The sequence below is a fragment of the Topomyia yanbarensis genome, chromosome 2 (assembly GCF_030247195.1).
Source record: "Topomyia yanbarensis strain Yona2022 chromosome 2, ASM3024719v1, whole genome shotgun sequence".
NCBI lineage: Eukaryota > Metazoa > Arthropoda > Insecta > Diptera > Culicidae > Topomyia > Topomyia yanbarensis.
Genome location: NC_080671.1, coordinates 440,813,625 through 440,885,713, shown reverse-complemented (window position 1 = coordinate 440,885,713; position 72,089 = coordinate 440,813,625). Strand labels below are relative to the sequence as shown.

The 72,089-nt window shown below is 39.3% G+C and overlaps 1 protein-coding gene across 1 annotated transcript; it reads right to left on the bottom strand.

Moving 5' to 3' along the window:
* Nucleotides 1-16,919: 16,919 nt before the first annotated feature.
* Nucleotides 16,920-44,091, bottom strand: LOC131685598 (uncharacterized). Its single transcript, XM_058969449.1, has 4 exons — nucleotides 43,239-44,091; nucleotides 21,621-22,050; nucleotides 21,192-21,563; nucleotides 16,920-21,129 (listed from the first exon to the last, which is right to left on the bottom strand). Exons 1-4 carry the CDS (start codon nucleotides 43,663-43,665, stop codon nucleotides 20,181-20,183), a joined length of 2,178 nt encoding a protein of 725 aa, XP_058825432.1. The 5' UTR covers nucleotides 43,666-44,091; the 3' UTR covers nucleotides 16,920-20,180.
* Nucleotides 44,092-72,089: the final 27,998 nt, after the last annotated feature.

The window sequence follows — 72,089 nt, the reverse complement described above, 5'->3', positions numbered from 1 at the left end:
CCGGTGAACCTTCAACCTGACCGCTGGGTAAACAAAAATCCGGTGACACCTTGTGTACTCCGGACATAGAGGGGTTTTCGCACACCCGAAACTGTGCTGGTAATTCCTGTAGCAGCCATGACCTAACAGAAATAGCGTCATATGGAACTTGATAATCAACAGCACCTCTGTTTTATGATGGGCTCTCGCTAGATTTTTTGTCTGCATCTAGTCTTCCACTTTCTTTTTTAGTGATTCCTTGACTGCTGGGAGCACCACATCGTCCCCGAAACCGACAATCTTTATGTCGCTGTGAAGGTACACTTTCAATACATTGCGTTTAATAGCATCGGGCTGAGAAAAGAGCCCTGAGGAACGCGGGCCGTAATTGTCAATCTTCTCTCTCCCTTGTCTATATTGTTAATCAGTGTTTGATTCTTCAAAATCCTGCAAAGAAACCCTCATGCTGTTCAGCGAACGGACGATTGCTTCCCAGCTGTTGAAAGTATTTTTTACGCCTAAGAAGACAACCGCAAACTGGCATCCGTTGTAGTTCTGCCTTTCTGGCAGCCGAACTGCTTGTTGAACAGACTATCCACACTCTCCGTGTACTCGGCAAGTCTGTTAAGGGTTATCCTCTCTAACAGTTTTCCGACCAAATTCAACAGACATGTTGGCCTATAAAATCTACAGGAGGCTTTGCCGGTTTCGGCAGCAATACCAGCTTCAGTCGCTTCCAGTTATCGGGGAAGCTAACTTCATAGATGCATTTCTTCAGCATAGTCTTGAACATATTCGAGTTCTCCTGGTCCTCTCGCCTCCTTCACTTTCATGGCTTTCGCCATCTCGTATAGCCCTTCGTCGGTTTTTTCGAGTTTCGTCTTCATAATTATTTTCTTCACTGTACGGTGGAAGCGGCGAAATCGTTGGGTCATGCTGTATCTGTACATTTCATGTGGTTCTTCGCCATGGCAACTCTGTAGGCGTCTCCCCCAAGCATTCGCGTTGGCATTGTGGCAAAGCTCCACAAGGCGGGCTTTCTTGCTTAACTTGATTCGTTGGTTGAGAGCGGCCTTTGTATCTCTGTAAACCAATTTTCGTTCCTCTCTTTCGGTGTTATTTGTGAGCCATCTGACTTCTTCTCCAGGCTTGGAGGCAACTTAAATGTAGATCGGAAATCATCGTATTCCATCAGTTTGCTGGGCGGATACCCTCGAATCTAATGTCGTTTTTCATTGAAAAACACCGGGGCGGTGGATTGCACTGGTTTTGCACTTTCTAGCAGAAGTGGGAATGAAACACGTCTAGTTGCCTGCTCTTCTGCTAGAAAGTGCAACACCAGTGCAATCCACCGCCCCAGGGTTTTTCAATGAAAAACCCCATAAGTGATTCGACGTACAGGTCCTTTTCGATGATCGACGTTTTGCACCTACGCTCGTTTATGTGCCTGTCATGTGATTCAAAATGTGTCCTGTTCACAACGCAGTATCGGATCGCTTGATGTCAGTTCAGGGCTGCAGAAAGTGACATCGATTTTGTATTTGTCATATATACACCAACAGGCAATTCAGCGATTTGAGACAATAAATATCCGTAAAATTTTTGGCTATCCTGATGATGCATCCCAGCATTCGAGATGCTTTGCTAACTGTATCTAGTATCACTCGTAGATCCTTCATCTGACTAACGCGTTCAACTTCACGAGCACTTTGGATTTACACACATACGGTTCGTGTTACACCAGTGGGCGAAGGTTTCAAACTGTCGTTAGAGTAATCTAAAAACTTCAGTAAAGCGGATGAGAAGAAACATCTTGAGATCGTTTGCGAAGGACGTGCGTGGAGTCTTCCGAACTAGATGGACGTCGTTGAAGTAAAGCAAAAATATTAGCGGTCCCAGGTGACTTCCCTGGGGTACTCCTGACGTAGAAGTAAGTGTGGGTACCTGACAATCTCCAATGACAACCACGATGATAGATTCTGACCTACGGTGAGTACTGATAGTACCTTCGTTAGCAAGATATACATTTAGCTTTGGTCACTGATGGCTAGTCAAAGTTCCTTTGAACATAGTGTAAATATTCCAGAAATAGAGTCTCATCGGTTCTTCGGATATACAATGAGTGAATGTAATTTCCAAAACTACCTTAAGAGGGCGTCTGGTGTAAAGTACTCAAACCAAAAGTTATTTTTGTTTTACGATTTTGAAGGCAAGGCAACAATGGACCTCTTGTGCAATGTTAAGGATTATTTATACATGCATTATGCAAGAAAAAAATTTCAGTCACGCAAAGCCACGCATACGAGCGTTCCAAGAGTAGACGCCCAACCATTTCCACGTCGAGGAATGCTACGACGGACATGATAATACAAGTTAAAATTGTCTGTAACAGGAAATTCAACAAGACTTATAGAGCTTTGACTCGATAAACAAAACAAAAATAAATAAAAAATGAATTTCGGAAAATGGCATCACAAAGACCGAAAAATGTAAAATTTGCTCATAAAAAATTAAGGCAACCGGTTAAAAAGTTTTTGAGCTATCGTGTTCGCAAATCTGAAAAAATGCGGTTGGGAGAATGATCGAACTGCGGGTGTGACAACAAATACGCGCGAGGAGCATATGGCTGTTTAAAACAAAAGGAGGTCTGCGTGGCTACCAAGATTTCGCGAGACTATTCTAGAAGTTGAATACCGTAAACCGGGGTGACATTGATCACTTTTGGAAGTAATCATTACATATTTTTCGACTCAGCTCATTTTTTTTTCAAGTTTAACATTTTTAAACCATGTACTGATGTGTAGTGAAGAAGATTGGATGATTTTACTTGAAATTGTTCGCTTATAACTATTTGCCCAAAAATAATTTCAATTGTAAAGTCCGCTTTCGTATTCCGGGGTGACGTTGATAACTTGCATCTTCACCCACATTAAATTCTTGATGTCAATATTTTTCATTCGAATGTTTGTTTAGACTAATTCTGAAAAGATATTCAATTATTATTAAAAATAGATGTTAATTGGTATTGTAAAAAGTATTTCAATTTACTGTAAAATTCCAGTGACCAGAATTCGTATAATTCGAACCTAACTAGAACACAAGAATCTGGAAGCATTTTTAACTGCTACACTTGTTTTATTTCAGTAGTTTATCAACGTACAAAGAGTTTTATTCATTTTAACGCTTTGGAGTATTGAATATAAAAAAATATAAAGAAAAATTAAAACTCACTTACAATTTATTACTCTAGTTAAAATCTAAGATTTATTTGTTTTATAAAAAATAGACACTGTACGAAGCTTCGTAAAATAAAGTAAAGTAAAATTTCGGTTTTTTGTATTTTTTTTATCCAAAAACCGAACAATATACTCAAAAAATATAATAAATCAGTATTTTATAAGTTATTGAGCAAAACTCATTTCAAATTTTATGGATTCGGTAGACTATTCGGGCCAAATAAGCAATCTACGAAAAAAAGTTTGGAGTGATTAAAGTCACCCTGATGATCAAAGTCACCCCGGTTTACGGTACTAACAATTTAGTGAATGAAAAAAATGATTTTTTACCCACTATATGACAATTAGTGTTTTTTCAATCGGACTAGATTTTTTGTATTTTGGTTATTAGAAAAATAAATTAATTGTTCCCTTATTTTTATCAGCGATTTTTAAAGGGGGGAGGGTGGCGGACACCATTTTTAAAAATATTTTATATGACCTTACTGTAGCGATTACCTTGGAAATAGTTTCACCATTTCTTGTACTAAAGAGCTGAATTGGAGCTTGGGAGCGTTTTTTCGGTATCTTCACTCAATACTTTGCCGTTTTAATTTAAGAAGAAGGTAATCTTATGTCTTTGAACCAGGAATTGGTTTTTATTATATACAATATGTATTGGCGTGCACGATTAAACAAAATGTTTATCAATACCATTCACATAACTTTAATTGTTGTAATACTGAAATCCCCCCTTTTTGGCCAATAATACAGAAATCATTTGCTGTTGAAAGTAGCGCTAGACAATTTTTTTGTTTGTTAGGGGAAACTTTGCCACTGCGACCACTGTTCAGTTTATCTTTTGTGGCTGTTCCTGTTTGCTCTACATGTTACAAATTGCCCGAATCCATTGTAGTTGGAAGCGAGTTGTTTGTTTGTCCACATGTGTCGTCCCAACCGGGTAGTACATTATCAATGTCGCTGAGGATCCGTTTGGGACAGGTATGCCATATCTCGTGAGGAGTCATAAGATGCCTTCCGAAGTATCGCTCCCTTCGAAGAAATAGTACTGCACACTGGCAGAGAATATGTTCCGAGCTCTCGGGCTCGTAGTTACAAAATCGACAAATGTCATCTTGACTTTTGCCAATTTTTTTTAGATGATACTTAGCAGGACAATGTCCCGTAAATAAACCTGTGATTATACGTAAGTTTTTACGTTTTAGATCCATTAGTTTTTTGGCTCTCGTTGTATCTGGATGTATGAATTTCTTAGCTTGTCGAGTGCCTTCTACGTTACGCCAGCCGTTTAGTGGTTGGTCTCTTGCCCAAGCCGAAAGTTCTAGTTTAATGGCACAGGTAGATATACCTAGAAATGGTTCCGGTCCAACAAACATGTTTGATGAACCACACCTGGCTAATTCGTCGGCCACTTCGTTAACATCGATTCCTTGGTGGCCAGGTACCCAGAATATCATTACTTTATTCCAAGTTGCCAGCTGTTGTAAAGATGTGATGCACTTCCAAACCAGTTTGGACTCACATTTGGTCGTCGTCAACAGTGCTGCTTGGCATTCCGAGAAGATTGCGATTTTTGCATGTCTATAGTTTCGTTTCCTACAGACCTCCGAGCAGGTGTATATTGCATATACCTCTGTCTGGGAAACTGTAGGCCACTTTCCCATTGATATCGTTTCTTTAATTCTTGGTCCGTAGACTCCCGAGCCAGTCAGCTCACCCATTTTAGAACCATCCGTATAGAAAGATAATGTACCTTGAGGCATTTTGGGACCCCCTACATCCCACATCTGACGAACCACTATGTGAACCTCATATCGAAGATATCGAAGTTCGGTTTAGCCTCCATTTTATCTTGAACTGTTGTCAACACAGGGTTTAGTTTGAGTTCCTTTATTATACTCAGGTGACCATTTAAATCCCCATAAAATAGTGGTTTACCCTTTAGCACTCTCAGAGAGCCAAGTCTCGCCTCCCTCATAATATGTTTGTGCAATGAAGGTAGCTGTAGTGGATGTTGATTTCATAGCGCCTGTGATAGAGAGGCAGGCTAGCCTCTGAGCTTTAGTTAGTTTAGCTTGGGCGGTCTTTTGCTTAACTTTGGGCCACCACACAATGGAGGAATAAGTTAATCGTGGTCTGGCGATGGTCGTGTAGGACCAGTAAGCCAACCTCGGATTGAGACCCCAAGCGCTAGACAATCGTTCCTACTTTTTCGTTTGAGAAAGGCAAATTAAGTTTCTGATAACAAACTGTATGTCTTAACAAACTTGTCTAGGCGTCTTCTACTAATAACATTCAATCGGCCAATACGAATTGTGGCCGAAAGTTATCTCGGTTTATGGATAACAATTATTGTCACTTGTCTCCCGTCACGTAGACCAATGCTCTGCTACAGAAACCTGTTGAGTTTGAGCTTGTGCGACCACCCCTGGCTCCTAAACTGTTATCGATCTGGACTAGCTGAAGTTGCACAGGAAATCAGTAGATAATTATGCTTGGGATTAGTGAAACATCTTTCAATGTGCAACTCCTGGTAATCCTAAAGTGATTTATTGATCAACACCGGCACCGACCAGGCCCGAACGTAGATCACGGAAGGAAAGGGAAGGAATGTTAGCCCGATACTTGCTTTTGCTAGAGGCCGTATATACTACTGCGCACTCCACAAGTATCACGGGAGGAGGATATTTGTTAGTAAGTGTAGGGATGCGATTTTTCTTCATGTTCTTAGTTATTTTTCATCAGCCTATTTCCGCTACGAAGCCAAAGAGCGACACCAAAGGGGTGACTTCACTACCCGAGCAAAGTCGAACATCAAAATTACAACAAATAGAAATCATATTTTGATAATAGCATCAAATTTAAATCTTATTTTGCTATCAGTTTTAGATTTTTTAAATATGATATCAAATTTTGCTATCCTTGTTTCTTAGAAGAATTTTCTATGCTTATATTTCTTTGGTGAAACATCAAAGTGAATACATATTTTGTTATCAAAATTTTTTTTCAACATCTCAATGAGCTTTCAATTTACGCTCACTGATAGCAGAATCAGTTTTCTGTTTGATGTCATAGGACAATTTTGCTGCTCTCTATTTTGATCTTTTAACCGTTAAAACGACCAAAACGACAACAACCTGAGTAATCTTTTGCCGAACATTACAACATCAAGTTTAGTGTTTTCAATTTGTTGTCAGACTCTGCTTGGGTATCTGAACTAGATATCGACCCATCACAACTCATGAACTTCCCTTCCGAAGGAAGACGTGACCACAGATTTTTTCACCTCAAGAAAATCTCAACGGCTTCGGCTGGGATTGAACCCAGACCAACTGGAATGGGTGGCGATCATGCTTACCACTCAACCACCGGCGCCGCCTAATGCTCCGCTACAGAAACCTGTTGTATATATATTCAATTTTCCAATCTTTACTGATACAGGCGGTTTCCTCAACCAATAGAGTTAGATTTTATCCAGCCCAAGACACGCCGTTTTTTGCATAGGAACGGAGTACGGACATACCTTTCTTGCAATGTCTAAAATTCATCGCGCCTAATATTTCTCGTTTGAGACAAATTTGATCATCATTCTGTTTTCATGGCGATTTCTGCTTTGTTCCAATTTTGAATGGAAAAGATTCGCATGCCTCTGTTCTTCGAGTACGAGTACGGATCTGCACCAAAACTAACAACCTCATTCAGGTTCACTGCTGAACATAGTATTAGTTAAGACCTTTTGGAGGTATCCAACGGGGAAAACAGATCGAAATGAAGAGTGAAGCTAAAGCAATCATATGAAAAAAAAAATCCCCCAGGGGCAGGATTCAATGCCGCAACCTTTGAGACTCGGGCCGAATGCACTAACCCTTATGCTATCCCTGGGATATGATGACGTCCCAGAGAGAACATATGATTATCGCACTGGCGAAAGTGATAGTATCCTGCCTGCACAGTGAGATCACACACAACCGCAGTTGGCAGCCAAAAAATTTGATCTATTTAATTTCCCCGCTAGATACCAAGGGCCGGATTTTTCTATCGTCTGGTATTTTTAGTACATTACCCATCATACTTCGGTGGGTGACACAGCTAATGAAGACTGTTGATTACTGGCACTTTGTCCAGTTAACAGAGGTATGACGGGAGCGAACTCGCCGTTCGAACTAAACAAATAATTAACTTTATTTGGTTTTTGACTTAAGTCGTCTTATTTAACACTGCACCAAAAAGTCTGAAAGAGTGTCTTGGTATGCTCGAAGTGAACAAACTGTACTTAAAGTGGATTGGATGACGTTTCCGCTCGTAGGTGACGATTAAGCATTTGGTTGGGATTATGTGAGTTGGATCTCACGTAATTTAACGAACGCTCAAAAGCGGGTCCGTCTCGATTGGTTAAATGTAAAACTTAAGAAACGCAACCGTGGTGCTTCGAAATTGGTTGATAGCATCTACACAGGTGGCGAATCATGATTCTATGCATAAAGGTCCAAAAGCCTGAAAAGCAAGTTGAATTGTTCAAAATGCACGTTAGGAGTTACCTACACCCGACTGAAATTGAGTATTACTCAAATTGGTTTATGCGTATGTAAAAGTATATTAATTTTCGAGGGAAATATTCTGAAAGAAATAAAACCCTTATTTGATGACATAGGTATTTTTTCTCGAAATATATGGAGTAAGCCACGTATTTGTATTGGGAACATTTATAATACAACCTGATCAGTCGCAAGGTTTTTTTTGGCGATTTTTTTAGAAATTTGGGTGAAGCGAATTGATCAAAATTTTGCATATTATAGTGTATCATTTCAATAACATTGTGTAATTTTTCTATGCAAAAATATAGACAAGCGCTTCGGTGGCGAAGCTTTTTGTACAACGTTTCTGGAAAAACACGATATGCGGCGTTAGCTGACAATCAAATACTACTTAACCGATTTATTTCAAAATTTTGCATGCGCATTCTATGTACAAAATACCTAACCCCTACGTTTAGTTTACGAGATAATTTTTCAATTAAGGGGTTTTTTCACTCATAAATTAACGGAATTTTTCGAAGCTCGAAGCGATATGGAGCTATACGCGTTGAAAAGATTAGTGGTCGTCATATTCCTCTCTCTTAAGGTTCAAAGAACTTTCGATGTGCGTCTACACGAATTGAACGCTTGATAGTATGCATTGCAAAAAATGCGTTCAACTTTGTCACCGGTTTATCCCTATAAACCATTAATTAAACTCTAAAATAATAGTTGGTGGAAAAACAATTGACCGAGTGGAATGGTGCTTTTGAATAAGTGGCGGTGATTTTTCGTCACACCACCACACTGTCCCGGGGTACGCAGCACAATTGCGTAGTGAAAAAACCACAGCCCCTTTTTCAAAAGCACCATCCCGCCCGGTCAATTGTTTTTACACCATCTATTGTGCATGATTTGAATCCTGATAATAAATCGACTGATTTTCTTCTTTTAGAGTTTAATGAATGCTTTATAGGATAAATCGGCGGCAAAGCTGTACACAATTTTTCCTACGCATACTACCAAGCGTTCAATTCTAACACATGCTCAAAGAAAGTAACTTGAGCCTTAAGACGTCAGCGAACAGGTTGGCGTCTTATGAGCTAGTTCTTTTCTCTAGTATCGGGTCATTTTCAAGAGTGTCTTTGAATGATGATGATATATCATGTTGTCGAGGAAGGTCCTCGTAAACGCGACAGTTAACGAATAGGGTGATGAGCCTATTTGCACCATGTTTCTATTATCACCCTACCCATTTGAAGCCGTTGGTTAGAGCAGTGTCTGCCATCTTTGTTCAACGCATTGAGTCAAATGGTAGCGCAACAATAGGGACACTCGATTTGAGTTTTCATTGTGCTCAAACACGAGAATTTTACTGTTTTCAACGCATTTGTGTTATTATATTGGTTCTTAACAACGAAGCAAAGCGGTTCATGTCAATTTTTACGCATTCCATTGATTGTAAAGCAAGAAATTACCGAATTAGTGAGGCACCTTGCTTAGTATGGTGAAAATAGGCTCATCACCCTATATGTTCAACCTATTGTTGCATGGGGAGTGGGCTATTTGGCATAGTCATTTGGAATAAAGTCATTTGGTGTAATGGACGTTTAGCATAACGGACATTTTGGAATAATTTTGAGAAGTGATCATTCTGCAGGCATAACGGACATTTCGCATAATTATTTATAACTTCTTTAAGAGGGGCATTTGGCATAAGTAACATACCCACTGAGAACTGACATACAAGTAAAGTTTTCAAGTTGTGTAAGAAATAAAGCTGTCGCTTTGAAATGACAACAGCAAGTAGCAACTTGCCACCGACCGGCGCTTCGATCGGCCAGCAATCGCTATAGGGGACTTGTGTGCAAGCTTATATGTCTGTTCTCTGTGACATAGCATAGCTTTGCTAAGTGATCTCACTGGAGCTCATTTATCGTAACAGACGAATGTGTAGTTTATCAGCGATTGACCCATAAGGTTAAAGCTGCACTAAACAATAACAATAATGTGTTATTTTCAATTACCTGATATTGATTATATTTCGAGTGAATATATTTTATAACTGATTTTGCCTTCTTGTATAGCTAAGCAGTTCTTTTGTTTCATTTTTGAAATTTTTGTGTTCGTTCATTCTTGCAACTATGGATTGTTTGTCTATGACTTACGTTGTAGTATAAGGCCATTACAAATCTTTTTTAAAAATTATGTCCAAGTACAAATTTTTTTCTGAAGGGGGGGGGGGGCAAACAAAAAATAAATATTTATTTTAATAAAAACAATTTTTTTTTCTTTTTGCATTTTCTTTCGATTGTTCTCATGGACGTTTCCGCAGGGTGATTTCGTATAGCGGGGTTGAGCTATTTGTTTTACTAGAAAAATTCAAGCAAACATTACTGAATCAATCAAAAGTTCACATAGGAAAGGGATGCTAAAGTTTTCGTTTTAAATAATTTTCCGAACAGTGCAATTTCTAAATTCCCAATAAGAGCTTGAAAGTTCTCTAAGAACTTAAAAAACATTTAAGAGTACATTAAGGTATTAACTTTTGGTTGCTTGAATAGTTTTCGTTCCGTTGTGGCGGCACATGGACCGACTGTACACACAAGGCATGGAAATCGGTCAAAGGTGAACCTGCTTGATAACAATGTACAGAAACAGGATTGCAACATTTCACTTATGGACTTTTGGAAAACATTCTGAAATGAATCCAAAGGTAAAGTGTGCGTCAATGGAATTATTTATCTCAGATATGGTTTTCTCTGATATTTTTTCTATTGCGTATTTCATATACAGTAGCCTGGCGAACGTACATCCTGTGCATACTATACTTTTTCGAACTCTAGTGGAAACATCAGCTTTGGTTTATCGCTTGTGCTTGAAGACTTGTGGATTTGTTTGTTTGGTACATGATAGTAATTCGGCTCGGTTCCGTGTACATCTTCGAAATCTTTGCATTTTTCTCCATCTTGTTGCGCAGTAGGTAGCCATATCAGAGAAATTCATTTACGGATTTATGAAATGTATAGCAATCATCAGTTCATTTTTTGCCTTTTTCATATAAGGAAGACTGTGCAATCACTCTGAAACTCGACTTTTTAAGCTACACCCGGAGTGTCGAGTGTCATATACCACTAGATTCAGTTCGTCGATATCTGAAAATGTCGACTGCATCGAAGCGTTATATCGTGGGGAGGCTGATTCAGTCTTAAGACAAAATGATACATTAGAGCGGTTTAGCTCCGAACACATATCCGGCTAATCGCAGTGGTGAACTTCCGTTAGCCATTTGGCTCTCGTTTCTGTGAACCATTTAGTTCCTGTTTTCGCGAGCCATCTCAATTCCTCGTCGGAAGTTCTCCTGATACCGATGGCTTTTGCGCGAGTCATTTAGCTCCCAGTTTTGTCGCAATCTACTCGCATAGTATATAAATCCTACTCAAAGGGCCAACCAGTACTTGGCGAGGGCGGTTCGGCGATACTGGATGGAGCGTAGCTTCTAGTTCGCTGCTTCCAGTTCGTTGAAAACTCGACGACCCACCGCTGGTGCTTCACTCGACCTACTCGATCTTGTCCCTGACGGTGAAACTAGTCTGTTCACATGCTTCGGTCCAGCGATTTCCGCTGGTTCGTGGTGCCCAGTACACTGGCGCCTCAAGCAAAGCTGTGGTTACTCTCACAGCCTTCCCCTTAATATAATCGTCGTGACTTTAAAAGTTCAAGTCGATGATATATTTTCCGACCGCGCTGTCTTTCGGCTGCTAGTCATCACCAACTCTGTTTTATGATGGGCAATCGTCTCCGTGTCGAGTGTCTCCTCTTCTAGCGATTGTCCGATTACTTGGAACACCACATCATCCGTGAAGCCGAAAATCGTTATATCTCTGGGAAGCTTCCGCTTCAATACTCCATCGTACACTGCGTTCCACAGCGTCGAGTCGAGGAACGTCAGTTGTAGTTGTGATTCCCCCTTGTCTGTCTCGTAGATCAGTGTTCGGTGCTGAAAGTAGCTCTATAATATCCTGCAGAGTTACTCGTGCTGTACAGCGAGTGGGCGATTGCTTCCCAGCTAGTACTATTGAAGCATTCTTCACGCCTAAGGGAACCACCACGCAAAAACGATATCCTTATCTCTGCTGTCTCCACAACTCCCACAACCGTTCGGGTGGATTTCACTGTAGACCTGCCTATAACGAAGCCGAATTATATGAGATGCCGTTCTCACGGTCCGCGTACTTCGTTAGCTTGTTCAGGATTACTCCTTCTCTCTAACATTACCAAGGGATATATTGACTACGCTGAAAGATTTCCATGTTGTCCCGACATCGGAAGCAACATCAGCTTTTGTCGCTTCCAATTATCGGATCGTTTTGAACATATTCGGGCTCTCATGTATCGCTTCACTTTTATGGCTTTCGCCATCTCGATAATCTGTTTGTTGGTAAATCGATCTTCATCTTTGTGATCATCCTCCTCACTGTACGGCGAGAATAGATTCATGTTGTGGGGAAAACCTTTCGATGGTGACCTCCATCTTTTCCGGGCACCTTTCAGGTGGTGCAGCTGAGCCTTTTATTTTTGTTATGCCAACTTTGTAGGTCTTTCCTAAGGAAATTCGCGTTGGCTTTGTGGCAAGGCTTTCTTGTACAGCTTGACTGCTTTGTTGAGAGCGGTTCTTGCAGCTCGCTTCCCTCGAGCTTTCTGACTTCTTTTTAATTTTAAATATATTTTACACAGCTCAATGCGTTAGCACAACTGAGCCGTGGGGCGCACATTGGGGGTCATTTGGTCCGTCTTCTCTCGCGTTTTCGTTTACGTCCATGTCATCATCGGTACTGCATTCATCTTGCTCATCGTCGGATGTTCTTATTTGTTGTTTGTGCTTACGGGTCGCTATTGTAAATCCTTCTTCATCGGTATTAGATTCCTTATTGGTGGTGTTGGTTGTTGGTTTGGAAACATTTGCTGTAATCGTTGTTACTTCGATGTTGGTAATGGCAGATGGTTTAGTGGTACTGGGGCCGATCGTTGTTGAGCTGGTGTTTGTGAATGTCCGGTCTGCAGTCGTTGGTTTACCAACTGGTTGTGGTTTAACCTACGATGATTGCATACCGGCTTTGCTCGTATCAGGTGGAATTTCTTTAGCAGTCTCTGCGCAAGGTTTCCTGTGGTGTAGCGGATGATCACAATATTGACAGGTAGGAATCTGTCCTGGGTGCGTGACTAGTGTTCGTTGAGAATATTCAACATCATTAGGTGATTAGCATGTGAAAGTCAAGTAAGAGGGAATAGGTTTTGTCGGACGCATTCTCACCACACGAACTTCGTTGTGGAGTCTTGGGAAGAAGTTCCTCCAACTATCTTCCTTAACACTATTCACCTCTCCGTATTTTGACAGGATTGATAGCGAAGGAACTAGTACGTGGTGCCAGGTCATGTATCTTTTTTTCGATACTGTCAACATCTATATACGTTGGAATACTGTATAAAATGTCATTACATTCGATGACGTGTTTCGTGTTGTTCTGGGAAGCGAATGATTCTGCTTGACTAATATTTTTTAACATGTTCAGTACCGCATGACGTAAATGGTGGAATTGCACCGCATAAAGTACCGCAAGCTACGTTGAACTTCAAGTTCACCTTCAACATTTGCTCCCCTTCATGAATTGATGGTATTACCGGATATTTCGTGTAGTCAACAGCAACCAGTGGTGCAAATTTTCATTTTCAAATGCCAACTTTCAGCTCAATCAAACCCAACCATAATTCAAATTCAAAGCCTCCCTTAATCATTCACTTTAAAGTTGGCGGGATTTTCATAACCGAAGCGTACGTCTTCATTTCAAATTGATGCTTTTTCATTCACCAACCAAAGTTGTCATCTGCTCTGTAGAGGCCAGTTTAGGTTAAATGTTGACAGGTTTAGCTTAAATGTTTTCAAGCTTACATGAACAGCAAGAAGTATGTTCAGAGTAGTTTTGCTTGAAAAACTTAGTCAATATCCCAGTACAGAGATATTCACAAGGTAAATGAAATCGAAAATGAAAGGAAAATGATTGAGCAGCTCGACTGTTTGCATGAATGATGTAAACGAATAACTGCGAATTGAACATAGTAGGGCATGATTTGAGATTTGTTCTTCCTTCAAGTTCAAAAGAACCTGGTGAAAATTTGCAGCTCTGACAGCAACACAGTTTGCCCGCATCGTGATATACTTTTGCTTGGCATTGTCACTCATTGTTTGTTCACGTATCACACACTAGGCAGAAGGAATCAATTTTTGCCAAGCGTCGCGCGGGTAAATTTGATCACTTGCCCTGCTATTGCAGCGGAGCGATTTCTAGCTTCTGAACTGAGCGAGATGAGAAACCGAAGTGATCTCCGACTTCTTCTCCAAGCTCGGGGGCAACTTATACGTAGATCGATAATCGTCGTATTGCACCCGGCGATCGTTTCTCAGTTTCCCATCCCTTGGTATGGTCGCATTACACGCCTTTGTTAGTAGTGCCGTGAACTCGTTCGCATTTAGGTTGAAGAGGATACCCTCAAATTCAAGTTCTTCGACGGACACGTTCCTGTGAAAAATCGCTGTTTTCCATCTTCACTCGTTTATATATCTCCTACATATTCATATTCATGTGTAGTTCATAGTCCTGTTATCAATGCTGTGCCAAATTGCTTGGTGGTCGCTGTGGATATATCCTCGCACGCTTTTCAGTCCATCTTTACGGTTACTCCAAGGATACAAAAATTAACATCGATAATGGATTCCCGGTTCTTCCTGCGGTAAGTGCCGATGATACCATTATTTGTATAATCTATATTTAGTTTTGCTAGCGCATTCTTGATCGCTGATGGCCAGACAAAGTTCTTTTGATTCCAGCGTCTATCTCGAAAATTTCGCATGTTTCTGGTTCTTGGAATATTTCAGAATTAATGTCTCTTCGGCTTCTCGCAAAACGGCTTATTCGATTTTCACAAGCTTAGCCTTAAATGGAAGGTTTGGTAGCAGATTTTGATCTGATCAAGTTCATAAGAATCGCACATATGGCTGCGGAAACACGGTATGAATACTACGATCCCATATGAAATCTTTAAATGTCAAAAACCTTTCGGTAAAGCTCATGTATATAGAATATTGAACCACATATAAATCTCCAGGAGTCTGATTTGAATTCAGATTGTTTCCTTATCGAAATTATTTTCGAATGCAACGATCGATTATGTCTCGATCGACTGTTGAGTTTAATTTGGAATCGATTCAGAAGTCGGTCTGTATTAGCCTTTCCATGAGATGTTTGTTTGATAATACACAGATGGGTCCTTCCTTCCGCGCCCAGCAAACGTTTCATTTGATGTTGGACTGGATCGATGATCTCATTTAAACTTAACATTTACCCGAGAATGGTCAAAATAAAAATTATCATGGGATGGTAATTTCTAAAACTACCATAATAGTTTTCAGTTACGAAAAGCAAAACTCTATGGAAGCTATTTTTGTTCTATAAAACGTGACAATTTTTTGAATTTTGGTTATTTTAAAAAAAATTATTTGCCCCCTGATTTTTTTCAGCGATTTTGCAGGGGGGGGGGGGGGGTGACATAATTTTTAAAAAATATTTGTAATGGCCTAATGTAGATTTTACAGATTTTTGTGGATGCAGCGCACTGGAACTGCGATCCACCAGACGTATGTAATGTTTTATTTACTTTGTTATGATCGCCAGGGTATTTCAACTTTTCATACAGCGCTTCAATAATTAAAATTATCATTCTTAATATCATGAACTGTTCTTTCGAACTATTCCAGGCAATCCAGGCGATGGTTAACTTCATCATTTCTGTATATCACCAAATCTTTCAAACTATGATTTATTCAATGAATTTACATATACAGGAAAGACCCGATTTTATCAGCCTCCGATTTTACCAACCCTCGATTTTATCATCTTTTTGTCAGCCTCATAGGAAAATTGATAGGTGGTAGTTTGATGGGCTCTAGCAGACGAACCAACTTCGAGTAAATCCTTTCTTGAGCATATTTTTCTTGTCATAGAGATTCGAAGTATGCAAAAATCAATAGTTTAATTCTTTTTAACCGTTATGTGTCCGACGCGGTACCCGGGTACCTTTTTAGGCTTCAGTTAATAAATTCCCATGTTTTGTCCATAGCTGGAAATTGATACTTTGTGACATCTTAGAACTTCACTAAGTCAAGCTTTTGGGTTAATAATATTGTTGATATAGTAAGGGGGAGTTAGGAGGGGCTCCTGAATTTTTTTTACTACGTAACAGGCCGACGTGAGTACCGGGTACTCACAAAACTGGAATATCAATAATTAAGGTAATTTCCAACCGATTTTGATACTTTTAGGTGTTTTTTGGATTCAGGAACTCATCTACTTTTAAACTTGGTAAAAATAAATCGGGTTACTTCATTCGGTTCCCTGGAATCCAGATTTCCGGAAGCATGTTCCAGTGCTGGGATACTATTTGAGAATTTCAATGGAATACTGGCAATATGGGTATCAAAATTCTTAGAATTGAATCAGTAGGCTGTATCTCGTAGTTTTGGAACCATTTGGTGATTTTACCCCGGAACGGAAATTCCGGAGCAGGTTCCCGTGGGGCCGTTAGTAGCCATTCCATTACAATTTCATTTTTCAAATTGCCATAGGGTCCCGTAACAATAAAAAACAGACCTCCGAGACAATTTAAAGAGTTTTGATACTCATATTGCTAGGACATTATTAAAATTTACAAATCATACCTTAGTACTGGAACATTACTCTGGAAAATCCGGATTACCAAGAACCAGATCCATTCATCTGGCTCAATTTTACCGAATCAAATAGACGAGTTCCTGAATCCAAAAAATTTAAGTGTCCAAATCGGTTAAAGGAAGCCATAGTTATGAGCATTTCAATTTGTGGGTACCCGGGTACCCTCGTTGGCCTGTTAAAGGTGTTTTTCGTTGGACACATAACAGTTAAAGTTTTGCACTGTCAGACCCCCTTAAGGGAAATTTAAAATAAATAATCAGAAAGAGTTGTGAGGCTACATCTAGGGACTAAAGAAGTATATTTTAAGAGCTTCTGCTTATTAAAAAGAAAGAAAAATATGTGTCCCGATTTTGTCAATGTTCCCGTTTAATCAGCCCTAAATTCACTAAGGGGCAGATAAAACGGATCTTCACTGTATTGAGTAATCGGTTGTTACACTACTCTAGCACTTGGGGCGAAGGCAGCGTACCTAATCCAAAGGTCCGCCGGGCGAAGCTGCCGCCGACCCGCCAGCGGAAGCGGCGGCCCCTTACAAGCAAACCTGTGATCCGCTCGTTTGCCCCAATTACTTAAACTTAGGGGCTATGAATTAGTTAAGTCCGACGGAGCGACAACGATGTCAGCACGTGACTTGAAGCAATGTGGCGTAGCCACATTAGGCAAGAAAAAGAATAAACTAATTAATTAACATTCAGCAGTAGCACGCGTTTATGCTGAATGACCTTACATCCCGCACAATTTAAAATTATGTCTGTTTCCCTGTAGGTATAAAAAAGGGAAATGATCCACTGTGTGGTCATTTCTCAAAATTCTGCCAAATGCCCTTCAGTGTGATCAATTCTCAAAGTTATACCAAATAACCGTTATGCTAAATGATCTTATGTCAAATGACTTTATGCCAAATAACCCAGACCCTGTTGCATGTGGGGCATAGTGGTAAATTTACTTGGGAGATAATGTGGGTGCGGGTAATTCTCGTGGGATGTAAAGTTTATGCTCCGATCAATCATAATTACGAGAACTTTTGATCCCTTCTAAATGGTATAGTCAAACCGGCGATTTGCAAGGATATACCGAATGCAACGTGATGGTTGCAGCAGTGCGCGGTGTCGCATTTTTTGGGACAATATTAAAACTGGTTGTTCCGACCCATCGGCCTGTGTTATTAACAATTACATTCAATGTTATCCTGGTTCTAGCTTTTGTGATCCCAATCGCCACCAGAATATCACCAGCATATATGAATATAGAAACTCCTTCGGTAAAGCATCGAATAGAGTACTCCTATATACGAGGTAAAGAGTGACTGCCAACACGGACATCCGCTCGCTAAAAAGTACTTGTTTTCCTTGAGTGCCCGACGGACTACCTTTTCAAAGGAATCAATGTGTGCCTGAGCCGAGTCCTTTTCTGAAGGCAGCCTGTCGGAAGTCGAGTTACTTTGCCTCCTCCAGAAAGGTCATGAGGCGCCTGTTTACTAATCCCTCCATTGTTTCAGCTATACGGCTCCTTTCTCCCGTCATCTTTTGCGGAAATAGAGCCGACCAGTGTCACGTTTCTGGGAAGTCCGCTCATTTCTAGACTTGTTTGGAGGTGTCTAAGGTAATCAACTTCGTCTGGTTCAGTCGATTTCTCGCGTGCGGCGCTTAGTACAGTGGTTGATTGTGAGGCGGACCACAATCGAATCCAAAGCTCGCTGGGTTTGCCTCTATGCCGGCTTTGCATGTCTCCTAAAGGATGGCGGTAGAGATTAACCGGATGACAGCTCATAAAAATAGATCTCGATCTGGTTTGCTACTTCAGTGGCATCAAATTTTTTTTGTTCCCTTGACATTGAGAGATAACATAGTGTGACAGCATTTGTCGCTAAATGCGTTGATCCTTCTACAAAGCTCCTGAGTGGAGGAAGTCGGGTTAATGCCATCGAGGAACTCCCCTCAAACTTACTGATTTTGCTTCCTCAGTCGCCTTTCTTCCCCGGTATCTAAGGCTTCGGTAGTTATCTGCGCTTTCCTTTCATAGTCAATGTTCTTGTGGGGTTCTTGGAAAAAGTCTTCGGCCTTTCAGGACAGATTTTCATCATGTTGTTCCACCAGTGTAATAATGCTCTGCTAGTTCGGGGAATTCTAGCGGAGGCGATTTGAACAATATATTTTGTAATGGCCTCGGGCATGTAATTCTGGTTTCCGGTTCGAGAGCTGCTCAACTTCATATGCCTCTCAGTGGGCTCGGTTGTCCAGCCATCGCTTTCGTCGTGTTGTTGAGATAGGGTGGCTGATATGGGTAGATACATATAAGGAAATCCTTTGTCGGGATCAATAGCAATAATGCTGGAACATATCGTCTTATCAATGGCTGTTGAGGCGCTTCTTCTAAGGAAAGGGGGTTCTCCGGTGCTGATGATGATGACAGTTGACTTTTAGCTACGTCCAGAATTTCATTGCCACGCCGATTGCTACTTGAAGAGCCCCACTAATAGGCGAGAAAAATGGTGGAAGTTATTTAATTAAATTCTGTAGTTTGTTCCGTAAATTTCTAGCTTCGCCTGGTATGTATACTGATACCACTGTACAATTGACAGGGTACGAGATCCTGAAGATTGCTGATATCAGTTCAGTGTCAACTGCCCAAGGGAAACAGCTTTCGATGGGTTGTCCGTCCTTACCCCAGAATAGCAAATGTTTTGGTGAGCAATACAAACACCTTAAGCAAGACATTATGCAGGGCGATGTAAAGATCAAAACTCGTGTATCAAACGTAGTGCAGCCACATTATATGGCGCTCCGATCCGTCTTCTAATTTATCACGAAGTATATTTCGTTATATGGAAAAGTGCTTTCCACTGAAGTTGACCCTACGCAGGACAACATAATTCAGTGAAAACGTGTCTAACCCATCCTATACCATCTACACTCGTACGCGGCTCTTGACCAATACAATTCTTATACAGCAAAAACCTAAAGTAAGACTGATGTCCGCACGCGCTCCCATTCCACCAAAACCTACCTAATTTGTTAATGGTTCCACTGCGAATTATTGTTTGTTCATTTGCTACACGGATAATCCTACCGTTTTAGCTCGAAACTTGTGTCTACTACAACATTATATGGCTTTTTTTACACGCTACGCTTCTTGTTGATGGGAACTGGATCAGGAGTACCAAGTTTACGTCAATAGTTAGGAATGCATTTTGTATCTTTTGTATTTACTTTTTCGTTTGTGGTGATAGTTTTTCTTCACATAATGTAACGTGTTAACTATTATACACTGCCGCATAATATTTGATTATGACGTAAAAGACTCAAATATACCGATGAAATAAAATTAAAAGCATACTGACACTTTTCCAAATTCACGAATCAGGATCAAACAGAAAGAACGCAAAATCAACTTTCACTTAGATAAACAATGTAGGAAGTTAATAGTCCAACCAGCAGAGTTTGAAAATTATTAGAATAAATAGACCAAACACGCACAACTTACTTACGCTTACGAACAACCCACACTCACACGCACACGATCGTACTTCTTCCACAGCCGCAGACTAGCTCGGCGCGGGGGTGAGTGCGTGTGTGTTTAGATCAAGATCACATATACATCAACTGATAACGTTGATCACATCACAATCCTTGAAGCTGGCAGGGCGCCAATGAACCAAACTAACTCTAGTGTCTGTTCCGTGTGCTTCGCCGGACGACGTTAGTTTCCTCGACGGCGGCGACGGGTTCCTGCGTTGCCAACTTTGGCTTTTTTGCACTTTGCGCAAGTTGTTTCCTGTTAGCTATGTCTGTCTTTCGTTTCCCCGCTACTTCCAACTCGGCTGGTTCACTATTGCAGCTCGGCTCTGCAATGTACTGGTGGTGGTTATTCACTTGAAAAGTTGGATACGTTTTTCGCCGTAGCGAATATGCACTGTTTTGGCTTCTGGCCGATACCATGGATGGCGCAGACGTAGATGAGGCTAATTCCTTCGTAGTAGGTTCGAATACCACTGCCATAGCTCCTCTTGTGCGGTTTAGCTTTTTCTGAAGCTTTTGTGCGAACTCAAAATCACGTCGTTCCTGCTCGATCATGGCCGCACGCCGCTGCTGATCGGTGACAATAAGATCTTTAAGACGCTCAGCTTCGTTGTTAACACTTCGCCGTGTGACTCTGCTAGATTTGGCGACTTCCGCCGGTACTCGGTCCGGGGAGCTCTTTTTCACCTTAGCTTTGGGCGGGGGTGAAAACTTCAGCTTCCGCTTCCTTCGGCTTGCTGCGCCTGGGACAGCTTTCGCCTTCGGTTGACTGGTTTTCTTCTTATTCTGCCTTTTGGATGACTTGGCTGTGCTACCAGAGGTGCTGCTACTGCTGCTGACCCCGGAAGGTGGTGCACTCTTTTTGACAACTGCTCTCGTTCGATTTTTCTGTTGGCTTTCCTCCTGATCGATCGTTGGTGGGGTAAATAGATGAACATTCACAACGGAAAAGGCCGATCGGTGCGGTGTCATTGGGTCGATCGGTTTGAAGTGGCTCTTGCTAGGGCTTAAACACTCGGTGACAGAAGTTGTCGATGGCAAAGGGCCGGTTTCCGGCCGGATGGAAGGAACACGTATGATCGCCTTGGACGAAAAACTACAACGAACGAAATAGTCAGGTTAAATGATTCCAAAAGATAGTCAGAGCAATACACTTACCAGCTCTTTGGAGTAGTGGCAATAATCGGTTTGAAGTGGTTCAACTCCGATCGCAAGCTATCTCCATCGTCCGCGTCGTCATCGTCATCATCATCGTCTCCAGTCTGAGTTGGAGACTTTCGATGCAGTTTCGTGGGTTTGACACATAGTTCACTTTTGTTCAAATCAGCAATGGTGAAAGATTTCTTCGCTCCACCACCGGATGACGATATCTTGTTCAGAATTGAGTTATGAACCTTTTGCTTTACGATCTCCGCTCCATGCCCGACTTGCTGAGAAGCGGATTTGATTAGACTATAGCGACTCGAAGCGGACGAGATGCATGAGGAAGATGCAGCAGAAGCAGACGATGTCGACGAAATGGAAATGACACTGAAACGGAAACATTATTTAATACTAGCCTGGAGAGGCGAAAAGATATTTTATTACCTTCCATTAGACGCAGATTTGGACGTCTCGGGACGACTAGCGTTAACTTGACTACTACTGCTGCTGACCACATTCGACGATTGCGGCGGATTGCTTTTGTGACACTCCTTGATAGACATGGGTTGCGTGAATGACGAACCCGACGGACCAGCTTCTTCGTCATCGTCTACTTCGTGAACGTCACTAGCTGCTGGCTGGGACTGCTTCTTTTTTGGCTCCGGAGTGCTGGTGGAGGACGAAATGGACAAATGATCGCTATCTACTAAATCGATGATGCCTTCCTGCTTGTATAGGTTTATAATGTATTTTTCCGATGCTGCGAGCTCCTTCTTTTTGTCCTCGATTAGTTCTTTGCGATACCGCTGAAGCTCGGTTTCGTACTCTTTGCGAATTTCTCCCGGTTCGCTTAGGTGGATGACGCTTTCACTTTCTGGAAAAGGGAATGAAGTTTGTATTAGTTTGAATCGAGTGAGTATCTGGGAATCATTGGATTTATTCCTGTGCCCAAAGAAATGGAAGTAATGCCGAAAAAGCTGCGAGAAAAATGTTGCTGTATTTACTAATTTTGTCTTTACCCCCTCAGTAGTGGGAGCGAAAAGGAAAGAATATTTTATGGAGTTTCGCTTTTGTTACTTTTTTCATCTTTACGGGATGGTCCTAGGTGTAAGGGATGTTTCATTTGGTTTTGATAAGAAGTCACAATTTAACAGGAATGGTATACTTTTCATTGTTTTTTGGCTTCTTCGACGGCATTGATAATACCTAACTTTGAACCAAATGTGGAGACATACACCCGACTGGATGTTGGAGCAAAGCGCATCGGATGGGTCATAAATGGGTCGAAGACAAAATTTATGAAAGGAAGAAACTCGAAAAGAGCAACACTAAACCTCCCATAAAAAATATCGATTTATGGCTCCTACATTGATGAGGTCAATGAGTTATCAATTTGTTAGTTATCCACTGCACAGGTAGTACAGTATCGTTGCCTTCGGCTGCCTGTCCGTAATATGCGAAAACACATTTGTTGCATGACTTTAAGTAAACTCGCCTTGGTAGTACAGTGCATGAGATGGATAATGAAAATGGTGCTTAATCTCGAGTGTTCTGATAACGTTTAGAAGTTTAGCTTTGGCAGAAAACATGTCAGTTTGCCCAAATGTTAATTTATTTTAAACAAAACAGATGTGGATATGGATTCAAATCGATCTCAATCCTAAGAATACCGGAAAGCTGAGAATGAGTTAGCACATGAGACCAAAACTAACTAGCACAAATGTTTGCAAAACGTGAAAACAGTAAGTAAAAACAAAAATGATTATTAGTTGCATCTCGTGCACGCAACTTTCGATTGCGCGCGGAGACCCTTTGCGGTGGGAAAACGTCAGGGGGGTCATTTAATTCTCTCTTATTTATTTATTTGAAAAATGCTTTAATCTTTAAGAAAGGAAAATAGTACTTCCTCTCAAGCGGGATCGTTGGCAAGGATCTCTCCGGTCGAAAGCGGTAAGTTATAGTGCTGCCGGATTTCGTCGAGCTCCGGACAGTTCATTAGCATATGTTCCACCGGTTGGTGAAAAAGACACGTGATACCGTGTGGGCATGGGAGACCTTCGTGTGGCCATTTCTTATCCTCGACAGTGATCGTTGTTCTTTTCTATCGGTTCGATCTGTCCATCGGCCGAGCGACCCTTTAACGTACTTAAAGTGTCCGGTACTGTAACGCCAATGACACGAAAGCTTCGGTTATTCTTGACTTCAGCTAGCTCAGAATATCGGCGGGCGGAACGAGTCGGGTGAGAAGTCGGCCGGCGTGTTTCCGCTTGCCCGCTAGGCGATCAGCTCTTTCATTGCCGTCGATGCTACAGTGATCGGGGACCCAGTAAATTGTTGTAGATGGGTCATATTCAGCCTCGATAATCTGGATGAACAAGTGACTGGATCTTCCCGATTCGAGGGTGGAAATGACTAACAGAGAGTCCAACAGCACAACAACGGGTGTATCTTTCGGTTTTGAGCCAAAGCTAGTGTGATAGCCGACGCCTCGGCAGAGAACACTGAACGTGGCGCTTGAAATCAGAGCCATGATTCCGCACGTTATTCCTATACATGGTGGCCATCAGTCGGTTGTCTTTGGCTCTGGCTTCCAAAGCGACGGTGCCGGCTCTCGGATCTGTAGGCAAACTTGTGTCCAAGTTGAGTGCACGGTCGTGCCAGGCTCGGTCGCAAACGCGGTCTAAACGGGCAATCGGTGGCAGATCCTCGTCTGTGTATTTCTGTGTAGCCGCCTAACGAAGGGGAGAATTCCGGCCTACACGCAGGTCACTTTAGCAGGCGTTCTGGGAAGCAGGCCAGAAGCAGCGCGAATCGTCCTGTGGTATACTGCCGTTCTACGCCCAATTGTCCCATGTTACAAAACTAGAAACTGAGAAAAACGCGATTGAAGATGAAAATTGTATTAGCAATCTGGAGAGAAACGGTGCAACAAATAAAGCTTTATTGTCTAAAATTACGTTTATGGCAATCGTTTTCAATATAATCAGTCCAGTTTTTTATTGTAGAGATTCAATTAACTTTAGTTTTTAAGAAAAAATGTTAAGTGGGACTGTTATGCCGAGAAATCGAGCGGAAACCGGAAAGTTCTACGCATATCAGTCCCATAACGATCTATGTAAATGATGCTCATAACTCATTTTTTTACAAAAGTGTATGTCGTGAGTTTTTCTGTTACTCGGGAGATTTGTTGCTTCATCAAAATTGGAAATAGGGTAAAGTACCTATTTTTACTGTATTTAGAAGGGTACCTCACAAGATCATTGCCTACACTCGATGGAGTGCATTAATTTGGCATTCACAACCTTGCTTCGTTCTTAAGAACCAATCTAATAACACAAATGGCCTGAAAACGATGAAATGCTAGTGTTTGATAGCAACTAAAGTTCCAATCGAGTGCCCCAATTGTCGCCCTACCATTTGATCCAATTTGTTGAACAAAGATAGCAAACGTTGAACTAACCAACGGCTTCAAATGGGTAGCGTGATAATAGAAACATTGCGAAAATAGGCTCATTATCCTAGATGCGTTCACCATGCTATGCAAGCGACGATAGTAATGAAGAGCTTTACAGGATTGTTCTCACTGCTGTGATTAATATTGCCACTGCCATCTCTTTTTAATGGTCCTGTATTTTTCCATCAATTTTTTCAGTGCCCGACATCTAGCGTAATGTTCTTGTTAACTAAACGCTACGTAATTATTTCTTTAGTGCTCACTTTTTTGGGATTTTTGTTAGTGGGACAATTATGCGTAGAATATCAACAATGGGACAAACAGACTTGGTATTTTTTCACGAAGTCTTTGAACAAATTTTATGATTTGGATGTGGTTTCTGAAAATATACATCAAAAAGGACTGTTTGATTAAAAAAAGTGAAAATGACCAAAAAGCAACATGGGACAATTATGCGTAGAACGGCAGTATAGGGGGTTTAAAATATAGATGAAACCTTCCATATTGCAAGACGTCAGCTCTACTGCGTACGAATATCCTGCTGTGGACTAATGCCTAGCTAATGTTCGGTGCAGTGCGACGATTGCAGTATCGCATCGTTTTGGGATAGGGATTACCAGGGCTTCCTTCCACGAAGCAGGCACCGGCTCGCTACACTAAACGTAGTTAATACTATCGCCCGCTTGGCTACCGACGGGAATGTAGTAGAGTATAGCCAACGTCATCCAACCGGCAGACTTGCCATGTACTGATTCTAATACCGCACAAAGTTCACTTCCGGTGAAAGGTTGGTTGTATACTTGACCTGAGTTGGATTCAAAGCACACGGTGCTATTCTCAGCCCTTTGCTTGATTCGCATGAACGCAGAGAACTCCAGAACATTGGTCCTGCTGCTATTTTTTGCTTCCCTAATCGCTTTCCTGGCCTTTCTGAAGTCTTCAGTTCACTCACTACTGTGCGGATCGTCCATCGAAGTGCTCCGAGCACAGTTCGGCGTGTCCCTACCCAAGTAACAATTGAAGTTTTATAGCATGCTACAAGCGCAATCTAAGTTTAATGAGTGGCTATAAAACTACCATAAAACCTCAATTGTTACTAGGGTATGGCTCTTTCGACCTCTGGCACCACCTGTGCACCACATGTCGGGAAGGATTCCCACTCGTCCTGGGGATGCAGATACCTGCGGCTCGGTTGAATATACTGGTGTATGACTGGTCCCGATTTATTAGATCGTCGACGGTTTCCTTGTAGCGAGTCCAATTTACCCGATCGTAGAGCTACCGCCTTCGGCGAGTTGTGCCAGATGATGTCTGGGCGTAGGATAGGGAAGTGGTCTCTGTTGCATGGGACGGCGAGAAGAGTCCCCCCTTTAAGATCCTTGCAGCACACCCAAGAAAATAGTGACGTCGATGGTGGATTCCATTTGTCCGCCGGGAAATGTCGAACTGCCGTCGATGAGAACAACGCTTTCGTTGTTTTCGACTACTTCAGCAATGTCGTTTTCTCTCCTGTTGCATGTACGAGAGCCCCACATCGAGTGTTGCCGTTCAAATCTCCCGTGATGATGAAAGGGGTCTCAACTTGGTCAAGGAGCCGCTGAAGCCCCCATTACGAGTACCGCTGGGAATATAGAGAAATACGAGGTGTACTAAACTGGATAGTCGATCTTTCTGGAGACGGCTGTTAGGTTCGGTATCCAAAGGTATCGGTCGGAATGGCCATGGCGCCCCACGAATACCGGTGTCCAAACCATGAAACCGGGTTTGTCTGATCTCGGCTGTGCGTCTCCTGCAGGGCCAAACAGATGAATTGAGCAATGTTTTGCAGGTCACTTAGGCATCAAGAATCAGTAGCGACTAGCTCAAATGGCATGTTTTCCATGTTGATCGGAGATTTCTGCCTTGCCATGATTTGTCTTTTCATCATTTCCCTGATGGATAGGATTGGGGAAGTGGTAAAATTAGGGCTAATGAAAATAACGACACAGAAAACATAGACAATACGGAAGTATTCTTCACTCCCAAGAGAAAAAAGACACTTCTCGATGAGCGGATATATCAACATCCCAGAGGGGATATTGAGATAACAAAACGACAACACCCTCGAAGAGATACTGTCATTCAAATTCAGTTTAAACAGATTTAGGTATATTCACTGTAACTTTTGAAAGCCATAGTTCACTTTATAACCCTTTTTCGCTAAAAAATTCCAGATAACGGTCGTCAATACTGCAAAATTGCGTGCCCACGAACCAGGATTTTGGAACTTTAGCCGCACTTATCTCCTCCAATTTCTATTTTAACCAGGTACAGCATTGTTCGTTATCCGGAGAGAACCAAACAATACCATACCTAGCCAAACTCATTGAAACTGGGGATGAATGAGTTAGGAGGGACTGAAAGGAGACACCCGTGAAGATCTTTTAACGGATCATCCTACAGCGCAATCGAAAAGCAACGTTTCTCTAACCTTACTTGCACTCGATAAGTATTGAGACTCGAAGACTCTATACAATGAGTCGAAGCATTGTTGAAGAGAGTACCTCTGCGGTTGTGCTTCTTTTCTTTGATTTTGATCAATTTGTTCCCATTTTTAAGGATTTAAAAATGGAGCACGTTTTTCGCAACTACCAGTATTCACACCTGATGTTGTGGGAAGTGACTCAATTTTCAATTCCCCGAAAATTCAAAAAGGATCTACACGCATCAACGGTTTCATCAAAACGAGTGGAAACTTACAATCTAGCAAAGTCCGCAAAAATCCAATTTTTTCTACCACTAATTCAAAATTGAATTATCACACAGTAGAACCGTAAGAGGTTACTACATCTAGGCGTTCAAATGGCCAAAGACGATGTACTTATGCCCAGATAACGACGGTTCGAGCTCGTTGGGTAGGAGCCAGTTTGCCAACTCATGCGTAATAAGTCAGAGCAGAGAGTTACATCTAACACCTCTTCTCTGCCAGATCGTGCTAATGTTTGGTGATTTGCTACATTAAGTATATGCAAATTTGTGCCACAGTACGATACAACCCTTTTGAAATCATCATAAGATGATGATTCATTATGCGATAAATATGCCAAACAATTTCCTGTTTACGTTACACGGAAAAAAAATGTTCCCAATATCGTGAATTAAGTGCCATGAATTCTAGAACAATGACGTTTTTACGTTACGAAAACAGGACCATGAATAAAAATCATAATTATGTTCAATTTCCCTTCAGTAAAGCCCGTGTAACGCTTTCATTAGTGGACATATTTGTTTTTGTTTTGTGAACTTCAGTCGCGGTTTCCGCCAAGTTGTTTCTAATTCGATTCTCAGTACTCGAACTAGTTCACAACTTTATGAACATTATTCATAAAACCAAAGGTGATGATTTTTTCATGGATGTAGGAACATTATTTCACAGAATTAAAATATTCTGGCTATTTCTTTGTGAACTATTTCACGAAATTCGGAATTTTATTCATGAATCCATTCAATCCTCGTGAACTAATTCATGTTTCCTTATATATTAGTCATGATCTAATATCCGTGATCGTGAAGTGAAGGTTCACAAAATCATCAAATATTATTCATGTATTCGTGAACTGGTTCGTACTCGTGAAAAAGATCACGAAATCATGAAATATTATTCATATATTCGTGAACTGGTTCTTGATTCCTAATACATGATTTACGATCTATCTAGTATCTATTTGTGTGCTTGTGATACTCAGAAGATATCCCTAATCATTTACAATTTCATGCAACATGGTAAAGAAATTTTTACGTGAGCTCTTTCACAAAATTTCGATTATTATTCGTCGGTTGTCACGGTAAAGATAGATACGTCTACCTTTATCAGGACACATGTTAGTGAACTCGGGTAATTCGTAGTTATTCTGTCTAAGCTCGACCTTCATTAACAGAAGGCAAAGATTAAGCCCGTACGATATTAAGCCTGTTCTAATGACCCTGCCACTTCTAGTTTTCCGATCTGTTTACTTCACATCCTTGCTCTCACTAGAGGTGTGCGCCGATGCATTTTTAATCGGCGGCGGCGTAAGCGACATTTTTGGCCGGCGGCGGCGGCGTTGGCGGCACATTGCACAAAATGTAATTCTCTCAACCATATCGAATTTTTTTTTTTCAACTGAAGCTCCAATAGTGCCCACCCTGCTTGCCAAATGCAAGATAATAAATGAAAGGTGGAACTATTTTTACAGTTGTAAAATTTGAAGAACGAAATAGAAAAATTGTCGATGTCGCATACTACGACTTCGCATGAAATAATGATGACAATGGACAAATTTGAAGAGTGCAGAGTAACGACTGTATTTCAATGACCCATAATAATTATTTATTGTTCTATATCTGGGAAATTAAGCAACGGTAAAAAAAATTTGTTTTGTTTGAGGAAATTAATTGTTGTTGTCGTTTCATTGTTTTTTGTTTCTATTTAGTCATCTTTACCGTAAACCCGGGGACAACTGACAGCTCCAATATATTGAATTCATAAGCAAATTTTGGGGGTGATATGGTGATTTTTTTTGCTGCTAGAATTCTGATAAAAACACAAATTCTATTCAAAACGAATTGTTAAGCTTGGTGGTGATGTACTTTCATTGGCCAAAATGTTTTTGCCTTTCTCATATAAAGAAAGGCTATGCAATCACTGTAAAAATCGACTTTTTAACGGAGGCCCGGAGGGCCGAGTGTCATACACCATTCGATTCAGTTCGTCGAGATCGGCAAATGTCTGTGTGTGTATGTATGTGTGTGTGTGTGTGTATGTGTGTGTGTCATTTAAACTCACACAATTTTCTCAGAGATGGCTGAACCGATTTTCGCAAACTTAGTTTCATATGAAAGGTATAACGCTCCCATAAGCTGCTATTGAATTTTTAGTTGGTCCGACTTCCGGTTCCGGAGTTACGGGTTGAAGAGTGCAGTCACACAGCAAATTCCCATATAAACTGGTACCACCATGATGTTGAAATGATGTAAAACATATTAAAATTGATGTAACATTACTCTAGTTTGCGGGTCTGGATCATTAATGATCAATCAAAGCAGCTTTGACCACATTGGCCACCTATGACAGTTCATGACGCCCCCGGGGAACCCGCCAAGTTCCTAAGCTAATATCGCACCCATTCCCTAACGAAGTCTCTACCAATTTTTACAAACTTGATTTCAAATGAAAGATACAGTAATACCATTGACTGCCGCTGAATTTCATTCTGTTCTGACTCTTGCTTCCGGAGTTACAGGGGTGTTAGTAAGGATGCACTGGAATTTCCCATATAAATCGGTACAATCGTAATACCTCAGAGGCTAAAAACTATTGAAATGGTCACCAAATTACTTCTAATCGCAGATCTAGATCACTGATTGCCAATCAAACATTCTTTGAATATATTGCCCACTATCGACGATTCCGGAAGTCCGGAATTCCGGGCATATTCCACAATTAAAGTCACATCGGTTCTTCGGTGATGACTGAACCAATTTTCTCAAACCAAGTCTCAAATGGAAAGCAAAATATGCAGTTGAGTAATCTGTCGCCGCACCGCCCCCCCCCCACCGCCTTGCCCTTACACCTCCTTCCTTCATAACTCCCCTCCCCTTGAACCACCCTCACGCCCGCATTTCCTTCATCCACCCCGTATACCGAAATAAGATGAAGGATTTCTGACGCATCCTCTACTCCCACTCTATTAACCCCCCATTCCCTCCACTTTCAAACCAATTCCACCAACATTTCAAAATATAATCACATGAAGATAACATTGAACTCATGCTGATTAAGCTAATTAATGTATTATTCTTTTGCCTTTCTCATATAGAAAGGTTATACAATTGCTCCAAAAACCAACTTTCTAACCGAGGCCCGGAGGGCCGAGTCTCATATCGTCGCTGTTGTGCTATCTTATGACAAACGCCATTTTGGGGTAAACTGAGTTAGATATGCCACATTACTTGTCTAAACAATCTCTACAAAGTGGCGTTTACAGAATTTCGACTTTCTGCATGGTTACTGAGATATAGCGAGAAATGTGCTGAGAAATTCTTAATTTTTTGCTTCAAATGACTGTGTAGTGGGATTGGCTCAAATTATCTTGATGAATATGATGTTTTTATACGTAAAACTATCTCAGAAACACAATGGCATAATCATTTTCAAAACAAAAATGCGCGAATTGTGAAAAAAATGAAATTTAAGTTTTAAACTGGAAATATAGCATATTTGGCAACACTGTAACCAAAAATAACTATTTTTGCTAGATTCCCTGACTTATTTCCTTCAAAATGCATCTCACTGATTGTTTATAGACCAAATGAAGCCAAAGATATGAATAAAAGTTAATAGTTGATGTTTTTTTTTCTATGGAAAATTTTCCATGCACGATTATGACACGCTATACAAATTTTGTCATCAATACACATCTACGACACGTGTGAGTGCGACTTTTGTTTACATTTATACTAAAAGCTCGCAACATAGTCAACTGATCTTTGTAAAATTTGAGTGTTTAACACAGAATAGACAGAAGCATCAATTGCCTTCCTTGAATTTTTTATACCATTTATAAGTTTCGAGATATTCAATCTCAAACTTTAAAAATCGTTTTTCTCGAAATGTGCAAAATGGCGCTTGTCATAAGATAGCACAACAGCGACGATATGACATTCGACTCAGTTCGCCGAGATCGCAAAATATCTGTGTGTATGTATATGTGTATGTGTGTATGTATGTATGTATGTATGTATGTATGTATGTATGTATGTATGTGTGTATGTGCGAATTTGTTAACAAAATGTCCACATCGGTTTTTTGGAGATGGCTGAACCGATTTTTACAAACTAAGATTCAAATGAAAGGTATACTATTCCCATAGCTTGCTATTGAATTTGATTTTCAACCGACATCTTGTCCCGGATTACGAGTTGAAGAGTATGGTTACAAAACAAACTTTGTTGATTTGTCCACATCGGTTTCTCGGAATTTTTTGAATCGATTTTGACAAACTTGATTTTAAATCAGCTGCTGTTGAATTTTGTGTGGATCCGAGTTCTGGTTCCTGAATTACAGGGTGATACGTACGATCACGCAGCAAATCTCGATTCTAACGAATTCTGCGATGAATGTAAAAAGGTAAAATTTTTGCCTTTCTCAATACAAAGGTATTGCAATTGCTCTGAAAATCGACTTTTCAACGGAGGCCCGGAGGGCCGAGTGACATATACCATTCGATTCAGTTCGTCGAGTTCGACAAATGTCTGTGTGTGTATGTATGTGTGTATGAATGTATGTGTGTGTATGTGCGTATGTGTGTGTATGTTACCAAAAGTGTCACTTTTTTCTCAGAGATGGCTGAACCGATTTTGACAAACTTAGTTCCAAATGAAAGGTGCAACGTTCCCATAGGCAGCTATTGAATTTCTAATGGATCCGACTTCCGGTTCCGGAATCACAGGGTGATGAGTACGAACACGCAAAAAATGTCGATTTTAATAAATTCTGCAATGAATGCATAAAGGTGAAATTTTTTCGAAAATATGACCACAACTGCTTCGATTTGTAGTATTAGGTCACTAACATCCATTCAAAGTCTATTTGGCCACATTGGCCACCATCATCGGTTCCGGAAGCCCCGGCGGAAGTATCTAAATTCAGAATAACAGTCACATCGGTTTCTCGGAGATGGCTAGACCGATTCGACTAAACTTGGCCTCAAATGAAAAGTATTGCGTCCCCGTAAATGGCTATTTAATTTCATCCCGATCCGACTTCCGGTTCCGGAGTTATAGGTTGTGGCGTACAATCACATAGCAAATTGTGATTCAAACCGATGCTCCGATGAAAGCAAAAAAGGTAAAAATTTCGCTAAAATGTCTCTCAAACAACTTAAATTTGCTGTTCTAGGTCACCGACGGCCAACCAAACTTTCGTTCACTACATTGACCACCATGGACGGTTCCGGAAGTGCCCGGGAAAAGCGGCCATCTTTCAAAATTTACGAACTCACATCAGTTTCCCGGAAATGGTTGGGCCGATTATCACAAACTTAGTCCCAAATGATAGCTATAATGTCCCCACAGATGTTTATAAAATTTCGTACGGATCGCTTATATGGGTCCGGAAATATAGACTAAATCGTCTGGTCACATATGAAATTCCCATATAAGCCGGAACTCAAATTTTTTTTTCAATGGGGGGACCCCATGAAATTTCAGAAATCGAATTCGTATTTTTGATGCCAAATATCTTTAAAATGCATGAAACGTCGAGATTTTATGTTATCTCGAAAATTTTTTTTTTGAAAAATCGACTTTTTGGGACTTTGCCGATTTTGCACCTTTTTTCAGTTCAATATTACCGTGGCTGTTCTTTCTTCTTCAAAATTTTAGAACTCGAATAATGATTTATTTTCCTGTATATAGTTGTCATGTGATGTACAATAATAAAATGTAATATATGCATTTAAAAGCTTTTAACGAATATAAACAACGCACACATTCTCGTGATTCATGATAGAGAAAGGCACAATTGCACCGCTAGGTGGTTTATAATAGGTTTTTATTTACGATTCTCGAGATAAAAAGCACCAATGATTTAACGATTTCAAACTTCACACAACAAGAAATCCAAAACATGTTTAGGAAGGAAGAGAACCGGTTGTTAAAAACAGACTTCCAGCTAAATATTAATAAGATTTATGTAACTTTGCTGATGGTTTTCAGTTAGGGATAAATTTATTCTCTAATAATAGTTTTCTTTATTCACATTTTGGAATAAGCTTTTTCTAAATGTTGTTCTAGCCGCATTGACGGCGTTCATAACACACGTAACGAAACACGCTTTTCTCTTGAAACTTTTTCGTTTCGTTGTTCGTGGTACTCATACAGAGAAGGCATACTAGCGCCACCATTAAATCGGTGGTGCATATATGAAACAAGCACTATCTGTCAAATTGTCCCTGGGTTGTTTACCATCGCTCTTTTAGAATCCCGCAGATATCAGGTACCCTAACACGAGGCGTTATTATTAGTATTACTGCGCAGAAATGTCACTTTTAATGATCGTGTAAGGACACCTTTCAAGGTAGACATATTACTTCATTTTCCAGGCTGGTGTTTACTTTTACTTCTTGTAAGTACAAAATCGCCACAATGATAAGGAATGCGATTCGCTGGTACTACATTTTCTTACAACGTACGATCTCCTTCTATCTTGAGTGCAAAGTATGCTCAATGTGCTGCAATCATACAGTTCTACACCCTGACGAAACCTAAATATACAGTTACTATCAATCATAATCATTCCACGACTTAACGTGTTAGCTCCTGTTAGGTTGAAACTGATCACTAAACAAGTCTGATTGAAAATGGCCTGAGCGTATCTCTAGTTTTCGTAGCACCTGCACCCCGCCAATTTATCCAGCAGTTCCGGGGACCAACAAATTCTAATCCATTGCATACATTCGATACACCGAATCAATTAAATTACTAACATACTGTTATGTACTTAGTCATCGATTGGCATCGTGTTGTAACCAGAGTTAAAAATAATCGAATCTGTTTTTTGACGACAGAAAATGAACCTGATACGACTCGCGGTGAATAGAAAAAATATTCATTCAAATATCCATGTTAATGATTCAGTTGAATTTCGTACAATATATTCATTCACTACTTATCTAGGAAAATGTTTTCAAATGCCGGTAAAGCAACTGAAACAACAATCATCATCGCTTACATTGTGCCAGAGCCTACTTTGATGCGTTTGATTCGTTACTGCACGGTCGCTTCGTGTAATAATCGGAAACGAATGAAAATCTGCATGGATGAATGGGCGGTTTGTTCGTTTGACGTTTTCAGCTGCGTCGCTGAATATTGAAAATGAATGCGGCTCAATTTTCATTCAATGAATTTGAATATTTTTAACTCTGGTTGTAACTTAAGAAATGGTTGTGAACAACTCTCACATCTTGGGCACTTCGGCAAGAATGAATTTCACATTTCCGGCCCATATTGTTTGTTTTGGTTTGCATTAGATTAAAAAGACCGTAACGTTTTCGGGTGGGTGCGGAAACTAAGTAACGCATTTAGCTCTGTGTCAAAATCTCTTCACTAACGCCACCGATTTGTAATTGAAATCGACCTTTTTTTTCTACGAGTGATGAAAATTCATCTCGTGTTACGTCTTATTTGTCTGTGATACCGGGCTAGTGCAAATCACTGAAAATCTTTCTTGAGTGGGGCTAGATCATACGATGCATAATTTATGAGACTAGAAATCTTACCCTCTGCATCGCCACATCTGTGCACCAGCGTCGCGAAAAGTCAAGATCACTTTGCTCAACTATTCTTCGAGAATTTTTTTTAAAAATAGGTAACGATTCAATCAATTATAAATTAACCACGTATTGAAAATAATTTTTATGTTTTCACAAAACTAGTTCACGCAAAAAAAAGATGACATTATACTCAAATGTTTAGTAGGTGGTTGTGTCTGAATATGTTTAATATTTTTATGATTCTAATTCATAACTCGATGAAACATTGATTTGTATTAACTTTATTGACTAAAACAGTCAAGAATTGAACGACGTGCAAGGATTTTCGTAAATTCTCGTCGTGTTATCGTGATGTTTTAGTCTTGAGCTTACCGTTGGATTTTTTACACAGAATCACATGTCTTATAGTTTTCTAATTTTTTTCACGGACATGAATTGTGGTTAGGTAATGTATTTTGTTCAGCGCAGTTTCATTTAATTCCGAACATTTCTCTGAATTTTAACAAAGGAATAACAGGGTTACAGGTCCTAGTAATGTCTTTGTATCTAATGCTCGTGCCTATGAGACTGGTTACTAGCAGTTGTACACAATAGCTCACATAGAAATTTAAAAACCAAAAAGCAGAGCGAATAATCCACGAATAATAGTCTGAGTTCCTTGTATTTTTTTACGTAAGTATAATAAAATTATGTGGAAAATTAATTACTTCATGAATTACATCATGAACAGTTTCACGAGCTCGACTGGTGAATCGTGTGTAGCATATTAGGAATTAAGAATCGGTTAAAAAATCAATGAATAATACACTGCGTTCCAGTGAAATTGATTAGGTGCAAAGATTAGGATCAGGCACATAATCGTAAATTTCAGGCACATATATCTTGAAAGTGGAAGTTTTTTTTTTATTTGTGGACCATTTCACGCACACGAATGGTGAATTGAAACTTATATGCTCACAATCATAACCAGTTGACGAAGCAAGAATGGATCTTTGAATTATATAGCGAGTGTCGTGTAATGGTTTTCGAGAAAATATCAAGATTATTTTAATTTTGTAGTCCAATTGACGACCACTAATACCAAATAATGATCAAGACGTGATAAATCATGAATCAGTTAACGTCGTATATTCGGTCCATAGACAATGTTCCTAGATTTGTGGATAAAGTGATGAACCAATAATTTTAGAGCTCGCGAATTGTCGGCGCGGGAAAAATGAATCGGCGGCGCGCCGCCGATCTACCGTTCGGCGTCGGCGTACGTTAAAAATTACTGGCGGCGGCGGCGTGGCGCGGCGGCGCACAGGTCTAGCACTCACTTGAGTACTATGGCTCTAAGTTTCATAACTTTCCCTACCCAGTAATCTCTAGCTAATTGAATGTCGTTAAAACGTAAAAAAAATAATTATTCGTAGAATCATTTTTGTTCCATGCACTTTTTCATGAAATACTCAGCAGCTAGCGACCAGTACGAGCACTGCCTATAATCTCAAGTCAGTCCCATGTAGATAGGGAGTCCCATAGAACATGGGACTGACTTGCGATTATGGGCAGAGCAGTAGATATAAAAAAAACTAGTAGAACCTCGAAAATTTTATTCGTTATTCGCTTGATAAGGTTAATTGTGATGTCCGGATAGAAAACGAAAACTGCACTGAGAACCCCAAATAGTGTGCGTGATATAGTTCACAGAACAATATATCGCAAATGAGTCTTATTTTAATGATCCAGTTCATATATTATCATTCATATATTATATTATTACGAGTAAAAAACCGTTGGTAACCAAAAAATTAGTTACATTACTCTGGCTCTAAAATAAAATATCATGACAACATGAACAGAAATTACGAAAATTGTGACTAAGATCCTGAAATCATGAACACAAATCAAACTAGTGACAAAAATATCTAAAATTGTGACAAAGATCCTGAAATCATGAACGTGAATCACTCTAATCATGACTAAAATATCACGATAACGTGAATAGAAATACGTTCTTGAAATCATGAACTTTAATCCCGCTAACGTCATGAGAATTCACAAGAATCGCGAATAAGCTCTTGAAATCATGAACAACGTTTGACTGGCGACTGTGTATTCCCAAATCATGAACAAGTATCACAACAGAAACTAAACATATCCAGGGAACAACCAAAGTAACCCAACCAAACATTCTAATGTAACGCCATGTATGTGGTGCTTAGAGAACACAAATAGTTTCATGAATACGACGTTTATTATTCATAATTTCAAGAACTTGGTCACGGTTTTCGTAAATCGTTCAGTTCACGAAATCGTGATCATTTATTCATGAATTTATGAACGGATCTTTTTCCGTGTGTCAACAGTCACATTTACTGTGACAGCATAAATATCACGGGTTTGAGGTTGGATAAAAGATATGCGTCGATAGCACTATTCACAAGTTTACGTGTCCGAGACATTCAGCGCGGATTTGTCATGTCATTTTGTTGTAAGCTACGAAGACGGGGTTAAGTAGCTTTTCAACATAGAAGTTTCCTTCATGGAAATACGCTTCCTGCAAAAGGCTGAATAGATTCATAGTTGCTGTACGCCTATGCTGAAGATTAGTTTGGGCTACTCGAACCAGAAGATACCAAACACGTTGGCTTATAATCGTCTATAGCGAACCCCGAAGTGGGTATTCGTGACATGACCATCATTTGAATCTCGAGATTTGCGAAGAAACAAACGTCAACTGTGTAAGAGATTCGCTTAACACAGCAAGGACAATACCCACGATACTACGTGCGCGACAGGCATATTTTAATCATGCCAGCCATTCAGTTCTCGGCATGGAGAAACACTTCGACTCGTGGACTTCTGTTTTCAGTCGCCTCTTATGACACGGGATCTGAAACCCGGCCTCTAGGCTGTTTTAGTCAGGAGAAAGACAGTAGACTATTACCAATCTCCTAGTGGACCCCAGCCACATCTGTTGTTAGTCGCCTCTTACGACATGGGAACAGAAACCGGTGGGTCAATTCTCGACTGAAATACTTCGAGAGATTTATTGGTCGGGATGGCACATGGCACATTCCGGATGGCCATGGCGCCCCACAAATACCGGTGTCCAAGCCATGATGTCGGGTTTGTCAGATCTCGGTTGTGCGTCTCCTGCAGGGCCAAACAGTCGAATTGAGTCTGAGAAATGTATTGCAGGTCACCTAGGCATACGCGCTACGGTTGTTAAGTTGAAGATTGAGGCGGTGGAGTAAAGGCTAGGCGAGGCAGGTTCATGTCCGCTACGCCACCTCCTCCACTGATCGCTATTCCGCTCTTGGCTTGCTTCGGTTAATAAATCGTACTTTAATTCATCCAGTCCGATCTTCCCGAATGAATCGAATCGAATGCACGAATTGAACGCCGGAAGAAGTGACCAACGGAACCTAGGAAGTATTACCCCCCTATTCTATCATATACGCCATTTCTGCATTCAGTCCCTGGCCCAGCTGTCACAAATACTCAGACAAACACGTACACAGATAGACATACGATTACCACATAACAATTGTACACTATTACTAAAAACTACAATTATTACAACACAGCATCTAATAGGGTTCTCCCCTACACAGAAAAAAATATTTTGTAATTTTAAGTTTATTTTCATGCACATGTTTGGAGCATGAACATAAATGTTAAATTAAGTTCCACCACAAATACATACGACTTGTCGTGTTGTCTTCAACGAATTTTATTATAAATTTTACACGTGGATTGAAAATTACAGTTTCTTTCAACGAAAAACCAATGCCCTTCAATGTATTTTTACTCGAATACTGTTGTAAAATGAATGACATGTAATATTACACGAATGAAAGTGTAAAATTGTATACTGTTTGATGCTCCAATTGATTTTAACGTAATTTACAATCAAATTTTGGATTCAATCGTTGTATGTTTACATTCGTATTGATTTACACGTCGTTTAAATTTCATTATTTTTTGGTGTGTACACTTCCATTAATTAGCCTGTGCACGATGACGAAGCCGCTTGATAAAATGACACAGAATGACCCCCATTGCGAACCGCGTTAACAAACGCTGCCATTAAACTGTTGTACAATGTTAACAAAAACAGCTTACATGATGATGCTTGCAATACCGTCAAACTTCTCAACCTAGGAGAGTGTGTTACCAATTTAGCGTTCTATTGAAAAATAAGATTTCAAAAATAAACTACTCCCGTTTTCAGAAGCCAAAATCTCATTTCTCGACAAACATATGATTACGGCCTAAAAGCCAACTGTCAAAATCCACTTTGAATGGAAATTCCAGACAAACCGTTACTAGTCGAACACAGTTCACAACAGTTTATGAAAGAGAAAACTTTTCTCTTTCGTTTACTACCAACATCTGTGATTGGCGTGTAACGGTTTGTCCGGAATTTCCATTCAAAGTGGATTTTGACAGTTGGCTTTTAGGCCATAATCATATGTACTGCTCTGCCCATAATCGCAAGTCAGTCCCATGTTCTATGGGACTCCCTATCTACATGGGACTGACTTGAGATTATAGGCAGTGCTCGTACTGGTCGCTAGCTGCTGAGTATTTCATGAAAAAGTGCATGGAACAAAAATGATTCTACGAATAATTTTTTTTTTACGTTTTAACGACATTCAATTAGCTAGAGATTACTGGGTAGGGAAAGTTATGAAACTTAGAGCCATAGTACTCAAGTGAGAGCTAGACCTGTGCGCCGCCGCGCCACGCCGCCGCCGCCAGTAATTTTTAACGTACGCCGACGCCGAACGGTAGATCGGCGGCGCGCCGCCGATTCATTTTTCCCGCGCCGACAATTCGCGAGCTCTAAAATTATTGGTTCATCACTTTATCCACAAATCTAGGAACATTGTCTATGGACCGAATATACGACGTTAACTGATTCATGATTTATCACGTCTTGATCATTATTTGGTATTAGTGGTCGTCAATTGGACTACAAAATTAAAATAATCTTGATATTTTCTCGAAAACCATTACACGACACTCGCTATATAATTCAAAGATCCGACGACGTTATGGATCTTTGAATTATATAGCGAGTGTCGTGTAATGGTTTTCGAGAAAATATCAAGATTATTTTAATTTTGTAGTCCAATTGACGACCACTAATACCAAATAATGATCAAGACGTGATAAATCATGAATCAGTTAACGTCGTCGGATCTTTGAATTATATCCTTCCCATCAGGAAAATGATGAAAAGACGATTCTTGGCAAGGCACAAATCTCCGATCAACATGGGGAACGTGCCATTTGAGCCAGACGCTACTGATTCCTGATTCCTGATAGGTTCAATTTGTTTCAACACCCAAAACTATTAGCAATTAATTGTCAAAAGAAGACAAAATCGTAAAATTTTTTTTTTGAGTGTTGTCCTACTGGAGCTCTAGAGCTAGTTTCTCGGAAGGGCTCCCAGTCAGAATCACATACTACAATTTGCAGATGAGACAGGCTATGGCACCCAATAAAACACTGCTTAAGGCCAATTGTAGCGGGCCGTGATTTTGAATGTAATATTCATTGTACGGTTCAGGTATGTGCGGGCGTAGGGACGATCACGTGCTAACGTGTATGTAACTTCGTGTGTATAAATTCTATTTTATAACCGTGTGCGTTTTCGCATATTCGCGTGTGTTCTAGAATGATCGGGCGCGGACCGTGAATCTGATACTTCATTTTTCGTGTACGGTTCAGATTCTAAAAGAAAGTGGGTTCTGGGCATATCACTAGTGTGATCTAGTGGATATGAGCTTTATTTTTTGATTGGTCCAACTGAATGTATGGACCTAAGTTGCTAGAATGAAGAGCAAAGATTTCCGGACATGACCGATTCATGATAGCGCGCGTTTGCGGATTTGCGTTTGAGACCGCGTTTGTAACTTCGTAAGTACTAAAACGTTCACATAATTACCAGAGCGTTATCAAGTTTGTGCGATCGCGGGCATAGGTGTGCGTAGATGATCGCGAAGGACTTAAGTCTTTGCTCTTGGATGGCCACGCGAACCGTCATTCTGATGTTTAGCTTTCAGTGTGCGGATCACATTCTGACAGGGAGTGAGTTACCCCATATCACTAGAGTTCCCGGTCATGTCGCCATGGAACGTTTTGTCTAGTGGATATGGGAGTTATTTTTTTTTTAATTTTTTAATTTAATTTATTTTTATTAATTAACATGGACCTAGACTGTTGGTACCGAGGATAGAGACTTCCGGACGATCCTGACTCATGATGGCGCGAGCGCGGGAGTTTGTAGGTTGACGCTTGAGATCTCGTTGGTATGTTTATGAGTGCTGAGACATCCACCTTATCACCGGGGTGAAATCATGTTTGCGAGTTCGTGGACGTAGGTTGCTTGGAAAATCGTGAGGGGCTCTAACGTTTGTACGCTGACGTGATTTTGTAACATATTTGCGTGTGTTCTTGAATGGTCGCGCGAACCGAGTCTGATATTAAATATTTGGTGTGCAGTTAAAATTCTGGCCGAGAGTGGGATCCCTTATACCGATAGGGTGCCCGGTCATGTCGCCATGAGGCGTGTTGTCTAATAGGTATGAGCGTATTTTCTTAATTGGTCCAGCTGAAGGCATGGACCTAGGCTTTTAGGATTAAGGATAGAATTTCGGACGTGGCCGATTCGAAATCGCGCGTGAGGGCATTTTTGGAGGTGTCCGCTTGAGACCGCGTTTGAGAATGTGAGTGTTAAGACGTCCACTATCACCATCTTTGCTGACCCAGTTGAAAGCGGGTGTAGAATGGCAGGTATAGGACTCGAAAAGAAAAAATAAAAGACAATATATGAGATACGTAATAGATTAAACAGGAACAAGATACAGCTGAAGTTATGATCATCACATGAAAGATATACATTAGTACTTCAAACACTACTAATACTTGAATAGCCAATCATCACACATAGCACTTCCTTCCTCAATTATCTATTTGTTGCTGGTTGATTGTTGGTTATGAGCGGGTAAATAGAGCAAAGGCATAGAACAGAAAAAAGGCTCACATCAGTCCTCCCGGCCTCCTCGATACACCACTATCGAGACATATTGTAATCAACATCTTATATAAATCAAATCCTGAGTAGTCATCATGATTGGTGGATTATTAACATGAGAACTAATTAACCTCTAGTAGTAGAACTTGGTTTAAATAGAAACTATAAAGAGCGAAGGTCCTTATATTTAGATAACTCTATTGTAGCTCAATGATGTTTACAATACCGTCAATCCCATCAACCTGCGAGAGGGACTTTCAAATTATTTACCTAATTGCGGAAAAAATGAATTAGGTCAAGCTCCTGGATAATTCCAGAGCGTGCTGTCGTGTTAATGCAGCTATCCTTTCACTTCATAAGAATAACTTGTGTAGGAGAAAAGCCAAGTAAATTTTTCAATTCGTTGAATATTTCGTCCAAGCTTTGATCTTGCGATAGCCCTCTCAGGACTGCCTTGATTAGTCTATCTGTCTCGAAATCATATGAATAAAATTTATATACTTTCTCCGTAAGATACTTAAAATTTTTTTACTTAAATATTAGTTTTTCCAAAATGTGTCGCATAAAGACAGGATATCCCCTAGAAAACGGGACAAATATGCGATCATGGATTGATAACGCCTTAAGAAATACTTGATATTACTTCTTAAGAAATAGTCGGGCGACGTCAGATAGCATGACATTGGTGTTCAATAAACTGGTCCAAAACAGAAAATAACACGATCGCTAGTTAATTTAGCTTTCGTTTATCAGGATACCTACAATCTCGAAATAAAATATCATAACAAGGGATGTCAAGCGAGAAATGAAACTCCCAGCGTATTCTTACGACATTTGAATTAAAAAAAACTTGAAAAACACCTAGGCAGAAGCAGAAGCCCAAGTAGGTAGTACTGTACAAATACAAGTTACTTCTTGTAGTCTAAATACAACAGACTAACTCAAAATGTGTATCTTGGGGAGTTATCGTGCAGAATATGGCAGCTCTGCTGGAACGAAAATGTTATGGGTGGACTTCATATTGAATTTAATAATGGCAAATCCTGTATTCAAAGAATACATAATCGGTATTTGAATTAAATGATTTTTCAAGAAAAAAATCGTCAAACAAAAATCAAATCCATTGCGAATGGTATGAGGTGAACAACCAAAATACAAATAAAACATTCGCCTGATTGCTATTAATAAACTACTGCAAGATGACAGCTTCACCCATAAGATCAATAAAAAAATTACACAGCAAATAGATACAACAGCAGCATCCGGCAGGACCGCAAACTTACGTGGCACAAAGCAGCTTCCAGTGCTTCCGTTCCCATTGCACCGTGCTCCGTCCTCCTCCAGATAGTCCCGGAACTGACTCTGTATTGCACTCCATAGCTGCTCGTGAACCAGCTTGTTCACCCGGGATGCATTCCGATACCAGGTGCCGAACCGTTTGCGACAACACGGACAGTTTAGATTGTTTTTCTCGATGGTACCGCTCAGACAGTTACGACAGAAACGATGCTGGCACGGTAGGAACACCGGTTCGACCAGTACCGACTGACAGACGGTACAGAGAATGTCGTCCAACTGCAGATTTTCAAAGTTAAGCTGAGCCGAACCGTGTCCACCGTTTCGGCTACCTGCTGCCGAACCAGCCGACGATCCGGTGGTCAAGTGAGGGTTTGAACTGGCTGATGGGTAATTCAGCAGCTTCGATGACATTTTCTTGAGAAGCTGCGATAATTTAACACACACAAAATACTTTGCCTTCTCGCTCTATCCCCTTTTGCTTGGTCACTGGCTGGAACCGAAAAAGGAAACCGGCAGGAAGAAATTTTCTCAAGGACTTTTTCGCACTTTGATTAGCTTATGCTTTTCGAGCAGAACACGACCAAAAATTTCCACATTTTCACGCCTTAATTCGGTAGGACAACTTTACTGTACAAAGGATGCACTTCTAAACACTTCCCGTAGCTGAAACACGTTTAAAATATGCGACAATCGATAGGACAAAATGTAGCTTCTTTCACACTACGTACGAAAAATGGCAGCTTTTACGCGATGAACAAAGTGTAGTTTTTTCGGTTCCTGCTTTGCAGCTTCTCGCCTTTTGCCTTCTTCGTTTCTGCGCCGTTCGTTACTTGAAACTGATGTTGTCAAATTTTATGCTGTTTTTTTTTTTGGTTTTGACATCCATAGTTGCCAGACCAGCCGATATATTTGTAGATTTGCCGATTCGGCCGATTCACATGAACACGGAGAAATTATTTTAATCATCGATAGCATATTTTTCAATCTGCTTCTCGTTTCTTATGCTGTAAATTTTATGCATTTGACATATTCGGTCTATCCACTCATTGATAAAAATCACAGCGGAATAAAAGAGATGGTAATAGAAAGTATGCTAACTCTGCATATTGTTGTTTCTCAGTTTACTCTTGTTACTAAAAATACATATGTTTATTGATCTTGATCATAACACACAGAATATTTCGTTTAGGATTGGTATAAAAGTTGATAGGTGCCCAGACAGACATTTACAACAGTTATTGTTGTTAACAACAATTTTTGTAGTAACATCAATGTTTTGGTTTCAGTACTTTCTAAGATTTTACACAAAAATGACGCTTTTGTTTTTCGTGTATTTTATTTGTTATTATTTTCAAACGCACTTTTTTCACCATGGCGTCCCATTTGACCGCTTTTTGGAACGTTTTCCAGTTTTTAAAACTTTGGTAAAGGTATATTATATATTATGTGATATAATCGTGAACTGATCCGGGCCCGTTTTTGGCTTGCGTGGTCGATCATCAAAAAAAGACAAAAGCGAGAATAAAAGGCAACAAATGTCACGAGAATGTTTGGCGGAACACGAATATGTATCAAGTAAGTAGAAGTGTGATTCAATATTGCCACGACTGCTAAAGGTTTTGTTTGCTATCTTTTTATTTCACGATTTTTTCAGTTGACAAGATTTTGCTCTGTCGCCGGACAATGGTACGCGCTTCATTTTGGATAAGTCTTCGAGTTCCCATATGCGATGTGCTTCAGTTTGTATGGAAACAGTCGTTTTTTTCACTGTTACATCGCTTAACAACCCCCTGTTTCTGATGTAAAAATATGTTTTACAACGAAATTGATTGTAGAAACAATAAATTTGATTGTGTTTTCATTGTATATATATATATATATATATATATATATATATATATATATATATATATATATATATATATATATATATATATATATATATATATATATATATATATATATATATATATATATATATATATATATATATATATATATATATATATATATATATATATATATATATATATATATATATATATATATATATATATATATATATATATATATATATATATATATATATATATATATATATATATATATATATATATATATATATATATATATATATATATATATATATATATATATATATATATATCATTCAGGGATGCCAGCTCATATTTCTTGAAATCTGTGCGCAGCCCATTTTACAATCTATGCAAATCTGTGTTAAGAAAACATACAAATTTGAGCATGAGCATGAGCATGATGACGATACAATTCGTAGTTGCTACTCCGTGCTTGACAAGAACAAGCAAAATTACACAGAGAATCAACGAATGGGGCCTGGGAGTAGCAATCATTCTCAATGTGCATGTTTCGGGAGTTCTATACTTTGAAATGCCAATAACGGCGTCGGCCACATCATTACAGTCATCGGGGAAGGAAAAAAATGTTAGTGTAACAAACGTTGTTATGGAGTCCGTGTATACCTCTGCATCTCCACGTTTGCCACGGGAAGGAGTTTTTGTTAGAAGGATGGGGTAAAGAGTTACATAAATCTGGATTCACCTTGATAAGCGATAGATCTATGCAACTATCAGAAGTATTATCATGTGTTCATTGCTCTGGGCAGCCGGCTGCCGATATTTTTTGATAGATTTATCATTTGTTGAATTAATTTGGAAATGCTCGGTTTGTGAAAAAAAGCAACTTCAGCTCCGAACTGCCGACAGTCGGGAGTGTTGCTTATGTTTCATTGAATCAAACGGTATGTGAACGATTTTATTATTCCGACGAAACACGACATTCCAAAAAAAAAATATGAAAAATCTTGTCGAATTAGATATTGTAATACCTATGTAATTGAAGATTTCGTAAAACAAGTATGATTTATCGTCTATAAATGTTGGTATTTTAGAGCAAATGAAACGACAATAATGTATTGGTTTCTTTCTCCACGAACAATGGAACAAGGGACCGATTCTTTTGTTTTATGGGTGCGTTTCTAACGGGATTTTCGATTGATGTGCACCCGTGTAGTGGAGTGTACTGGTTTTGCACTTTCTAGTTGAAGTATCAATGGAATATATCCGGTTTTTTGCACTTCTGCTAGAAAGTGTAAAACACTTCTGCTAGAAAGTGTGCAGTTCCAGTGCAGTCCATTACATCGGTGTCAATCAATCGAAAATCCCATAAGCTAACCAAAGCGTATTTTAAACGCACTACCGAATTGCCCAAGGAATTATCTGAAACGACTAGCGTTGTATGTCGAATTCGAATATACAACCGATGATGCTAATTTTTACACTAATTACTAGAATTAGTAACTGGCTCATACATGATTCAACAGTCATCACTTCACTCAGACAAGACCATGCGTATTCCCCACGCCCAGTGGTTTAGTTTCCTAGTTGGTCAAATAAACCCTAAACAAACAAAGAAATTAGTTTGATTAGTCCAAAGAAATGTCAGCTCGATTGGCATCAACCGGCGGAAACGTATTCCCTTACAATGCCATCAAATCAAAGAATATTTAAAATTACATGCGACAAAATATGTGCAATTCTGAATATAACAAAATGAAAACTACTTAATTATTTGCAATAAAATAGGATTGGAAAAATAAATTGCACAACCAAGGATCATTCTCAAAGATAGCATTGTTGATAATCACCTTATAAAATAGGTGATAAGGGACGCGGACGAAAATAGCTGGCCACCGCCATTGTGTTAAGGAAATATACAAATTTGTCTCAAAACAAGAAGTGGCGACCTTTTTTTTAGTTTTTGCTCGAGGCGAAAATTGAGCTCTAAGTAAAAAAAGATGGGTGGGTAATGTCTGCGACATAACCGGAGAGATGTAGAATACATAAGGAACACGCTCTTCAAATATGTTGATACTCATTGGAATTTTCGGACAAAAGGTGATTTGGGCGAGGAATATTTCAAATTATTCTTTACAAAAATGATGGTGGTCCTGAAAAGGGCCGTTTTTGTTGGCGTTGTTGGCCTTGGTGAGGGAGATGGCTAACGATGAAATGAATTGTTAGCATGAGGAAGTCGCATAGTACTGGCCAATGGCAGAACAGATAATAATTGATTCCTGAAAATCAATTTTTCTTTATTCATGTAAATTATACATACTTACAAATCTAATAGAAGATTCCTGGTCATATTTCTGAATCATTAGTGCGAACATTGTGTAATTTGGTTAAGTACAATGAAAGTTACAAACTTTCCAAACTCGACCTTCTGTTCCTTCCGAAATATTGAAATGGGGAGTCTATATTAAACCGTTAGTCGTGGTCACAATAAAAAAAAGATGGGTGGGTAATGTCTGTGACATAAACGGAGCGTCGTGATTTCAATTCGAGACGTTAATTTAAATCTAATAATATTCAACAGAATCACGTTTAAAAGGAAAATTTTCAAATAATTCTCTATGGTAATAATGGTGGTTCTGAAAAGAACCTTTGGTATCGGCGTTGGTGTTGACGGTGATGCGCTGGATCGTTGGATATATTTGGCATGATAGTTATGTGCCTGGCGAACTGTTTTGTAGCCTCGAACAAAACGACAAGACTGGCTTTTTCGGGTACCATTACCGCTGAACTTTATAAGCTTAGCTCGACTTTGAAATTCTGCACAATCTCACGAATCAGACACTGGTAGGGCCAGTTTGTATGCTACTAGCACGGAGCTGCACAAAAAAATCATTTAATGCAGTTAGTTCACGGAGGCTGCCAAAAAGCTCGAATAGAAGCATGCGACTTCAACGTTTCTCTTAAACACATGCAATTGAAGCAACACTGATCACTAGAGGGATGGTGAGGGAACACGCACATTCGTTTTGGTTATACTGATAATAGCAACAGAAAGGAATGGAAAAGCAGTGCACGAAACGAGCGAGAGGATAATTTAAATTTTTGTTCCGTGTGCAAGCTACTTCTTTCCACACAACGTATTATGTTGCTTGTTGAAAATTTGTTACACATCTTAAAATGAAAGTTTCGGTTTAACTCTCACTAGAACACAATTGATAGGTCCTGAAAAGAACCGTTGCTTTTATTGTAATTTACGCCCACTCCCAGCGGAAACTGTGAGCCAGTTTGATTTCTTTTGCGAGAAAGTTACGTACTTGGCGCACTATTTTGTATCCTCAAACAAACCGACCAAGTATTTACGCCTGAGTTTTGTAAGCGTAGCTCGACTTTGAAGTAATACACAACCTTACGAACCAGACGCTGGAATGTTATCCAGCGGATTAGTTGCTCCGTTGCCCTTTAGTTGGGGCGAAATACTGGCATGGCGACAGTTCCTGATCGGTAGTTAGTTGCAATGGGCTACCAGTAGCTGGGGCACTTTTGCGGACCGTCATCATTGCCAACTGCTTTCCTCCGATGGACTGGCTGCTTGCTAGTGCTTGAACGGATACGAATTATGAGAAAAACCGACCGGCCAATATTCATATACGAAAACACGAGAAAACACTACTATCGCTCTCTCGCGCGTTTTCGTGCCATTCCTGTGCCTTTCCTTTCCGTTCGGCTACCAATACTAGCATAACCAAAACGAATATTCTGTCTTTCCATCGCCTTCAATCTAGTGGCCAGTGCTAGCAAACTTGCATGTTCAGTTTTTCAATAACAACATTCCAACAATATTTTCAAAGAATGTTGCAGATTTGAAAAGAAGGAAGGAAAAGATTTTCACAAATTTAAATTCTTTTGTCTTATTTGTTAGCGCTGATACTGGCCATGGGATGGTGGGGGAACACCCACATCCGTTTTAGTTATGATGGTATTAGCAGCAGAAAGGAATGGAAAAGCAGTGCACGAAAACGAGCGAGAGAGGATAATTTAAATTCTCTTTCTTTCGTTCCACACATCGTATTTCATATATGTATAGCTTTCTGAAAATTATTTGTTATACACCATAAAATGTAAATTTCAGTTTAACTCTTATTAGAACACAATTAATTGGTCCTGTAAAGAACCGTTGTTTTATTGCGGGAGCATAATTCAGACGCACTCCTCGCGGACACGTTGAGCCAATTTAATGTATTTGGCCTGAAAGTTATGCGCTTGGCGCACTATTTTGCATTCTCGAACAAACCGACCAAGTAGGCATCGTTGGCTTCTCGGGGCATCATTACGATTGAGCTTTGTAAGCGTAGCTCGACTTTGCAGTCCTGCACAATCTCACGGCCCAGACGCTGGAACGATAGCCTACAGATTAGTTGCTCTGTTGCCCTTTAGTTGGGGCGAAATTCTTGCAGGGCGGCAGTTCCTGATCGCGTTGCGATGAGTCACCAGTAGCTGGGGCACTTTTTCCGACCGTCGTCATCGCCAACTGCTTTCCTTCGGTGGACTGGCTGCTTGCTAGTGCTTGAACGAATACGAATGATGAGAAAAACCGACCGACAGATATTTATATAATCGCGCTAATATGCACTACAATCGCTTTCTCGCTCGTTCTTGTGCCGTGCATGAGCCTTTCCTTTCCGTCCGGCTTCTAATGGCCTAACCAAAGGAATATGCCGTCTTTCCCCCACCAACTTCTCTCGTCAAGCAACCCAATGCGAATAATCATAGGAACAAACATGTAGTGGACCTATATATAAACTTTTCATTATTTTATTGTTCGGTTGGTCCACCATTGTGACGGCTCTGTGCGGGATTGGCTGAAAATTTTCACTTTTCCGGGTTGTTTTCGAAAAAAATTTCAAAACACATTTTTTTGTTATTAGTGCATGTTATACATACTTCAAATTTTAATACAGCATAGAGGAACATATTTGCAACAAATTGGCCTAAAAATCAAATCATTCTGTTAAGTGTGATAAAAGTTATTAACGTTCAAAATCTGACGCGGGGCCGCAGCCGATATTTTGAAACGGGACCCCTATATTGAAAGCTTAAATGTATTCTACATTAAAATGAGAAGTCTGTTCTAGTCTGTGCATTATAACAGAAAACTGTGGAAATCTGTGCAGTTTTAACAATCTGTGCAGAACACTGAAAATCTGTGAAACACAGATTAATCTGTGTACTTGGCATCCCTCTGTGATTAAATCTAAAGGGATCTAAAGGTGTCAAGTATTCCAAATTTGTGAAATGGGTCGAAACGTTTTAAAACTTTCTTCGTACGATTTAGATCTTTATTATTTGTCTTTGGTTTCATTTACAGACACTTTATACGCAGACTTGCGGAGACAAATCCAGAAAAACTCGCAACCATGAACATTTCCTGGCATCACAGCAGATCCCATAAGCTTTTCATGCATGAGAAACCCTAAGAGAAGAGAAGACAATCGCGTAGCTAATTTGATCCAGTCCTAACCTCAATATTGAACCAGCTTCTGATTGGTCATTTTGCCAGTCAAGAGCGTTCATAATATTTTCAAACGGGATGAAAAACAGTGCTGTTGAATTTATTTTGGCTACTTTTCATACACATGAACATTTAATGCAAATTGAATAAATACCCTGAATGACGATATAACTACGTGCATTGTTAAGAGAGACACAAATAAACATAAAATTCAATTTTTAAATGCAGCTAGTATTGTGAATTTGAGGGTCGATATTTGAGGTACAATTCAATATCAATTCTTCAAAAGGGCTAATGAGATTTTTGTAAACAAACTTATTTCGCTCATTATTCCGCTGTCGAGTTGAATTTCATGAAAGATACACATGAATCAACATCTTTACCCTTGGTAGAATCAATTTCAAATGTCTTCTGTGTTGAAAATATAACAAATTAAGAGAAATCAGCAAAACAAAAGCTTGTTTACAAATCTTATTAGCCCTATTCTAATGTTGATATGGAATTATTTTCAGCAATTGTGAAAAACATGCAAATGGAATCTGGCAACGATGGATGCTTGTTGTCTTTGGAATTACGACAGGGTCTGGTAGATAAAATTAAGAAGAGCAAGAAGCATGTTGTCGTTGTTGTGTACCTATCTGTATTTATTTATCTCACTTAGGGATTAAAAGAATTCAATGTGTTATGTTCGGAATCGAGCATTATTAACCCAATTATGGGAGATTATTGTTTAACGTGCATTGCTTGAAAAGTCGAGCAGTACAAACATAAATAGCTTCGAATAAACAAGAGCTGGTCTCTTTTACAGCTGACAGTTCCCCGAGTAAGTAAATTATCCGAAAGGCCTATAGTTCGTTTCAAGTAGGATTATACAGTCTGGTGAAAGTAGGATTATTAGGTCTGGCTGCACTTTTGGACAGTTCGTTTGGCTGCACCTTTTGACACTTCGCTTGTCGGTATAAAGGACGATTCAGACGATACTAGTTCTAGTTAATTTGATATTAGCTAGGCTCATTTCGCAGTGTCGGCATCATGATCAGTGTAAGTTGCCTAATAAAATAATTTGAATTCGTCAATTATGTATCATACACAATAGACGAATTCAAATTATTTAGTTAGGCAAGTTGAAATTTTATAAAAAGTTTAAATTTAAAACAAAAATGATTAAACTTTATCTATTACGCTCGAAAACCCAATAACGTCAACGCTACAAAACAGAATATAATGCAACACATTGGAGAATGTATTACATTGTACTTGATTTGGTATTCGTTCACGAAGTGACGTCTTATACTGTCTTGGAAGAATTCGACTAACCGTTCACGGTTAAATAAAACAACCTGCAGAATAGTTATTTTAACCTACTTTTGAGTTGTGCGTCGCTTTCGCACTTATTAGTGTTGTCAAAAACAAAAAGAGAGATTCGACTCAGTCGAGGTCTTCCGTGGAGGAAGGTACTTTTGAGTTGTTTGGGGTGAACTGGTAAATTCAACTTAAATTTGAGTATGAAAAACCTATCAATGAGTTGTAATCTTGCCGTGGTTAAATGGAAACTACCTTCAACACGGTTTACCTAATTTTAAGTTCCCCCACGATACCACGAGATTGAGTCAAAGGAACTCAATTTTAAGTAGTTTTTCGTTTCCGTGTTAGTACCATTGGATAAGCATCATCCTGCACAAAGAGAATAGGGAAAGAGACGAATAGTGTGAAGCCAAAAATACCTTATTGAGCAGACCAATCGTGCAATGTAAATAAACATTACTCATGCCTGAGTTGGAGGAGATAAGTATTGTACATCTATTAAAAAATAAATTTCAATTTTCGTCAGAATTTGGTTCAATCGTGATTGTGAGGTGTATTCTACAGTATATGCATGAGTAAAAACAAGCTATAGAATTATTTCATCTCTTTGTTTCGAAATGCGCATCGTTTGATAAACAAATCCAACGATCGACATACGGTTTGTTTTCAAAATATAATAGAAGTCATCTAAAGTGCTGCCTGTGGAAGCGGTTGCCAAAATTCTAGTGTTGAAATCATCATAAAGTGTTGCCGTTATGACTAATTTTCACTCTTCGTCTCTTTCCCTATTCTCTTTGATCCTGCCGTTGTTTTCGACCTACTAAGGCTGTGAACCATTTGGTGAAATTTTTAACTTTTAGTTAAAATCTGACACTTCGAAAGTTATTTGCAAAATAACCCTACTCTGGAGCATGGTTAAAATTGACAGAGCGATAGTTAAATTTGACAGCTCGATGGTTAAAATTTTGCCCATGATGCAGAATAAAAAGGTGGAGACATTTTTTGTACCTAGTTGAACTTGTCAATATTTTTCAATATAAAAATAAGGGATAAACATGGAAACGATAACGTGTTGTGTTAAGATTTGTTTGGGTTATTTAATGATGTGGATGTTTACTTTTCGAGGTTATGACTGTCATACTTAATGTAATAAGAAAAAAACTAATTTTAAAATATCGACAAATGTTCACACCTCTACCAACTTGTGGTCATCGCAGCTGTCAATTCTAAATAACTATCCATATGTCAACTTTTGAAATGGTTCGCTCTCTCGGTTAAATTTTTCCATTCAAGAGAAAATAACTTTTGAGCTGTCAAATTTTAACTAAAGGTTAAAAAAATCGCCAAATGGTTCACAGCCTAAATCTCCCTAGTGTTTACATAACACCCAGTCGTGTAACTCAAAAAAACCCAAATGTTCTCCTACGTGAACTGGAAGCAACCGCCTGGTCGCCTATATTGAACTACTATGACGTTAACTATGCGCTCCGTATGTTTGGCAATACAAGTCGGGTTTTAATGTTTAACAAAACACCATGTTTCCGAACACCTCCAAAGCTTCCCTGGTCAAATGTCCATCTTCGGTGTTTAACAGAAAACGTAGGTACGCACACGTAGCTCATTAATGTGGATCGACTTTTACATAGTAAGTTTTCAATATAAGTGATATAATCAACAACGATACGCATCGTATATTCGAAGAACGACAAGAGCAACGTCGTTGTTATCTAACTAATGGCGTTTTCGTTTTTTCATGGTGCTACACCGGTGTAGTGCAAAGAAAGAGATAGACTGATTACACCCAAGTTTGAATGAGTGTAGCACCGACTACACCGGTGTAGTGCACTGTCAAAAACGAAATTGCCATAAGTTCTCGTTTGTAAATACTAAATACAATGGATTAGAAATAACTCAATTCATTGTTTATAAATGCTGATTATTCGCTCAGCATTCCGAATCTATTTTTCAACATCAGAACATCGATGACGATACCATGTAGTTTTTAGAAACTTCCAGTATCAGGTTGTTGTGGATGTTCTCACCATCACGGAAATACGAAATCAGTGGAACTAAATACGGTTTTTTCTCGCAGCGCGGATGGTATTCTACCACTGCTGCATTCGAGAGTTCCTGCCAAGTAGAAGAAATCGTTAATGATCCCAGTATTTAAGAAAGGGCAGAAACGTGTCATCAGCAATTATCGCGGAATAACACCAATTTGAACGGGTTCGAAATTGTTTGGTATTATCATTACCGAATCGCTACTGTTCAACTACTGTAGGTATATAGCTCCTGAGTAGCAAGGTTTCATCTCAAGTAGATCGATTACCACCAACCTCATGGAGTTTAAGATGTTTTGAATCGATAATATTAAAGAAAAGTTGAACTTGACGCCATCTACACTGACTTAAAGGTTGCATTCGACCGCATTAATCGTGATATTGCCCTTTAAAAATATTCAAACTTGGATTTTCTGCGATACTATGCTGCTGGCTTGAAACCCACCTCAACTTTCTGCAGGTGAAAATCAGAAATTGGTTTCAGAATTTCACCAAACGCTCTGGTGTACCACAAGGTACAATCTTGGGCAGATTCTGTTCGTATATTACTTTTCACAAATGATTCCAAAACATTTACTATTGGCGGGAGTCTAAACTGCTATCGAACGGAAAGTGTGTCGTGATCTCATTTCATATTACAAAAACTAAGAAGTCCGTATCGAAAGTATTCAGTGGAAATTTGTTTGGTATGCTCTAAGAAATCTATGTTGAGTTAACCCAATGAACCTCCATGTGAAGCTTTTTGTCGGGCCTGAGAAGAGAAGAAAAGTTGCAAAAGTAGTCCTATTTGCAGCGAAAGTGTTGACGTCTGAAATCGACAGCCCGAACATACTAGCGCAAGTATGCAGACTAGGTTTCTTTGAATTCGGTCTACTTAATTTCGTCAAACAGCTGACAGATCGGATTTCCAGAAAAACTTTAAACAGTCTAGTCCTTGATCTCGCACAGACCAGAAGCTAAATACACACCGCTCGTTCACAGCAAAGCAAACAAACGAATTTTTACCCGCGTCGCTTCGTTTCTTCTTTACACCAGTAACAGAAAAAAGCCTCGTTGCCCCACGGTGAGCAAAATGAGCGAACAAAAAAGCAAAGTGTGCCCACTAAGGGAAAACACTGTCGTGATTGACTTTACGCAAACTCGACGAAGACCTACAGTGCGTGAGGTGGAACAGTTAATAAAAGTGAACATGAATCTTGATCTTGCGGCAGTTACACACCTCCAGCTGCATCATACAAAAAACGTGATACTAATAACGTTCCAGACGCTATCCGATGCAGAATTCTTTAGTGTGATGAATAATATGCAACACGAAATCGAATACGACAACATTAAAACCAAGATCCCCGTCTATATAGACCGAGATTTTACTGAAGTTTTATTACATGATTTGGCACCGCGCACCAGCTCCGAGTACATTAAAAAATACATGTACAATACGGAGAAGTGGAATCCGTTAAGAATGACATCTGGACAAACTTTTTCCCCGGTATTCTCAACGGGGTTCGTATCGTCAGAATGCAGCTGCACAAACCTATACCATCTTACTTGACCTTTGAATGCAAATCTTCTCAATTACCCTACATTCAAAAAACCCTTTGCACATACCCTGGGCAGACGGCCACGTGCCAGTTCTGCAACCAAACGGCACACTACGGTAAACCATGCGCTAAAACTGCTGCGGAAAATGGATCTACTACAACACGCACTGATAAACAGCCTTCCACCGCTAAACCACAGTCAATCGGCCAAAAGATAATCCCCGATAGCCCAAAGCAAACATCCAGTACACCGGCCGCAGGAATGGCCAAAAAAGAAGACGGATACACCAAGGTCACTAGTAAACACAAGAAGCATCAAATATCAGCCAACAGTGAGCAATCAACCAACTCTAGCGATAGTGATATGGACGTACACGAGAGTGATGGAGAGGACACACAGATTAACCAACAAGCAGCAAACGGTAAAGGGAATAATGGCAATAACGCTTCGCCCCCGAGAAAGATAACGAGAAACAGCAAGCAGTGCGCCCAGGACAGACGATCGCAATAATTTTCGCATACTTTTGAAATGTAATTACCTGAAATGTTTATTATTTCTAAAAAAGGCGAATGATCCTTGTGGTTAAAACCTAAATAATAATAATAATAATAATAATAAAAACTTTAAATGTAATGATGGAACAAAAGTTTGCACTCATAACACACCAGCTCAGATAACTTTCCGGGTTTTTCCTATAACTACTGTTGTTACAGCTCAGAATTTGAGATCCCCATTCACACTTCTAAGAGAAATCTTAAGACTGCGAACTGAGTGTTGCCAAGGGAACTTGTTTCATCTTCAAAGAAACCCCATCTTATTCCGGATACCGATATTTCTTTATTCTATTAACCGTTTCATTAATTTATTTGGGCAACTCGTATTTTGATTGTCACGCGCTCCTACGGTTGGTTTTGCCCGCTTCCACTGCTGCCGTTGCTTCCTAGTCCTCATTCTCGTTTACGCTCCTGGTTTACTTACTATTCGCCTGGCGGCCACGACATTTGTCTGCATATTAATGTTTCAATGTCTCCGTTGCCTACAGAAAGCTCCAAGTTACCTTGCTGTTCTTGCTTGGGTATGGTGACGTTTTCAAGCCACATCGATTAGTACCATCGGCGTCCGTACTGCGATGGTGGTCGTGAATGGACCGTGATTTTGGTGACGGTATTTGCGGGACGCGGATCTTCTGCGCCGAAAGACCCTGCGCAATTTTTGTGTAACTCAAAGAACATACAATGGACCTACGTCTATCATTTAACTTGCACATGTAAGAATATTTTTGTATACATCCCGGTTTGAAATGAATGACAATTGAGTTGTCTATTGAAATGTCAAACGATTTTTTCTCGCATAAATGTGAATACTTTGACGTGATATCCATATCATCTCGGTATATCAAGTGATATCAGTGCTAATGTGAACATAGTATTAGGCGTATAAATAGTATTCCCAAAAATGTGTAAAACATGGTCACAAAATGGGTAGTCTAGATTTACCGTATGTGTATAATGGCAGCAAATCTTTTTTTCTTTAAAAAAAAGCCGAATATTGTGCTATAATAATGATACGCAATAGTTGTGTGCAATACTTTTAGTCGAATTTACTTCATGAGGGCTTTAAATTGCGTGCAACATTGTACGCAACATGATGTTGCATTCTACTTATGATGTGTACTGTGCTATTATAACCCACGATGAGCGTTAGCGTTTCATTGGAAAGGCGCCAACGTCTGGCGTACTGGATAATATGCGCCTGTAATTAGTCTTGCAGGATAATGATTTTGGTTACATGGATTTAGGTGATATTGAGAAAATACCTAGCATAGCTAAAAAATTAAAAAAACATCGCCAATCATTGAAGTTGCCCCCAAAATGTATGCTTATTCTGGAAAGCGATTTCGTTATACTTTTTGTTGCATAACTTTTGTTGCATGACACATACATGACTTTAGTCGCATTGTTTGACGATTGTAGATCATTTCACACGATGCGAACCATCGTCATCATAGATACGTTCGCTCTTAGTTGAGTTCTAATAGGTCCAAATATTACTTCAAATAATTGGCATTATACATTTGTTAAGCATAGTTAAAACGTAGAGTATGGTTTCAGTTCGGTTTTGTTTTACCCAAATTATCCAATATATACAATATTGTAGGAATGTCTGACGTTTCTTGATCTCGCCATGTTATGAACGTAATCCCCATTTTTAATTTGAACGTTGAACTCCTATTTTTTGATTTCGGTGACTTAACACGGGAGTTTTATAGACTGTCAACCTGAGGTTACGAAATACTAACTACTCTCAATACTGTTCGATATACCAAATTGAAAATTGACATACATGGGATGCGATTTTGGACTTCGGAATAATTTCCTTCTACTGAACAGTACTACTTCGTATCGAAACAAAAAATTTAATCATTCTTACAAGTAAAACGACGCAGGCGCGTTCTGCATCAGAACAATGTCGCCAAAATAATGTAGCATTTTGAATCGTATTGACTGATGTACACATTTGTGTGAACATCTTTGCAACACAATTTGCCACATCCAGAAGCAGCAACAGAGCAAAAAGGATAACTCCACCATTCGACCTACACGCATTTTTGGGGGTAACCACAGCAGGCGCGGTGATTGGCGTACGGGAGACTCCGCCCCGTTTTGGAGCGATGAGTTTTTATGCTGCACCATCATCTATAGCAGCTCAGGGAGAGAGAAAATAATTTCCTCTTTCTTGTTTATTAAAAATAGTTGTAGCAATAAAGGTATAAGTCCTTCTTAATTTTTAATTTTTTTCATCATTTCTCCCCTTTGTGGAATATATAATTTCTCAAAACGATTTGCATTCAATATATATTTGTTTGCCTGCGTGATTTTCTTCCTGTGTTTCAGAAGAAATCAAACAATGCTATCCATATGCTCAATCAACTGGGCATATGCTGGCAATATGCTAACATCTTGCCGATGCCAGCAGGACTTCGGAATCTGAACAATCATTTAGTAATCCGTTAAAATATTGGTCATTGAGCGAGCAGACCTTCACTCGTCACCTCGCCATTTGCCGCCTCAGTGCAAATATGAGCAAAAACCTCCCTTTCTGCCGGTGGGCTAGCTGGCAAGGGCACCTTTTGTTTTCTCAAACTCCAAATAATGCTTTTTTACCTTTTACCAGTGTGAATACCTTTTTATTATTTCTTTCTATTACCGTCGAGACTGGGTTCCACCTCGCTGCAGTATGTATAGTGTTGTTTGTTCTTTGTCAAGTGATTTTTGAGAACCGGCATGAGCCCAGAAACCCCTTTCTTTCATTCCTTTATTTTCGGGACCGAAGAATGCAGCAGCAATTATTCGCAACGCTCTAGATAAACTGTAACAATTGACTATTGTGCCTAATATACGATGCTTTTCAAAGTTACATTCCACGAGCGTTTTCAACTGGTTTCGCAGTACAAAGGCGTGAAGGACTCTTGAGAAGTTGTTAAGTGTGTGAATTACGGTGTAACAGCGTATGTATTGACGGTACAGATAGATGCTTATAACTCATTCAATTCGGTTAGTTCCACATCCGTTTGATTGGATTGTACCGTGATGGCTCAAAACATGACAAGACTCGAAATCGAAATTTTCTTGACAGTATTTTTAACTATCTCAGTATAAATAACCGGTTGTTAGTGCTTTTATGGAAGAAACTTGTCTGCAAATATATTGGATTTAATGATGAATGTAAACAGTTTTAGCCCTGGCGATGGAAGGTGGTAGCTCTACTCTACATTCACCGATCCATTTCAAGAATGCCTGTTTTGTTTGTACACGTATATTCTGAGGTTGCCTAATATCCTTTGAAAGTGTCATATCTTTACTATGGCTCTCTATCTATCTATCTATCTATCTTCTATCTATCTATATATATATATATATATATATATATATATATATATATATATATATATATATATATATATATATATATATATATATATATATATATATATATATATATATATATATATATATATATATATATATATATATATATATATATATATATATATATATATATATATATATATATATATATATATATATATATATATATATATATATATATATATATATATATATATATATATATATATATATCAAAGTTAAAGTTTGTATGAATATGATTTATAGACTCCCAAACGGCTTAACCGATTTCCGTAAAAATTTGCACACAGTAGGTATTTGGTATGGGGCGTGTTTGTGTGCTATTAGTTGGAGATTATCTGCCCGCCAGATGGCGCTTTGGAACAAATTGTGTTTTCCTCCTATTTCGCAGAGTGTCGCAGCAACGCGCGATGGGTATTAGCTAGTGGCTTATAAAAATGAATTAAAAGAAAAACGGCGCGCGATGGTTGGCAAATGAAAACCCGGTCCATCCAGTAACTTTCGTCTTAGAGTTATCATGTCTTTGGCAAAGTTTCTGCACAGTACCTAACGCTTTTTTTTAATCTATCTTCTAAAGATGCAAACTTTACTGGTGCCATGCATTTAGAGGTAGCGTGCATTTTTTTTGTTGAAAATATGATCTTTATGCTTATTTTTTATACAAAGCTTGCTAATAGTTGCTTCTAATAAAATTGATAGAACTAGGCTGGGTTCTCTCAAAACACTGGGGGTGCGAGCGAACCCGAAATATATATCAGGTTAGAACCCAACCCGCATAATTTAGGTTCGAAACTGGATTCAAACAAACGGATCGATAGCAGACAGGTCAGAAACTCAATCAGTTTAGTCTAAAGCAAAAACTACATTATTTTTCTATAACCGTTTATCTGTTCATCGATTTTCTTCAATGAATCTTGAATAACAAATTACAGTGGTATATGAGCAGCTTTGGTATAAAATTTTAGAGGAAAAAAATGTTTTAATCCATCTAGTGGTGAGGGGAGGACAGTTTCTGGTACAGTGAAACCTTTTTATACAATAGTATAGCTCACTGCACATCTGACTATGTCTTTACGACCGCTAAGGGGTAGGAAGCTGAATGCCTATACTTAACCCATTCATGCCCATGTTGTTTGTGGACAACAACGTTTTTGAACTGTTTTAATTTTTAATTGAGGTAAGATTTGCTCACAGAAACAAATAAGGCTGATAAATGTGACTATTGTCTTTCATTTAAATGTTAACAGTTACAAGGATCAGCTCTTGAACTGAAGTTATTGCAATTAGTCTGATTGGATTCCGATAGAGCAGTGCTGCCAGGGACAGTTTACGCTGAAATGAATTTTTCATGTATCTTCGTTATGTTGCAATATTATTTAAAACTGATAAAACTTATCAATTTAGACTGTGTTACGTTTTCAATGCAAGTGGACTATTGTAAAAATTATATTGAGCATTTGGAGGTAAAAATTGAGCAGCTTTTTGCACTGCGAGGGAAGCACCTATCTTTATGAAAAAAGGCTTTTCATGTTTCTTGACCCCACCTTTGTCAAGGGAAAATAGTTTTGAAACCCTACATACATTAGAAAAAAGTTGGGCATGAAAGGGTTAAGAAGACACGGGGAACACATTCAATCTCCATATTGAAACGATATCACTAAATCAAGAGTACTTATTCAAAAGGTCCTAAGTAACATTGAGCTCGAACTGAGAAAAACGAGGCTGAAGTTTCATGGACCTAAAACAAATCCCTATTAGAGAACAAATATGTGTTTTGATGAAACAATTATGCCAATATAGTCTATGGACTATGCTCTTTAGGTAAATAATACTAAAAACATGAAATGTTTAGTGCTAATGTAGTTTTCAAGCGCTTTAAAATGATGCGTCCTTTTGAAAATTATAGGACCTTTCACATAGGTCTTTTTTCGGGCCTAAGAATCATACGACACTGCACATAAGGCTTTTTTCAGCAAAGGTAGGTCTTACGACGAATATTGAATATCTTCAAAGTTTTCGATAAAATGAGCACCGGAATACGAATGTTCTTCATTACTATGGTAAATAGTTGCACTGGATTTAACAGAAGTCTTGCGGTAAAAAAAATGCGGGAAACTTTAGTTTATATTAACAAACCATTGGCTGGAAGTGGTTAAAACTAACGAATGGCACGTTACTTTAGAATAACTAAGCTTTCCAATTATCATTTAATTTATTATACTTTCTAAATTCAACTTCGAAAATAAGTCGCATGATCAGAAGAAAATAATTTCTTTTATTTTGATGCTTAGGACGTTTTTACTAGGTACCTATGTGCAGTGGGAAAACATAGAATGAAATGAATCATGCGTCGTTTTTGCATGACGCCTATGAACAGACGCAGAGGTTTTAAAATGTTTCACGCATAGGTCCTTTCAATTTAAAAGGTCTCAAGTGCAAAATTTCAAAATAAGATCATGAAAACTTTGCGACTTTTTATACAATGCTTGTTATTTTGATAAATACTGGGTATAATGAATTCTGGTTTTCGGTATTCGTTAGCTATGTTGTAATCACATGCTGCGCTGCAAATAACTCAGTTTGTTTACATTTGTCACTAAGGTCCATTTGAATCAGCACTCTTGAAATGCAAATGTTGCTTCATATATTCGTGAATAGCTTCCTTCGATTTCACCGACCTGCAATGTCCATATATTAATTAAGACGATGGCTTCGGCTGAAGGCTTCACTTCTCTACTATGATTATTTTTCTTTAAATTCACCACTGAGTGTCATTTTTATTGCCACAATAAATTGTTTTTTCTCGTGATAAAACGCGACACATGGAAAACGCACGTCTAGTTTTGATCAAGGCCAACTTCGATCTTTCGGTGCATTTGTACCTTTTTCATGTTTACACACTATGATTCCTTGGCTAGTTATTTGAGCATTGCCAAAAAACATTTTATTTTTAAATTCTCAAAGTCCTCCTACTTTAGATTATGACAAATGTCAAAGTAAGCTCAGATGCCAAATTCCACACAATTTGTTAATGTTTGATAAGCTTTTGACCATCATCTGCACCTTTGGTGAAAGATTAACTTTTCGACTAGCTCCAGGAATTACAGGACATTTCCAAAAATCAATAGCAACATAATTCGTCTGCAGGGGGCCGTGCCGTGCAGCCGATTTTGACAGATAAATAAAATTCTGAAACGTCATTTAGTGCCATTTTAGTTTTGAGTCGATTTCCACCAAAAGAACGCGTTGAAATCATTCATCGGTCCTTATTTTTTCAAAGAGGGAGAGACCATCGACGGAGTACGCTACCGTTGGATTTTGGCGCACTTTGTCCACAGATGCAGAAAAAAGGCTCTGAAAAAGGGTCGTCAAATGGTGGGATAACAAAATTCTCACAAGTTTCCTATCTCATGCCTCCACGCGAGTCTAAGTCTATTGACGACATTTGGTCCTTAGACCGGCGACGGCTAGGTGCTATCAGCCTTCCGCCGATAGTAGCAGAATGAGAGGGTGCGAACAGATCTAGTCGAGAAAACATTGCCGTAAAAATGAACAGTTGATCGGAAATTAGCCCCAATACGACTAATTTGACTAGTATCGATGATCACGGGTCAATACGTATTGAAAATTTGCCGCGTCTGTTTTATGAACCTAATTTCAAGCTCCTTTATTGCTAACAAGCCCGTGCATCAGGTTAACAACATCTCGCGCTATCTTTGCCTGTATAATGTGTTATCACTCGGTAGTTCTCAACCAAATAAATATATCGTAGAGAAGAAGTAGCGAATTCTGTCTAAATACCGTTACAATAGATAGTGATCCGGCCCATTACGCAGATAAGATTAGCTTACCTAGGCAATACTCCCACGGTCGGCTGTGTGGAGTTCAAATTGCTTTTGTTTAGGGAACATAGCATACTCTCGGTAGCCGGCTGCCCAGAGTTTAAAAAGAACCAAAAACTAAACAAGATCTTTTCTTTTCTTTTCGAGTCATCGTGCACTCGAAGACTAACTAAACAACTACCTAATAAAACATGCTTTATAGGTCGCATCGCTTGCTTGGAGCGAATCCTAGACCTGATACCCTTCCAAACTACCAACTCGGCGACACCTATGGAAGAGTCTGATGAATCGTCGTCCTTCCGTTAAGTAGGTGGAGCATCAACACTTCCTGTCTACCTTATCCTTTATTCTTTCCCGTGAACGATAGAGATGGGGGCGGCTGGCAATGATGGCTATTCAACATTTTGATTCAAGTTTCAATTTATTTTGAGTAAAAACAATGAAAAGCTTCCTACAACACGTATAGAAAGTTTAAAATCCACCAAGCGGGAGCGGCAACCAACAAGGTTGTAAAATTTGCACAAGGAAGCGGTACAGAAAGTGGAAGAAGAAGACATCGAAATTCGGTACACAACCCTTGTTTGGCAAGCAATTCGCGCTTGTGGAAATTTTTCATTTTTTCATCACATCAGGGATTGTGAATAAACCAATCTACATGAAAATCTCTAGAAATAACTCCTGGACTTCTTGAGGTCTGACGATACTTTCGCGGCCACTATTTTCCACTATGCCGTCGTAGTCTGGTACAGCACCAATGTTATTTTGTACGACACTCAACCTTATCAAAAATATTTTAGACCGTCAGAATCAGGAATCAGTATATACTGGCTCAAATGGAACGTATCCCGTAATAATAACAATAATTAGCCTTTTCACCTTTCGGAAGTATAAATGTTCAATACCTTCATTGTTACCTAAACAAATAAACATACCGAAACATCGAAATTACTCGAAGCTATAAATATGAACATCACAATTCATTTCAATAATTCACTACCACAACTTTTAGGTGTTCATTCATAATATTTTACACAGGTTTCCTACCATTTAATTCCCCTATGTTTATTTATAGTTAAATTCACTTGCACTTCACCAGGTAACAGATACCGGTATTTCGATTACTACTTGTAATCTAGTTCAGTGCAGCCAAGAATAGAACCACTGGGAACCTGCTCCCATGTCGTAAGAGGCGACTAACAACATGCTAGGAGTTTCTAGGTTAAGGTATTGATCCGTACCGAAGAATTAACCTGGACGGACCTTAAGTTTTTGCATCATAGCCTTTATCCATTCCATATTATTGTGTAAATCACTCACATATAGTCACCTTTTTTGATTTGCTATTCCCGATTGTGTACCAACGTTTTAGGTTTCTTCTGGCGGATGTATAATAGCTGTAAAGGATGACGTCTAATTCTACACTAAGTAACAGCATGTATTGATATACCGGCTCTTCCACGCCAAGCTATAACTTCCAAAGCTTTGGTTTAAAAACTGTATTTAAAAAAGGCAAACTTTCAAGTAGGAAAATTTTTGAATTGGCGTATGATGAAGCTGCCGAATTACATAGAAAGTTTTTTGTGTGGCAAGCTATCTGTAGATGTGTCAAAATAAACCAGTTTTTTTTTATTAAATCAGGAACCGTCTATCGACAAATCTACATTGACGAATACCTCCAAAAGTCTTCTTGAGGTCTCATGAAGGTCTGACACTAGCTTTGTACTACTTTTGCTTTTCTAAACAGCGGTAAACATTTGAACACTCCAGAACTCCACTCTGTCCGAAAATATAGGGCCATCGGAAGCTAAAACTTCGTAAAATCGCACTCCTGGTCCTTTCTTCAAAATCATCCAGTGCAGTACTCTGGGTCACTCGTTTTAGTTTGAACCACCCATATGGTAGTCGGTTTTTGCCAGTATTGCTCTTCTCCCATCCATTCTTCTTCGGTACCGCCGATGGATCAAAAGCCCTTGTCGTTGTGTTTATTATATTTATTACGCATGTCGTTTGCAATTTGGCATTTAACCCAATTATGGAAACGTGTCTGACAGGGAGAGTGGAGATGCCAACTTGTCATTAACTTTTTGCAGTGAATTTTCATATTCATTTGAGATATCTTTTATACTTTTTGTACGCTTGCTTTGTACTGCAACTTTTGGAAAAAAATCATTGACTTGTTAATAATAAGCATTACGCCCCGCGAAATAATGATTTTTAAAATTTCTATTGAAGGTCGCGCTCCTGAAAACTTTGATCTAAAATGAAAAGACAGAGCGCGCAGTATTCAGCTAAATCACAATATCTACCAAGATATATCCTGATTCATTTCGCTACGTACTAACGCCGATCCTATCATGCGACACTTGTGGATGATGTATAGAATTCCTCGGTCATAATAGTCACAAGTGTTGAACTAACATTCCTTCCCATCTCAAAATTGACCTGCATGGGCGTGACCATCTACGTCCAATAGCATCAGTTGTTCTTAAATTTGCTGAATAACAGTTCGGAGTATTGTTTACAAGCGTACAAAAGCATTCAAAAGAAGGAGTTGCTTCGTTTGAGCCAAAGCGATCAAATTCCGAACATCTTGTTTTCAATTTTCAAATTGAGCAATTCGTGAACTCTCAGGGTTTACTTGGCCCATTGTTCATATGAGAATTTGAGAGATCGGGCAGTTTTCGGTTTGTTTTTAACCGTCTCAAGGCCATAATCAAAGTAAAGGGTGATCATATTGAGAAAAAATGAATTATATCTGAATTTTTGATTATTTTCGCTCATTCTGCCCTTTAATGTAAATAAAAACAATTTTCCGAACCGAATTTATGGCCTTTTCAGATGGTTACACTTCGAGCGGTAGACCCTGTATTTTCGAATGTTCAAAAAATTCAGCATTAATTATAACTTTGTCCTGAAATCTGAGAAAAAGTGGGTGCTTCTATAATTCCAGTGATTATACAGCTGTTATGTACAGTTTTTGCATTGAATAAAATGACAGCAATTTGTTTATATACGCTAAAATGTGACATTTTTCCAACAGCAGTTATCAATACCGATTGCACAATGTGGCTCATCATGTTATTCCCAAGCAATCTATATGGGTTCTGGTTAATAGCGGAGTAGCAAATGTGACATTTATCCAACAGTACAGAGTCTCACAATAAGAAAAATGCATGTATTTTTGTAATGAATTCGATGATCAAGTGCATAAACAGTATAACATGTAAAAGATATGTACTTTTGAACGATTTTGTCAAGAATATTGAACAAATACTGATTTTGTGACTGAGAACCATGAATCAGAATATATTGGCTTAAATGGCTCGTTCCCCGTATGTAGGCGGGAATTTGTGCCTTGCCGTGTGTTTTCATCATTTCCTGAGCGGAAGGAAAGGACAAGGAGGTGTGGGGAAGTAGAATTGGAAGGGTAGGAAAAATAACAGCACAAAAATAAAAACAAACAGCAGGTAAATTAAACTCACAAGTAGTTCAACTTGCCTGCGAATAAGCCTAAAGCTCTTTACCACATTGGATAAGAAACTTTAGTATGTCTCTGAGTTTCAGTCGACCAAACATGGTTTCGTCTATATAAGGACGGCTGAAGACTCGAAATCGCAATTGCGCTACCGCTGGACAGTTGCATATCAGATGATATGAGGTTCCGTAGTCGGATTCACAAAGATCGCATGAAAAAGACTCAGCGCGCTGAATAGTTGCCATGTGATAATTGAGTTTGTAGTGGCCAGTTAAAGCCTTGGTCAACATGCCGCAGTGGAGCTTCGAAAAATCTTGAAGATTTTTCGAAATCACTGGGCACGGTTGTTCTAGAAAAACTTTTGTTTGGTGACACGTTTATTTAACGACAGTAGACACCAGCACCAGCACGTTCCTCCATCAGAGAACCGTCAGTGTAACAGACCACTTGCGTTTGTTGTTGTCTTTCCATAGAGCCAGACAACCACTCCTCTCGAGAGGGAAACTTCACATGGAATGTCCTGTAAGGAAAACTACAAGTGAGTGTAATATCGCTGGGAGCAAGAATATCTACACCCCATTAAACCATTTGTGACCACAATCGTGTATGACTGGTAGCAAGATCAATATGGTTACTATTCCAAAGCCCAGTAACCTGCAGTCTGTATGCACATGATAGTGCTTCTTGTTTGAGGTGTATGTGTAATGGTTTGATATTTAGAAGTGCCTCAAGAGCAGCATTCGGAGTCGTTGTGAAAGCACCAATGAACACCATGAGCGCCATTCTTTGCAGATGGTTAGCTTTGACTGGACTGTCACCACCTCTCTCCTCTGCCACCACACAAGGCATCCGTATGACAGTATTGGACGTACAATTGTCGTGTAAATCCAATAGATGTATTTAGGTTTGAGACCCCAGGTCTTTCCAAAAGTTCGTCTGCACTGCCCGACTATGCACGCTTTCTTGACTCTGAACTCAATGTGAGCAGACCAATTCAGTTTGGAATCCAATATAACTCCAACGTATTTGACTTGATCTGAACGCAGTGGACAAGCTTCTTCGTAGGATGCTACTATGAATGAGTTTGTCGTATCCACGATGTCATCTAAGTCGTCTAGTTGATTAATTGTTGGAAAATATCGATGAAATTTAGTCGCCAAGTTTTCCAAAAAGAGGTCCCAGTTTGTAGATTTAGGATTGCGATATGTCACCACATTGAAGGTGACATCAAAATGATCAAAAAATATATATTTATGATCGGATAGAGACGGTTCAGTTTCATTTGGAAACTGCTAATTTCCCAGCTCATGAAAAATTCTATCAGAGTAGAGTGTTATGTCTAACACCTCCTCCCTCCCAGACCTCGCAAAAGTTGGTCGGTTTCCCATATTCAGAATATGGAGATTTGTATTACTTATGTACTCCATCAGTTCAGAGCCTCTCAGATTGATGTCTGAACTGCCCCAAATGATGTGATGAGCATTCGCATTACTGCTGGTAATGAGCGGAAGCCCACTACTGAATAAACTGTTAATGTTTAAATAGTTCAGCGAAAGTTTTATTCAGTTTAGATAACCTTTAATCTGCTTTTAATCAACAGGTAGTCTTATCAGGGCCGGCGGAAAACCTTTTTCCCGAGTGGGTAGTAAGATTCGAAGTGATTTCTCCCCGTGTTGACGAAAGTTCAGATATGGCGTGTGTAAGTGAAAATAAAAATTTCCCGATAATTTCTGGTGGTTATTTGGAAACACCCTTTGTTAACAGGGCTGTATGTCCGACGGCTTTGCGAAAATGTGTTTGTTGAATACAGATACTACAAATGTACCAACTACCATTCCTTTTTATTTCATTGCATTTATTTTCCGTTCCCTGCTATAAAACCTTCTTTCGCGGGTACTGAAGCCCGCACGATAGTGTTGACTTATGGGAAGGTAGCCTTGACGATCGAAATCATTTCAGGCTTAGAGGAGGTCGATTTGAATATTTCTTCGATGGTAAAGATAATGCCGATAAGTCTCATTTTCGATACAAATTACATCTAATCCAACCGACCCCTGGATGGTGTACTTCCACACCAAAGACAAGCCATTTAATATCATCGCTATATCGCGTGATCTAACTAAACAACACTCGACCGTACACGAAGAAAATTGTTGTCTACGTACCCGCTCGGGAAGTAGAAATTGATGGCGTGGTGTCCGAGAAGGGTCTTAATTGCGAAATTGGGCGTGGTTCCTTCTAGCTCCCTGTGCTTCAGGCAGTGAAATTTAATGCATGCCAGCAATTGGGATCAGCAAAAATCGAGGAGTAAAAGAAAACTTATTTTCCAGCAGACTCATTTCGAGCTATTAGCCGGCTTTGTTCCTCTAAAAATTGTACTGTTGAATGGGGATTCGTCTACCGCGGGGTATGAACTGCCGTCGTTGCAAATAATGGGCCAATTGTAGAAACAAGGCAGGGTGTTGAAGATGGGTAGAGGATCAAGAATTTTTTTTCATCTGTGGATAGACTCCAAATTAACTGTCGACATATCCACATATAAATGATATGGGGAAATAAATGATATGGGGAAAAACTGAAGCATTCTTTTGAAAAACGTTGGAAAGAAATGTTAAAGAAAGTACCGGCCGCAACTAATTTCTCCGCTTCCTTGTTCACAAAGAGCGATATTCTGATAATTTCGAAAGAGAAGAATCATTTCCTCCCCTAAGTTTCCTCCCTTCCTGGTCTCGGAAAGTCCACATGGGACATCCAAAGCTCACAGTGACTCTATATTTCAGTCCTATTATTTTCCTAGATTCTATACAATGCATTACACAATCTTTCTTCCGACGTGGATCTTCTTAAATTTTAACATTTTTTGCTTTGGTCGAGAAAATACTACTGAGGAGCGTTTTGGGGATGAAACCGTGCTATTATTTCAATCGGATTAGCCTTTTATCGGTATCAGGCATTTAAGTTGTCGCTTGTTACATCCGAATCATAGACAAACATTTATTGATATTGTTTCCATATATATCGCACCTCAGTTGGTTCTAGAAGACTTCAACTCCCACGGTATGCCATGGGGTTGTCTTCTTTCTGATAACCGATCTATCTTACTGCATGATATTCCCGACAATTGCATTATGACTATCTTGACTACAGTGGAAATAACACGAATGCCTACCAGCGCGGCCAAGTGCGTTAGATTTATCGTTGTACTCTACCTCGCTACAATTAGTCGCCTATTGATTGAAAGAGCTACGCATCCACTATATCTGAAACAATCGAATCAAAATAAGAAATTCCTCCGGTGGAAGTGTACAACGTTTTCACTGGCTTGTTTTTCTACACTGCGATTCCCACTCCGTTGTGGGCAGAGAGTTCTCAGAATTGTATGCAAAAATGTTTTATGAAGACTTTTTGAGTGTCGGATCGCCCAAATTTTGCCGAATATATGCGACGTTAGAAACGCAAATGAAAAACTTGATGAAAACTGAAAAACGCGGTTATTGGCACCGGTTCGTCAACGGATTAACGAGAGAAACAATATTTCATCAAGTAGCTGGGCCCTACGTTGTGTACACGATTCAATCTTTGATCGGAGTACACGAACAAGAATCCTTTCATGGCGTCAACAGCATTCCACATAGATTCTCATTCAAATGATAGACGTTCTCGATGAAATTATAATAATGTATATGAACGTGATAATTGTTCTTCAAACACTCAAATCTATCTGACAGCAAAGATACTCGCTCTAAGCATTCTCCCCACAAAACGTGTGGTTTTATATTTACCTACGACCATATACACATCGTTACAGTTCCAAGTAGGTGCTTCGATCGATGGAGCACGGAAAGCACTCCTTGTTTTTACTTGAAAAAAAAAAAAAAATAGTTCCTAGATTCTTTATTTTAATATCGTTCCCGATTACCTGATACACATATTAGTTTGAGTTCTTTCATATTGCTCTAGTCCGGGTAATGAGAAAAATGGAACTTAGATTAGAAGTGTAATGAGAAGGCGGATACATTAAGGCACTAGAAGGCATTGATGAAAAATCGCGCAGCTTAACCAAATGTTTCAGTATTTATTGTGTGACAAATTTCGTGGGATAATGAAAGTTCAAGAATCCCATAGGCATCAACTAACTTTGGTTAAAAAGGAAGGAGGAAGGGCGTGACTTCCTTCGGGTGGTATCTCGGGTCATGTCCAATCATTATACGTTGAATGCGGACGTATTGGGGTCATACAAAGCATTCTCTGCGCTTGCGGTGACGGCTATCGCGACATTAAACATGTTGTCTGGTCGTGCGCCTAGTGTTCTAGCGCCAGATCTCCGTTAAACGAATCCCTTCAGCCTGGTTCTAATCCGAGATGTTGGAATCAACAATCTTTTGCCTTCCTTATAAAAAGTCTACTAGTGTTTCTCCTCGATTCAATTTTTAATCATGTTGTCAAATTGTATATCTTGTCCTTAAAAATATTTCAAACTGCTTCCCATAGTCTGAATAAAATTGTATTAATATTTTTTGTCTACCGATCTGAGCTCTTTGCTATAAGATGTGGATGTGTCAAAATGTATTCCCATGAGCATAAATATATTAAAAAAATCCAAATTTCAAACAAATCCTGATTATTATTGCATATTTTCAAGAAATTTAAATTGGAAAGCAAAGAAATTTGTATCTGAATAAAAATATGAAATTTTTTTACATCGGGAATTTAAGACGCAAGAATTCTGTGCGCAAGAAACACACGCGTGGTTAATCTCAGGTTTTGGTTTGTTCCAGACTTTCGAGTGGGTAATTCCCTTCTCGGTAATTTTCGAGTGGGTACTACTACCCATACTACCCACGCATTTCGCCGGCCCTGAGCCTTATAGTTCAGCACCTTTTGTTTGTTGGGATAGTTTCATACAGAGGCTCATTCCAAAACTGCGACATATCAGCTGGAGTGTTCATATATTGAAAAAGTGTAACATTCTGTGACATGTAGGCGGGAAAAGGTATGCTAAAGAGTGACATAACAAGTTTTGACTGAAGTAAAATATAAACCAATTAATAAAATTGTGATTAGTAAAGTGGTGAATTTTAGGCACTTTTCACTTCACATATTGCTAAACAGTTCCATATTTCAGCTATAAGAAATAGGGTAGACGAGCCCTTATTCATCATATTAGTCAAGATGTCACACTATTTTTATTGTAACTCAGCTTACAGTGATTGGATTGCGCTAAAATGGGCATCAGCAGTCTTGCTTCGTTTCTAAGAAGCAGTAACATAAAAAATCTGGCTTGAAAAATGTAAATTACTCGCGTTTGAGCGGATCAAAAAGTTGAGTTCAGCGTACC

Excerpts from the sequence above, each read along its gene's own strand:
- LOC131685598 (XM_058969449.1), bottom strand. The coding sequence starts at position 43,665 with ATGTCATCGAAGCTGCTGAATTACCCATCAGCCAGTTCAAACCCTCAC. Across the intron at positions 22,051-43,238 it reads TGGAAGCTGCTTTGTGCCAC|AAAGTGAAAGCGTCATCCAC; the intron begins GTAAGTTTGCGG and ends TCCCTTTTCCAG. Across the intron at positions 21,130-21,191 it reads GCCACTACTCCAAAGAGCTG|TTTTTCGTCCAAGGCGATCA; the intron begins GTAAGTGTATTG and ends CGTTCGTTGTAG.